General features: G+C 43.9%; 1 protein-coding gene across 1 annotated transcript; it reads left to right on the top strand.

The window, feature by feature from the left end:
* The first annotated feature begins 14,191 nt into the window (after positions 1 to 14,191).
* TOMM70 (translocase of outer mitochondrial membrane 70) lies at positions 14,192 to 71,452 on the top strand. The gene is made up of 12 exons (XM_082245508.1): positions 14,192 to 14,488; positions 40,682 to 40,855; positions 45,113 to 45,239; positions 49,743 to 49,852; positions 50,826 to 50,974; positions 51,155 to 51,362; positions 55,261 to 55,395; positions 55,576 to 55,683; positions 57,256 to 57,372; positions 68,157 to 68,254; positions 70,536 to 70,658; positions 70,997 to 71,452. Exons 1-12 carry the CDS (start codon positions 14,255 to 14,257, stop codon positions 71,148 to 71,150), a joined length of 1,737 nt encoding a protein of 578 aa, XP_082101634.1. The 5' UTR covers positions 14,192 to 14,254; the 3' UTR covers positions 71,151 to 71,452.
* The last annotated feature ends 637 nt before the right edge of the window (positions 71,453 to 72,089 follow it).

Genomic DNA, 72,089 nt, shown 5'->3' with positions numbered 1-72,089 from the left:
ACTTCCTTCACAAGCAGAAGTGCCAGTAACATATCAGAGTCCTCAAGTACCTTAATAGCCAAAAGAAAGGAACTGGTCGAACAACTTGCTGTCAAGAAAGCAGAAATTGAGATGGAATCTGCCATTGAGGCGCAGCGCCTACAAAAAGCTGAAATGGAAGCTAAAATGGAAAGTCTGGAAAGGCTGAAATAAGTCAAGATTATAGAAGCCAGACTGAGAGTACACGAAGAGGACCTGAATAGTAATCATAAGTCCAAATCTGTACTAAGTGAAGATGCAGACTCCTACTTCCTTTCATACGCCCAGGAGAATGAAAGGAAATCACCTGTATGTAGTGAAGAAAAAAGTCGGTGCCCTTCTATCCCTGCTCAGAAAGACAAAGAGAGAGACTTACCTAATTCAGAACTAGGTGAGAAAATAAAACTAGATGATCCTATTCCTAGATGTCACTGCAATGATCAGGAAAATGTTGCAACTATTGTCCGAGCAGGACGACAGAGAACAGTCCCAGCAAGACTGCCCGTTCCAGAACCTGCTGTATTTTCAGGAGACATACTGAAGTTCATAGAGTGGAAGGCGAGTTTTGAAATGATCATTGAGCACTATTGCTCCAGGCCAGTTGACAAGTTATTCTACCTTCAGAAATATGTTGGTGGAGAAGCAAAGAAAGCTCTTGAAGGTAACTTCTATAGAACAGACGAAGAAGCCTACAAGCAAGCTTGGGAAAAGTTAAATGCAAGATATGGTCATCCTTTCTTAGTACAAAGAGCCTTTAGGGAGAAATTGAATAACTGGCCTAAGATAGGTCCTAAAGAACATTTCAAACTCCAAGAGTATGGTGACTTCCTGCAAGCATGCAGCAATGCCATCCCACATGTACGAGGACTAGAAGTACTGAACGACTATCTGGAAAACCACAGGATGCTAGCTAAACTACCTGAAGGAGTGGCTTCTAGGTGGAATCGCTATGTGACTGAACAGTTAGATCTAAATAAGGACTTCCCAAGTTTTGAAAAGTTCTCTGAGTTTGTCAAAAAGGAAGCACGAATAGCATGTAACCCAGTAACAGCATCTTATGCCTTAAAATCCTTAGAAGAAAGGCCTGCGAGATATATAAGACGTTCAAGAGCAGCTAGCTTTGCAACCAACACAGCAGATAAAGGTCTAGATACCTACGAGAGCAAGTTCAAAGTCACTACTGGGATCAGTAGAGAGACAGAACTGACAAATCCTCAGACTACCTTTAAGTGTATGTTCTGTGGAGAGAACCACTCCATACACAAGTGCCAACAATTGAAAGAGAAGTCCTCAAATGAAAAGAAAAAATTTGTACTTGATAATCAACTGTGTTTTGGATGCCTAAGAAAAGGACATATTACTAAGGAGTGTAAGAAAAGGGCCACATGTAGTGTTTGCAAAGGACGCCATCCTACACCACTACATGAAGAACATCCAAAGAAGGATGAATCCTCAATACCTAAAGATGCTGAGGAAGAAAAGAAAGTATCAGTATTCTCTTGCAGAGTAAGGGAAGGAGAAAGCAACGGTACATCAATGGTCGTACCAGTGTGCATTTCAAATCCTAAAAGGAGGAATAAGAAGGTATATGCCTATGCACTATTGGATGCCCAAAGCGATGTTACCTTCATTGATCAAGAAATCTGCAAGAAATTACAAGTGGCTACAGAACCAGTGAAGCTCAAACTCACCACAATGACGGGGAGAGATACATTAGTGAACAGTCAAAGAGTCAAAGGATTGAGAGTTAGAGGACTTCATTCAAACCTCACATTAAATCTACCTCCAGCCTATACGAAAGACGATATACCTCTAGATCGAGATCGCATACCTACCTGTGAAACAGCCAATAAATGGGAACACCTATCTGTCATATCACATGAAATGTCCCCGCTGAAGGAGTTTGGTGTTGGACTGTTGATAGGCTACGATTGTCCTGAAGCTTTGGTACCACGAGAGGTAATCACAGGAGGAAAGGGTGAACCCTACGCTGTTCGAACTGATCTAGGATGGGGTGTTGTTGGAGGAAAACAGCAGATTGCAAACTCAAGACAGGTGACAGGATTGTGTCATCGAATATCCGTCCAAGAGTTACCAACCGTAAGTTCAGCAAAAGTAATCAAGATCCTTGAGTCTGACTTTGCAGACATAAGTTCTGAAGAAAAGAGTGTATCTCAAGAAGACATAAAGTTCGTACACACTCTAGAAGAAAGTATTCAGCAGAATCAACAAGGTTATCTTGAAATGCCCTTACCCTTTAGACAACGACCTTGTCTGCCAAATAACAGAAATCTTGCCCTAGCAAGATTGAAATGCCTGAAGAAAAAGATGGGAAGAGATCCCAAATTCAAGCAAGATTATTTTAAATTCATGGAAGGCATCCTTGAAGAAGGACATGCAGAAAAGGTGAATAACCAACCTAAAGAAGGAGAAGTGTGGTACATCCCACATCAAGGTGTTTACCACCCAAAGAAACCAGATAAGATTAGAGTAGTATTTGATTGCTCAGCAAAGTATGATGGTGTTGCATTGAACGATCATCTACTAAAAGGACCAGACCTTACAATCACTCTGCCTGGAGTACTATGTAGATTCAGAAAGTATCCCGTAGCGGTCATGTGTGACGTTGAAAAGATGTTCCACCAGTTTCATGTGAAGAATGAAGATAGAGACTTCCTGAGGTTTCTATGGTGGGAGGATGGAGATACAGATACAGAGCCAGCAGAATACATAATGAAAGTACACTTGTTTGGAGCAGCATCGTCTCCAGGTTGCGCCAATTATGGTATGAAGTACCTGGTCAACAAAAATGAAGAGGATTGCCCATCAGCAGCAAATTTTCTTAAGAAAAACTTCTATGTAGATGAGGGTCTTATAAGTCTAGAGTCCACAGAATCTGCAATCAAACTAGTAAAAGAAAGCCAATAGTTATGCGCAAGAGGAAATCTGCGCCTTCATAAATTCATCTCAAACAACAGAGAGGTACTGGAATCCATCAGTGACTCTGAACGTGCATCAACAATGAAGGATGTAGATCTCAATTATGATCATCTTCCAGTTCAAAATGTACTTGGATTGGGATGGAATGTAGAGAATGATGAGTTCTTCTTTGAAGTATCCTTTGAAGAGAAAGTTGCAACTAGACGTACCATTCTTTCCGCAGTGGCTTCTATATATGATCCATTGGGATTCTTGGCCCCAGTGATCCTCAAAGCAAAAGAAATACTACAAGAATTATGCAGACGGAAGTTGGGATGGGATGAACCCATACCTGAAGATTTGAGGCCAAGGTGGGCGGCTTGGATAAGAGACTTGCAGAATTTAAGAGAAGTTCGGATACCCAGATGTTTTGTACCTCATGATTTCGGAGAGTACAAGAAAATAGAACTTCATCACTTTTCAGACGCCAGTAGTTATGGTTATGGTCAGTGCTCCTACATCAGAGTGATAGGAGAAGGAAAAATACACTGTGCCCTGGTTATGGGAAAGACCAGAGTTGCACCTACCAGTATTCAGACAATACCAAGACTTGAACTGACAGCAGCTGTTGTTTCAGCATCAGTAAGCAAGTTTCTGAGAGAAGAATTAGAGTTAAAAATAGATGAAGAATACTTTTGGACAAACTCACGAGTTGTCCTAGGATACATAAATAACGAAGCTCGAAGATTCCATGTCTTTGTCGCCAACAGAGTTCAGAAAATTCGGGAAATAACAAATCCGGAACATTGGCATCACATTGATACAAAGCATAACCCAGCAGATCATGCTTCAAGAGGCCTGAATGTAACAGAATTGAGAAATTCAAAATTGGTTCACCGGTCCAGAGTTCCTTTGGGAAAAGGAGATCATACCCAGTGAAGGTTACACCGAATTGTCCATGGGTGATCCAGAAGTAAAAGTTGTACAAACATTGAGCACTGCTGCCAAGTGTCAAGATGAAATACTTGAAAGACTAGTCAGATGTTCAAAATGGAATACAGTCATAAACGTAGTAGCTCGAATTCAACGTTTGGCAAAGGGAATCAGAAAGAAGGAATCATTGAATGTAGAGGAAAGAATGAAAGCTGAAGAAACAGTCATAAGACTCATTCAACAGAGATTCTATAGTGAAGAGTTTAAGAGACTTAGTCAGGAACCTAAAAGGCTTCCCAACAACCACCCATTGTACAAGCTTAATCTTGTTCTACAGGATGGTATACTGAAGGTGGGAGGGAGACTGGAAAATGCATCGTTACCCAGCAGAGTGAAGCATCCAGCAATTCTACCCAAAAATTCTACCTTCACAAGATTGATCATTGATCACTACCACAACAAATCCTTGCATTAAGGAAGAAGCTTTACCCAGAACTGAGAGAAGGTGGCAGTGGCGGCCGGCCCATAGGGGGCGCAGGGGCGCCGCCCCCCCCAAAAAAAAGAAAAAGAAAAAAAAAGATTAAAAAAAAAAAAAAATTTTTGCCCACAAGGGGCGCCCACCTCATTGGTGCCTATGGGGGGTGGGGTTTTCCACCCGCAGAGGCGCCGAGAGGCGGCCTTCTGGGGCGTAACTGTAGCGCAGAGCACTGCGCTACACCCACCCCCCTTTTGGAGCCCGCTCCATTGGTGCCTATGGGGGGGTGGGGTTTTCCACCCGCAGAGGCGCCAAATGGCAGCCTTCTGGGGCGTAATTGTAGCGCAGAGCACGGCGCTACACCACCCCCCTTTTGTGATGTCTTGGATCAAGATTGGTCCAGACTCCAGCCTGGACCAATCATTATTAAGGACATCCATGCTGACCTCGTTGGGGGCAGTGCCGGTGCGTGCATCAGTCACTCACCGTCACCGCCCGGTCAGCTTCCCGCCGCCGCAGAAGAGGAGTCGCGAGGAGGGGAGAAGCCGCCGCCGGGAGCCGAGCAGAAGAGGACGGACGTCGGAGTCGCGAGGAGGGGGAGAAGCCGCCGCCGGGAGTCGAGCCATCGCCAGGTAAGTGTCTCAGCCAGGGAAGTGCTGACTCGTCACCTGTGCCATGCCTATTCCATCACCTGTGCCATGCCTGTACCATCTGTGCCATGCCTATTCCATCACCTGTGCCATGTATATACCATCATCTGTGCGATGCCTATTCTATCACCTGTGCCATGCCTGTACCATCTGTGCCATGCCTATTCCATCACCTGTGCCATGCATATACCATCATCTGTGCCATGCCTGTACCATCTGTGCCATGCCTATTCCATCACCTGTGCCATGCATATACCATCACCTGTGCCATGCCTATTCTATCACCTGTGCCATGCCTGTACCATCTGTGCCATGCCTATTCAATCACCTGTGCCATGACCTTACCATCACCTGTGCCATGCCTATTCCATCACCTGTGCCATGACCTTACCATCACCTGTGCCATGCCTATTCCATCACCTGTGCCATGCCTGTACCATCTGTGCCATGCATATTCCATCACCTGTGCCATGCCTATACCATCTGTGCCATGCCTATTCCATCACCTGTGCCATGCCTGTACCATCTGTGCCCTGCCTATACCATCACCTGTGCCAAGCCTGTACCATCTGTGCCATGCCTATTCCATCACCTGTGCCATGACCTTACCATCACCTGTGCCATGCCTATTCCATCACCTGTGCCATGCCTGTGCCATCTGTGCCATGCCTATTCTATCACCTGTGCCATGCCTATACCATCTGTGCCATGCCTATTCCATCACCTGTGCCATGACCTTACCATCACCTGTGCCATGCCTATTCCATCACCTGTGCCATGCCTGTGCCATCTGTGCCATGCCTATTCCATCACCTGTGCCATGCCTATACCATCTGTGCCATGCCTATTCCATCACCTGTGCCATGCCTGTACCATCTGTGCCATGCCTATTCCATCACCTGTGCCATGCCTGTACCATCTGTGCCATGCCTATTCCTTTACCTGTGCCATGCCTATACCATCTGTGCCATGCCTAGTCCATGACCTGTGCCATGCCTGTACCATCTGTGCCCTGCCTATACCATCACCTATGCCATGCCTGTACCATCACCTGTGCCATGCCTGTACCATCTGTGCCATGCCTATTCCATCACCTGTGCCATGCCTATACCATCTGTGTCATGCCTATTCCATCACCTGTGCCATGCCTGTACCATCACCTGTGCCATGCCTGTACCATCACCTGTGCCATGCCTGTACCATCACCTGTGCAATGCCTATTCCATCACTTGTGCAATGCCTATTCCATCACCTGTGCCATGCCTATACCATCACCTGTGTCATGCCTATTCCATCATCTGTGCCATGCCTATACCATCATCTGTGCCATGCCAATTCCATCACCTGTGCCATGCCTATACCATCTGTGCCATGCCTATACCATCACCTGTGCCATGCCTGTACCATCACCTGTGCCATGCCTGTACCATCACCTGTGCAATGCCTATTCCATCACTTGTGCCATGCCTATTCCATCACCTGTGCCATGCCTATACCATCACCTGTGCCATGCCTATTCCATCACCTGTGCCATGCCTATACCATCATCTGTGCCATGCCTATTCCATCACCTGTGCCATGCATATACCATCATCTGTGCCATGCCTATTCTATCACCTGTGCCATGCCTGTACCATCTGTGCCATGCCTATTCCATCACCTGTGCCATGACCTTACCATCACCTGTGCCATGCCTATTCCATCACCTGTGCCATGCCTGTACCATCTGTGCCATGCCTATTCCATCACCTGTGCCATGCCTATACCACCTGTGCCATGCCTATTCCATCACCTGTGCCATGCCTGTACCATCTGTGCACTGCCTATACCATCACCTGTGCCATGCCTGTATCATCTGTGCCATGCCTATTCCATCACCTGTGCCATGCCTATTCTATCACCTGTGCCATGCCTATTCTATCACCTGTGCCATGCCTATACCATCTGTGCCATGCCTATTCCATCACCTGTGCCATGACCTTACCATCACCTGTGCCATGCCTATTCCATCACCTGTGCCATGCCTGTACCATCTGTGCCGTGCCTATTCCATCACCTGTGCCATGCCTATATCATCTGTGCCATGCCTATTCCATCACCTGTGCCATGCCTGTACCATCTGTGCCCTGCCTATACCATCACCTGTGCCATGCCTGTACCATCTGTGCCATGCCTATTCCATCACCTGTGCCATGCCTATACCATCTGTGCCATGCCTATTCCATCACCTGTGCCATACCTGTACCATCACCTGTGCCATGCCTGTACCATCACCTGTGCCATGCCTGTACCATCACCTGTGCAATGCCTATTCCATCACTTGTGCCATGCCTATTCCATCACTTGTGCCATGCCTATTCCATCACCTGTGCCATGCCTATACCATCACCTGTGCCATGCCTATTCCATCACCTGTGCCATGCCTATTCCATCACCTGTGCCATGCCTATACCATCATCTGTGCCATGCCTATTCCATCACCTGTGCCATGCCTATACCATCTGTGTCATGCCTATACCATCACCTGTGCCATGCCTATACCATCACCTGTGCCATGCCTGTACCATCACCTGTGCCATGCCTGTACCATCACCTGTGCAATGCCTATTCCATCACTTGTGCCATGCCTATTCCATCACCTGTGCCATGCCTATACCATCACCTGTGCCATGCCTATTCCATCACCTGTGCCATGCCTATTCCATCACCTGTGCCATGCCTATACCATCATCTGTGCCATGCCTGTGCCATGCCTGTACCATCACCTGTGCCATGCCTATACCATCTGTGCCATGCCTGTACCATGACCTCAAAGTCACGCAATTTTTTACCGCGTCTTTTGCCGCGATGCAATACCTATTACATCTTTTTGCGCCCCCCCCCCCAAAAAATTTTGAGTACCAGCCGCCACTGGAAGGTGGTTACTGGATAGTGAAAGGAAGCAAAGTTATTGCAAAGTATATCAGTAAATGCGTAACTTGTAGAAAGGCACGTAGACCTACCGAAGAACAAAGAATGGCAGATCTACCGACAGATCGTGTAAACCCATCACCACCACCATTTCTTTATAGTGGAATGGATTGTTTCGGCCCATTCATTACCAAGCAAAACCGCAAGGAGTACAAGAGGTATGGACTAATATTTACATGTCTAAGCTCCAGAGCAATTCATCTTGAAATGTTAGAAGATATGTCAACTGATGCATTCATCAATGCCTTGAGATGTTTCATAGTCATTAGAGCAGTGGTTCTTAACCTTGTTGGAGGTACTGAACCCCACCAGTTTCATATGCGCATTCACCGAACCCTTCTTAATTGAAAAAATAAAATATGATTTTTTCAAATTCAAAACATAGGTATATATTTAGGTATATATTTATACATAGGTACACAAAATGAACAAAACCATTAAAAAATAAAACCATAAAATAAAATAAAAAAAAAAAAAAAAAAAAGGCTCCATAGCTCAGGGGTTAGAGCACTGGTCTTGTAAACCAGGGGTCCCGAGTTCAAATCTCGCTGGGGCCTCCCTGCAAGTGTTGGCGACTGTATCTCAAAAAACAAAACCATTAAGAACAAAGAACAAAACCATTAAAACATGGGGTGTCAGGAGGGCACACACTGGGGTTGGGGGGGGGTTGGGAGGGCATACTATGGGGTGTCAGGAGAGAACACACTGAGGGGGGAGGTGTTGGGAGGGCATACTATGGGGTATCAGGAGGGCACACACTGGGGGGGCTGGGAGGACATACCATGGGGTGTCAGGAGGGAACACACTGGGGGGAGGTGTTGGGAGGGCATACCATGGGATATCAGGAGGGCACACACTGGGGGGGTTGGGAGGACATAGCATGGGGTGTCAAGAGGGAACACACTTTGGGGAGGTGTTTGGAGGGCATACCATGGGGTGTTAGGAGGGCACACATTGGGGGGAGGTGTTGGGAGAGCATTCCATGGGGTATCAGGAGGGCACACACCAGGGGGTATTCACAATGCTTTATTGAGCTAAATGAAAAGGACATGCATTTCCATCTGTCAGCTAACAGCACCTCTATGCTAAGCTGCAGTAACTCAGCAGACGTAGCATAGAGGTCCTTGTAAACAAATCCACCATGTACAGCTAGCTGAGCCTACCTCCAGGAACATTCACTCGGCTCCCTCTGCTCAGCTGCTCACACTTCCCTCTTCCAGGCAGGCGCGATCTCCGTGGTCAGGTACATCCCCATCCCGCCCACTCACGCAGCAAGCAGCCTGCAGGAGATAGGCTGGAAACCTGCTGGGGGAGGTACAGGGGGCGGAGTGTCAAGTGTCTATGTGTAATGGCTGTGAGTTGTCCCGACCGCAGCTCTGATTTCCCGGGGTGCGCTCGGCCTCACAATCAGTAATATTTTCTCGGGGGGAGCAATTGCCCCTTTGTCCCCCCCGCCGAACCCCGGAGACTGACTCACCGAACCCCTGGGGTTCGATCGAACCCAGGTTAAGAACCACTGCATTAGAGGTACTGTCAGAGAGCTTAGATCTGACCAAGGATCCAATTTTGTCGGAGCAAGGAATGAATTGAAGAAAGCTCTAAAAGAGATCGACAAAGAAAAAGTAACTGAGTATTTGTCACAGAATCAATGTGATTTTCATATGAATGCTCCACATGCAAGCCACACAGGAGGAGTTTGGGAAAGACAAATCAGAACTGTAAGAAATGTGTTAAGTTCAATGTTGAAAAAGAACTCCGGAAGAATGGATGATGCTTCACTTAGGACCCTATTCTGTGAAGTAATGTCTATTGTTAACAGTCGTCCACTTACAGTTGACAACATCAATGATCCAACAAGTTTGGAACCTTTAACTCCAAACCATATACTTCACCTTAAGTCTGATTACATACATCCACCACCTGGCAAGTTCACCAAAGAGGATTTATACGCCAAAAAGAGATGGCGAAGAGTTCAATATCTATCAGAACAGTTTTGGAATAGATGGAGGAAAGAGTACTTAGCCAATCTTACGCTAAGAAGTAAATGGCAAACACCCAGAAGAAATGTCCAAGTTGGTGACATAGTATTAGTGAAAGAAGAAGATTTACCTAGAAGTCAATGGAAATTGGCTAAAGTTCTAGAAGTTCAAAAGGATAAAGACAGACTAGTAAGAAGAACAAATAGGACAAATGTCAAATAGGAGACTCAAAACTTGACAAAAAGGGAAAACGTCTCACTACTCCACTCAAGTTGGAACGTCCTATACAGCAGTTAGTTGTTCTACTTGAAAGTGATAAAAGACACTTGGAAGTTGAGAACCTGATAGAAAATTCCCCAAATTCATGATCAAATCCTACTATAGAGAACATAGAATTAGAGGTAATTTTGGTGGGAGTGTAGCGGGCCAGCTAGAACCTGTCCTAGGTTGCTAATATGCCCTACATGCATATACAGCTAGACCTGTTAATAACCTCAATACAGTGCATATGTTTATATGTGAGAGACAAAAGCAGAGTTATTTACTGTGATTTCATGTTTGGATGTCACATAACAGTTGTATGTTGTGTTCACAGAAGCAAAAAGAAATTTGCCTGTCAGATTCATTTATATGCCTGTAAGCTCAGACACAGCAGAATTTAAACCAGAAAGCACAGAGTTAAACTTTATTACCCATAAGGAGTTTGTGGCCAATCACAGCCAATCTCACACTCAGCAACAGTCTTGGCCAATCACAGCCAGCCTTACACCCATTTTTTCTCTGAAGCCTCATGCTTTCAGCCAACCTTCTCATTCCACTACAGAGCAAGAGAACTGAATAGACTCACAGATCCACAGAGCAGTTTTATGGAAGCAAGTGGCCAAAAATAGGTAATTAACAGTTATACATGTTCCTATTGTTAGTAATGTGATTAGAGCTGTATACTGAACTAGTTATGTGTTCACTTGTAGTTCCACCAAACAAACAAACAAACTATCAAACTTCAAAAGTTATATCGAATTCAAACTATCGAACAAACCCAAACAACTCTAACAACTCAAAACCTAACCCAAGCAAACAAACTCAAACAGCAATAGAGAGAGAAATATATCCACCATTTGTTATACTGTATTCAGCACATGTTGTACATGGACTGTCTGCTGCAAAAGTGTCACTGTTATCTATGAAGAAAAGTTGAAGTTAGTAAAGAAGATATCTTAAGCGTTTGGTGTGCTCTTTAAACCTACTGCTTTCCATAGAACGGTATTAGAGGGATTTATAGAGTAACAGACAGTCTGGTTAGACTGAAGTCAGAGAGATCCAATTCTTCTAATGCCACAGCGCATAAGGCACTTTGTAGTGCTGCACCTGCCACAAGTGGTGTCCCGAGGAGTCAGTAGTCATTGAGTCTGCCCCCAGAGTGTGCAAAGGACTTTTCTTCCATACAAATCCTGTACGGTTTAGCAGAGGGTCTGATATCTAGTTAAATTAAGCAAGGCCAAGTTAGAATTGTCCTCTTTTGTGCATAGTTCAAGTTGGAGTATCCCACTAATCCCTTTTCCTATCCAAGTTCAACCAATAAATACAAAAACAAATCTCCTGGACTGATTATTAGATAACAAGTGGATGAGTGTGCATCTGACAGTGTAAAAATACTCAATCATCTGGCTGCAGGATAATCAGAGGGAGACCCAGAGATCTTCATACTCAGCAGTTCCTACGGGGGCAGTGCTACATGGGTAACGCATTTAAGCGCACCAAGTGTTTGGGCAGTAATTAATTTAATTGGTCAGAAAAATAATTTATCCAAAAGCTAAATGCACCTAGCATTACGCACATTTACACACGTGTACATGCATGTACATGCGCCGTTTTTGTGTGCCAAAATGCAGCTGCTCCTGGATGCGATGGCAATGGGTTTTTTTTCTGCCACTAGATGTCCCTGCCTCTAAACTCCTCTAAATGTGCATGGACACATAGGCTAACATGCAGGGGCATTTAAAGGCAGAAAAAAAGAAACGCAAGACGCCCCCAGGAGCAACGTTAAAAATGTCTAATATACGGGGCGTGGCTGAGATGTGAACGGAGAGAGACAAGCAGACTGAGAGCTCCGTGTTGATCCAACAATTTACTCCCGTTAGCAGGCACACTTCGCTGAGACATCCGTTCACTCCCTCTTACCTCCTGTATCCTTCGGTGACCGCAATCATGTCTGCAAGAGGCTGGGGCAGGCCGCTCCGGGACCTGAAACCTCAGCGGTCCGGGAAGGCGCAGGTCAGGCGCTCACCCGGGGCCATCTTGGCTTCCGCACATGCTGCACAACAAGGTCAGAAGACAGAGCAGAGGCTGTCAGCATCCCCCACTGTGATGGCTTCTTCCCCTCCACCAGTGGAGGAGTTTGGCCCCCCATCCCAGGCAGAATTGGACCCTGATGCCATCACCAGGCCGATCCTGGCAGCGATAGAGGGGTGCAAGACCTCCCTGATGATTTTCATAGATCACCTGGCATCTGAATGCACACTGATCCGCCATGATCTTGACAAAATCAGGGGCAGGCTTACAGAGCCTGAAGACCGCATTGGCACAGTGGAGGATCAGCAGGGATCTCCTACATCTCAAATCGCTGAGCTGCAATCCCTGGTGAGTTCTTTAACCCATAAAGTAGATGATGCAGAGAATAGGCAGTGCCGCAACAATATTCGCGTGATGGGCCTACCCGATGGGGTGGAGGGCTCCCGCCCGAAAGTATTTGCAGCGGGCCTCTTTAAAACACTGCCTAATCTCCAGGATTTGCCACCCATTTATGTTGTGAAAAGGGCACATAGAATACCAACTGGCAAACGTCCATCCGGAGCACCACCGAGGACCACCGTGTTCGCCTGTTAAACTATCTGATCCTTGCAGAGGCCTGAAAGCATCCTGAATTGCCTTACGAAAACGCCAGAGTGATGCTATTTCCAGATTTTTCTACGGAGGTACAGAAATGTCGCCGCTCCTTTAATGAAGTCAGGCGCCGACTTTGTGAGAAAAACATCGAATACATCATTCTTTACCCCAGTCTGTTGAAAGTTCCACATCACGGCACTATCAGGTTCTTCGATACACCTATGGAAGCCAACGACTGGATTGACAGCATATGAGCCACTAACTGATATATATATATATATATATATATATATATATATATATTTATGTAGGGGGACTAATTATTTAATTAACATTAGTGGGGGTCGAACGCATGTGTACTATCTATCACTGCTTATTAAACAGGCACCAGGGATTTTCTCGTACTCCAATCTCGCTTTGTCTCACGAGATTACAGGCGCCCATTCACTTGTACACAGATCTTGGCCGTTCTCCGAGGAAACACTTCTCCTCTGCTCACCCTGTAAGAAATGAAGTTCACCGCTTCATAAACAGGGTGCCAGAGGTGAGAATTTTCCTCGGAGAACTGCCGAGAAGTGAACGGTGAAAAAAATTCACAGTTTCATAAACATACACCTTTGTGTGCCATTGAGAAGGTGACTAGTTTTACCTGATTGAGTTTACAGGTTATTTTTAGGAGGGGGTGATGCTTTTTCCAACTCTGTTTGTTTATTTTTTCTGACATGTCGGTGTTATGCGCCGGTTCACACTGCAGCGACGCTACTTCGCACCACGACCTGGCGCGCCGCTACCTCGGAGCGGCCGCCACGGACTTCATAACATTGAAGTCTATGGCGGTCGCCTCCGGTTAGCCCCAAAGAAGCTCCGGACCCTTTTTCTAGGTCGGAGCGACTTGTGTCGCTCCTATTAGAACGGGTCCGCAGCTTCCCTATGGGAAGCGACCTGCAGCGACCTGTGAGGCGACCAGGTTGCCTCACAGGTCGCCCTAGTGTGAACCGGCACTTAATCTTTTAGTAAATACAGCTGGGTAAAACAAAAACGGTGTCTGTCTTCATTTCAGGCAAGCAACAAACTGTGATTATTTTGGAAGGGGGATGATTCTTTTCTATACCCAATGTATATCTATGTGTAATTTGCATGACGTTTAAATGATTTAGTCCTTTGCTTCACATTGTACTCTGGGCTGATCATATATAACGCTGAAGTAAACTACAAACAGTGAGCGCTCCGGGTTCACACACCGCTCTGCAGTAGGGCTGAGGCAGTGAGGCAATTTGGGCAGCAGGGGGCGATCGCTCCTCACAGTGACCTTTCCAGGGAAGTGCGCCCCTCCCACCTGCCGGCTCCCAGGTCTCCCTGCGTTTCCGGCGCCCCGCCCCCCTCGTCTCTCCCCGTGTGTCCGCAGCCGCAGGGACGGATTCATCATGGCCGCCTCCAAGCCTGTGGAGCCGCAAGGAGGGCCCGGGATCCCACACTGGAAATTGGCCCTTGCTGTGGGGGCCCCACTGCTGCTGGGAGCCGGGGCGGTGTATCTATGGAGCCGGCACAGGTCCAGCAAGAAGGACAACCAGAGGAGGACACCGGAGGGGAGGGCCAGCCCGGTACCCAGCGGGGGAGGGGGCACCGCCAAACCAGAGGACAATCCTCCGCCGGAGATGGTGAGAGCCCGGAGAGGGGGAGGGGAGCTGAGGGAAAGTGAAAGTAAAGGCTGAGCCCTGTACATAGGATGACCCTGACTGCATGGAGTCTGCTGTGTCCTATGACTGCATGGAGTCTGCTGTGTCCTATGACTGCATGGAGTCTGCTGTGTCCTATGACTGCATGGAGTCTGTACACTGACGTGTCCTCCTATGACTGCATGGAGTCTGTACACTGTGTGTCCTATGACTGCATGGAGTCTGTACACTGACATGTGTCGTCCTATGACTGCATGGAGTCTGTACACTGACATGTGTCGTCCTATGACTGCATGGAGTCTGTACACTGACATGTGTCGTCCTATGACTGCATGGAGTCTGTACACTGTGTGTCCTCCTATGACTGCATGGAGTCTGTACACTGTGTGTCCTCCTATGACTGCATGGAGTCTGTACACTGTGTGTCCTCCTATGACTGCATGGAGTCTGTACACTGTGTGTCCTCCTATGACTGCATGGAGTCTGTACACTGACATGTGTCGTCCTATGACTGCATGGAGTCTGTGGCTGCAGTGGGGGAGTACTGATCACAGCTGGCTGTGGGGGGTTGGGTGTCCCCAGTGAATACTGGACATCTCTGTATATGAAGTGTGTATAGACAGTATTTTCTACCTCTACATGTAAATATTGGTCTTTAGATTTGGATGGAGGGGGGGAGGGATGAGAACCTTGGGCAGGTTGTTTTTGCTGTCGGTGTTCCTGTAGATTCAATCTCTGTCTGTCCTGTCCCCCGCTCGCTCTCTCTCTGTCCGTCCTGCCCCCCCGCTCGCTCGCTCTCTGTCCGTCCTGCCCCCCGCTCGCTCTCTCTCTGTCCGTCCTGCCCCCCGCTCGCTCTCTCTCTGTCCGTCCTGCCCCCCGCTCGCTCTCTCTCTCTGTCCTGTCCCCCGCTCGCTCTCTCTCTGTCCGTCCTGCCCCCCGCTCGCTCTCTCTCTGTCCGTCCTGCCCCCCGCTCGCTCTCTCTCTGTCCGTCCTGCCCCCCGCTCGCTCTCTCTCTGTCCGTCCTGCCCCCCGCTCGCTCTCTCTCTGTCCGTCCTGCCCCCCGCTCGCTCTCTCTCTGTCGGTCCTGCCCCCCGCTCGCTCTCTGTCGGTCTGTCCTGCCCCCCGCTCGCTCTCTGTCGGTCTGTCCTGCCCCCCGCTCGCTCTCTGTCGGTCTGTCCTGCCCCCCGCTCGCTCTCTGTCGGTCTGTCCTGCCCCCCGCTCGCTCTCTGTCGGTCTGTCCTGCCCCCCGCTCACTCTCTCTGTCTGTCCTGTCCTCACAAAGAGTGAAAGCAAAAGAAAATTACGAACTTTTGGATTGTCACCAGAACAGGAAAACAGGAGATCTTCCAATGGGGACAGTACTGCTGATTAGCCAGGGACTCCTCTCACTTCCTGTTTGGCTTTGAGACAGGAAGTGAAGGGAAATCTCCCCAATGGGAGGTCCCTCCCCTGCCAAGCTGTATAGATGTATACTTTATACAGCACCTTCAGCCAAAGGTGATCTATTTGGGTGAATGGGACTTTGCTGCAACCGCGTCCACGGCATGTGGGTGCAGCGCAGTGATTTGGGCTTTAAGGTCCCAGTCACATAAGGAACTGAATGTAAATGGCACCGGAACTCTGTGCAGTTCACACGCAGTTTAAGCCCTATTCATTTTAATTGGGCTGAAATCACACCGCATCAAAAGTAGTGCATGCACTTCTTTTTGAAACGCACGGCAACCACATTGCATGGTAGTTTTATACCATACAACCCGGTACATGCAAATGCACTGCAGTGATCAGAGCACACTGGTCGGTGTGGTTCTGGTAGGACATTTGACACCCTCCCAGAACTGGACCACCACGCTGTAGCCAAGTGGTAAAGCATTAAACCATTTTTATTTTATTTATTTCAGGTACTTGTATAGCGCTGTCAATTTACGCATCCCTTTACATTCACATCAGTCCCTGCCCTCAGGGAGCTTACAATCTAATGTGTTTAACATACACATAGTAGGGCCGATTTATACCAGATCTAATTAACCTACCAGCATGTGTTTGGAGTGTACCCAGAGGAAACCCACGCAGGCACATGCATACTCCAGGCAGGTGGGATTCGAACCTACGACCCTTTTGCTAGTCGAAGTGCTGCCCATACTTAGTTTCTTGACCACCCCATACAGAGAGCTGTGCACAGACAGTTCATTCTACGTGTTCAGCAACTGAAGTGCCGTCCTCTCAGCCTGGCCAATGAAAGCAACCAACGATTGGGATACCTGGATGTCAGTGACCAGCAGGGAGCTCCAGGACGCCATATTGCTGGGCTGAAGATGAGAATAGTTCCACTTTAATAAATGTTTTTAGATAAGTAAACTCACCAGTAGGGACATTCATCCTCTTTCCTTCGATTTCCCACCGGTCCTTTCTACCTGGGCTCTGCATTACATGGCGCAATTTTTAAAGATAACCTCATTGGTGCTCGGCTTCTTCATTCTTCGCTGGCCCACCAATGACATAACACATGCGCTGTATGGGATTTAGGCATTTGGTTTTGGTATTAGACTAAGCCAGAGATTTCCCTAAGGCACTGGTGACGTAGCCTTCCCAGGGGGAACCTGTGAGGCCGGGCTTCATCACCAAGGCAACCAGCAAATAGGAAGGAATAGTTTCTCAAAATATTTAATTTTATGATGAGGGCTGTATGAACTGTATCTTTTTGGGTTTGGGGTTAAAGTTCTGCATTCATACATTTTTCCAAAAGCTGGACTGTGCCTTTAAAGAACTACAGTACCCAGTTGTTTGCATTGCAGCTGCATCATGAATACGGCTGCTGCCACCCCCAGAAAGAAGTAGATTTTCATATATATACAGTATGTGTGTGGTTGTGTATATTTTTTTTAATAGCCATTTTGCAGTTTAATTTTAAATCAGTAATAAACTATGCAAAACATAAATAACATTTAAAATGCCCCCCCCCCCCTTCCTGCAGGTTTATGCCACAATGTGCTAGCGTGCACCTTAGACTAGCGCATTCTGACAGTTATACCTTTCAGACAGAGCCCTTCAGCTGTCACAGCTCCTGGTCTTCCTTCCAGTTTCACGCTCTCCGGCCATTTAAATGGCCACAATGATGTCACCATCACCGCATGGCACACTCAGTGTTGGTGAATGCAGAGAGTACTGCACATGCCCCATTGATTTCGTCAGCTGGTGCCAATGTTAATATCTACTAAATGGTGTAAGTTCATGGCGTTTCTAAGGCATCTACAGGTTTTTTTTTTTTTCTTTTTTGTAAGCTTACCACTTTTTGATTAGTAAATGAGATTAGCTAGATATCAATTTTATATATATATATATCAGCTGCGGGTGTTACACTTCTGGCTGTGTTGAATATCTTCTCCCTCCATTGCACGCTATGGTTCCTCCCACCCACAAGGGGCAGCAAAGTGGCTGAACTTGAAAACTGGAGCTTTCTTTCCTGCAACCACGGGTTATAAAAGCCACTAGCGATAATCGCATGTAAAATCTGTCAGGCTGGTTTTACCCATGTTGATCGATCAACTTGGGTACATTCAGCTTGCCCATACATCGTTAGAATCTTGCTGAATCGGCCGAAATTCAGTCTATGGCCGGCTTAAAGGATAAGTCCACACTAGCACTAAAATCCCTGCATCTATAGATCTCCACAATCTAACACTAACCTATCTAGCCCTGTAAAGAAGAAATTAGTATACATTCCCTTTTTTGAAGCCGATACGACCCGATCTCCAGCGGTGGAAGCTCTGTGGAGGACACAGCCGACAGCGGCTGTGAAATGAATGGGAAGTGACATCACCCATAGAGTTACTACGGGGCTTCCATTGTCGACTGTGTCCTGCACCCGCCTTCACAGCGAAGCTGTGGCTGACAGCTCAGCGTGGGATCGGATCAGCTTAAAAAAAGGTATGTATACGGATTTCTTATTTACAAGGCTAGATAGGTTAGTGTTAGATCGTGGAGATTTTAGTGTTAGGATGGACTTATCCTTTAAGGCACATGGAAAACCATTTCTTTCCCAATTCCCATCACGCTGCATAAAAATAGATATGCTGGATGAACACACAGTGCAACTCACTGCACTGCATGATATATAATGCACCACAACACCGCCTGTCCATGTACACCCAACTGCCATCCGATCCGCCAGACAGATGGGGAATGGATCCCCATCCAACTCTTTTTAGCGGACTGGGTAGGAGCGGATGTTGTCAACAGGCAGACTCAGCTCCATAAAGGAGACTAGAGGGTCCGTTTGGGTCTGCCTGAAAAACTGAAAGGGCCCTAAACCTTGTGAAAAATTGTAACAAGGCCTCCGATGCAGTGCTTATCAGGTGGAGAGCGGGACAGGGTTTAAATCTGTGTTTAAGCCAGGAACTGCCCTGCAATGTGCAGGCTCCACAACAAGTTCTATAAAGATGAATGGGAGAGTTCTCTTGGCTCAGACTTGCAGCACCCTGCCAGATAAGATTAGTGTAAATCTAGCCTAAAGGCTCGTACACACTTGACGAAAATCGGACTAAATATCCTCCGATTTTTCTCTCTCATGCTCAGCGGTCATAACCGTTTTTAGTTGACAGTGCATAATGTTCACAATTTCTCATCCGATTTTTTTTTTTTTTTTTTTTTTTTTTTTTTTTTTTTTTTTTGGGACATTTGTTCCTAGAATTCCGGGTCGTCAGCAATTTCAGATCATGCGCGGCCTTTCGTATCCGATTTTTCACGGAGGTACTGCATACACGTTAAACGAAAATGAATTGTCTGGGGGACAGACGATAAAAATTTTGGTGTTTGTCCCTCCGTTTTTTTTCATTGAAAATGTCGGCATCGGCTGCTGAAATTTGTGTACACACTAGCCAAAAATCGTACGATTTTACCTCGAACGGGAATTTTCGGCAGATTTTCTACAAGTGTGTACCCCACTTAAGTCCCCTTTTTCAGGGGCTTTCCGATCCGGTCCTCCTGTCAGTTTTTCAAGCGGACCTGATCAGATGCTCCATGCACCTCTATGGAGCAGTGGATGTCAGTGGTGACATCTAGGCTGACACCCGCTCCGATCCGATCCTGTCCGTGGAATCCAGAAGGAGGGAAACCCTATTTTCCATCCGTCTGGAGGATAGGATTGGATAAGATCGGATGAAAACTGACAGGCGGTCCTTTTTCATCTGATCTCCCATAGAGGAGAGCAGGGATCTGACAACTCCGTCTCTGCAAAGTAAGCGGAGACGGACCTGTCATCCGCCTGCTCAGGGGGAATCAGCGGATTGATCCCCGCTGAGAAAAACTGAGTCCGCCGGGCGGAAAGCCCATGTGAAAGCACCCTCAGTGCTGGTTCACATTAGGTCGCTCCGACTTCGGGGGCGACCTGTGAAGTAGCGTGCAGCGCGACTTGCACGGACTTCATAAAATGAAAGTCAATGCAAGTCACCTCCAGGTCGCCCCCCGAAGTAGTACAGGACCCTTTTTCTAAGTCGGAGCGACTTGTCGCTCCTATTAGAACGGCTCCTGTACTACTCAATGACCACGACGGTGCACGACTTGCCAGGCTGACCAAGTCGCCTGACAAGTCGTATTAGTGTGAACTGGCACTAAAGCTGATCATTATCTCTAAATTTTTACTTCATTCAGCCAGAGTGCTGAACGGAAAATAAACTGTGATTCGTCCATACACAGATCCATCGGGACATTGTATTCTGACAGCAGCAATGATCAGTGGCTGCTGAACACAAACTGTGAAAAGTTGAATTTGGTGCTGCTCACCAACAGTAGAAATACCACAGATAATGTCACAAACACCTTCCCTGCAAACTCACCAAACCATGCATGTGTCTGAGCACACGGAATCTGTGTGTCATGGTGCGCTGTGTTGGAAAATACATATTTTGCAGGCCCATTAAAATGCGCATTGTGGTGTTTGAAGCCCATTCTGTGTGGCAGCAATATATGTTTAGGTACTGGATATTAGCACTCTTTATGATTTGTGTGTAATGGGTGGGCTTTTATTTAGAGAATTTGCTGCGCTCTGTGTATGGTGGAACTATATAGTCACAGATGTGGTCAGCCTTTGTGCTGGGAAATATTGACAGGACTGAGCTGTTATCTGATTTGTCTTTTCACTGCGACCTTCATAGGTCACTTCATCCTGCATAGTGATGATTGTGCCGGTGAACTATGACCTGGAAGATGATGGGGTTGTGAGCAATGTTAGGCAAGCACACCTATTCTGCATGTAAGTTCAGCAACTAATAAAAAAAAAATTCTGTTGATTTCAGTAAACCTAAATGTGGGTGTTGTGGGGTTCAGTACTGCAGTGTGCGGTCAGCCTTATTCTTTACATTGCCTTAATAAATATGCCATAAATTAGTAACTAAATATCAGATGATTGGGGATTCGATTAGAGCAGCCATTTTCAACCAGGGTGCCTTGGGAAAATGCCTAAAAATTGATTATAAGATTGATTATAATATTGTATGCAAGCCAGCAGGTGGATGAAAATCAACGGGTTTTCATTGTGCACCATTACAACTTTCTAGACACTGGCATCCTAACAACCAATGACGTTGTCATTTAATAAGGAGGCTGTTTGTCCTTGTTTGACCCTCCTGTGCTCCTCTCCCTCAGCACTGGGGTGACATTAGCTGACTGATGGAGAGAAATTGAGGCAGGAGAGAAACATTGGAATACTAGTCAGTACCAGTGTGCAAAAATGCATTTGCTTTGGAAGAATAAATCACCTCTAATGTTGGGTGTCCTACATGTGGATGTTGCTGCATTATTGTGTTAAGCTATTAGAATCATTTTTTTACATTTTAGAATGGGGCGCCTTGAGACTGTCCATAATTATAAAGGGTGCCTTGACTAAAAAAAGGTTGAGAATGACTGGATTCGAGGGTACCGAATGGTAAGTTTGGTACCGAAAATACAAGATGCACTTGATGAAAAACCGAAAATGACAGTTTGTAAAAATGATTTATATTTAATTGTATTTTGACTTTTTAATTAATATCATGAACTTAATATAAATTCATTGTCAGTAATTATTCGCACCTTTTAGTGCAAGAAAAGCTCAAGAAAAAGGTATCCCTTAAGTTCTATGTATGTCCTGCTTGCTGCATTTTTGGTCAGTAAAAAAAAAATGCACCAGAAACGCACCTCCACATTGAAAACGTAGAGGACACACCCTTGTTACATTTTTTATGCTGTTTTTGAGTCATATGACCTATGAAGAACGCACCATAAGCGCGGTAAAATCAATGGAAAATAGTGTGCGTTTTCTGCACCATGATCAGAACCTTTTTTCTCTTATCAGCAAAGTGCGGATAGCACCATTTTTGGCCGATATGTTTTAATCAGCTTGAAATTTCGGTGCATCTCTATATTAGATTACATATGGGTGTTACTATTAAACATGCACAGTGAAAACTTCAGTGATTCAGCTGACCAGCATTTCTTTTCTCAGAATGCAGGGTGAGGCCCATGTCACACCAGTCAATCTGTGGCTGGAACACTGATAGAATTTGGGAAATGTTAAAGTTTACTCTGCTTATATTTTGCCTTCCTTGATTCATCCTATCCCCTTTATTAACATGTTAATGAGGTTTTCAAATATAAGGTTTCAGGTTTCATTACATACCTTATTTTATTTAAACCCAGTTATGTTCTAACTTGGTCCCTGTGCTTCTCTATGCATCGCAGGCAAAACATTGGAGGGGCCGGCAGGGTGCTGTTCACATTGCTCACTGAACACTTTAAAGTGGTTGTAAACCCCCCCCCCCCTCCCCCTCTCTCTGTAAGTTGTACCTATAGGTAAGCCTATAATAAGCCTTACCTATAGGTCATGTACATATCTCCTAAACTTGCACCGTTTAGGAGATATTTACTGTATAGTGCACCGATGACGTCATGCGCTCTGAAGCATCGGTCACCCGTGCCGTTTCTTCAGAGCCCTGTGCTGTGACCGGTGGCTCCAGCGCGCATGCGTGGGAGTGATGTCACAGGGTTTCCAGCCAGTAGCATAGCCGGAGTCCGCAGACCAGGAAGTAAGACAACTAAAAATGGATGCGGCCTTCAGCGGGGACGACGAGGGCTTCGTTTGAAGGTGTCACATAATGTGCTAGTATGCGATGCATACTAGCACAGTATCCTTTTACTTTTCAGGGGGGAAAACAAAACACTGGGTTTACTTCCTCTTTAAACCCTACTTCAGAACTCCTCTCAGGATCCCTTAGCTCTGATGCAAGCAGTGGGAGGTCTGTTGGGAGGAATTATGAAATGACTGGGTATTCTTAGGCAGCATGTGCATGCAGACTGCGCTAGGTGATGGCCACATGTCATGCTGAGTCTCTGAAAGAACTGAAATCCAGTCAATGAAAGGTGTTGGCCAGGAATAGTAAAGCTGAGGAGAAAAGAGATAAATGATGCTGGAGAAGCTGCTCCAGCAAGGAAATGACACAGGCTCTACCTGACTGGCTGGAGCTTCTAATGCACACAGTGAGAAGCTCACATTATGCAGTGAAATCCGAGTGAGTCCTTTCAGTACAAGTTCAGCTGTCATTTTCCTATGGATTTGTTACCTCTCTGCCCACATTCATTGTGTTCTTCTCCCTTGCTAGTGATTTATTTTCAGCAGCATTTTGTGCTTTGTGGCAAGAAGTTAATTTAATAAAGTCCCCAATGACTTAATTGGCCATCTGACATGGTCCTAACACCGTACCTGCCAATCGGTGCAGATTCCTGCTGCTCCCTGAGCAAAGCTGAAGGTACAGAGCACATGGTTACTGTCACAGGACAGGAGCTGTCTCTGCCTGAACTCCACCCTGTGACAGAGAGCTTGCTGCTACAGCCGTGTACCTACAGCCCGAGGCAGCAGGGAGCTGTTCTATTACAGTGTGTGTGTTTTTTCCTCTTAGAAGCTTTGGTGGTGGGACCAGATGATGATGATAGAATTTAGGTGTGACATAAAGGAATCGTGTCATAAGAGAAACACAGAGGCTGCCAGTGTTCATCTCTCTTTTAATGCCAGTTACCTGGCTGCCATTCCAGCCCGTTTGCTTCAGTAGTTTGTCATTAACCTGGAAAGAGTGTGATAAGGACTTCTGAGATGTCTGATCATTCTTTTTTTTTTTTTTTTGTTGTTTAGTGACTCAAAGTACTGAAGCCACCACACTTAATGGATAAGTTCACATCCGTAACATACGTACCATGCATGCCAGGGGCACCAATAGCAGCATTAAAAACACTATGTGGCATCAAATATTGGTGCTTGGTTTAAATGCCAAAGCTGTATGCCAATGGTGGCCCCTCCCTGGCTGAATTCTTCCTAGGATCTGAGATGCAGTCCCCCCACACCAGGTTGCTGCACACTGATGAAGTCACCTTAAAAAAACAAAGAAGAAAACTCTACAGTCCATGACTACTTTACATAAGGATAAGTTCACCTTCTGAACAGGTTACATGTTACACCCATATTGTTACAAATGGACCAACCCAATCTCCGATCTGACAGCTTGCGGGAACCCCCCCCCCCCCCTTCCGCTGTCACAATTTTAAAAAGAAAAATGTGGCTGAGCAGGGCTGAAAAACGACAAGGTACATCGGCCTTTACGGCTATCGTCTTGTAGTTTTCATTGAACTACACTGTGAAACACTGTGGTAGTTCATTCTCCTTGTCAGATTGTATCTGCTTGCCTGTCTTGGAAGTTTGAGCACACAGATACATAGGCAGATCTGCAGGGGACCTGCATGATACCAGCAATCTGCTGATCACTGATGCAATGCTTTACAGGCTCCAAAAAAATTCAAATTTTTTTTTTTTTTTTTTTTTTTACCTGCAAAGCCATTTGCATTTATATTTTTATTTTCTAAAAAGTGAACTTCTCCTTTATTTAAAAATACTGTACTACTAGGGGATACTTATCCTAAAGGCCCGTACACACGTACCGATCGTCGGCATACAAACGTCGGTGGACGAAGGATCTGCCGATTGTACGCGTGTTAGTATGGTGCCTCCGACAGATGTCTGCGCACAATCCGCGGACAAAAGTCTTTCTTGCAAACATGAAAATATTTGTATGCCGACACCAGAACGGACGATTGTTCGCCTGTCAGTACACAATTCGGCCGACAGACCGCAGATTTGCAAGACTGGGCATGCTCAGAAAATAGAAAACACAGGGAAAGTTAACCATTACATGACATCACTTCTGCAGTCGGCGGACAAAATTCTTGTGCTGTCCTTGTGCTGTCTTTGCACTTTTCAGCAGACACCGACATCCCAGGGAGAAAAGAGGAACATTTGTAAGCCGACCATCGGTACGTGTGTACGGGGCTTTACAGCTAGTCTGTCTTGGAGAAGAGGATGGGATGAAGCTGTGGAAAATATCAGCAGGCTTTGCTCTGTGCACAAAAAGCCTATGGGTATGAAAGGAGCATAAATAGGCATTCTTAAAGGGCAACTCCACTTACGTGGGGAAGAAAAATGGCAAATTAAGAAAAACAATTTAGCATATACAATTGCAACACAAATCATATTGTAATTGAATGTTATTAAAAATGACCTTTCCTTTTCAATTTGCAGCTGTTGTAATTGTCTGTAAAATGCAATGCAATATGGCTACCTGGAGCTGTTCTGTACACAGAATGTATACTGACCACACCCCAGAAACATAATTCCCTACTTGTGTGATTGGCTCACCAATTTTCCCAGAAGTCTGCACTAAGCTACAAGTCAGATTTCAGGCATCCCCTGCAACAAAAATGTTATTTATGGTGAGATACTCCCAATAGGAACACGTCTAAAGGGATGAAGACCCAGCAGATTTCCTCATTAGTGCTCTGCAGCTGCCACAGCTGGTTGATAATTATGAAACCACTCCCATTAGACCCATACAGGGATATCTTCAGAATAACAAAAGCTAGGAATCTGAAACAAAGTTGGTTATAATCCTTGCAATGTACAGAGATCACCCAGAGGGGAACTTTTTTTTTTCCCCAACAAAAGTGGAGTTAGGGCTCTTTCACACGGGCGGTCCGATCAGGTCCGCCTGTCAGTTTTTTAGGCGGATCTGATCGGATCCTCCATGCAGCTCTATGGGGCAGCGGGTGTCAGCGGAGGTCACCTCCGCTGACACCCGCTGCCATCCGCATCCGATCCTGTGCGTGAAATCTGGACGGATGGAAACCCTATTTTTCCATCCGTTCAGTAATCGGAGTGGAGCGGATCTGATGAGAGCGGACAAGCGGTCCGCTCTCCTCCGATCCCCCACAGAGGGCAGCGGGTGCTGAGACACCTCCGTCTCCGCTCTGCAAGCGGAGACGGAGCTGTCATCCGCCCTGCTCAGCGGGGATCGCGGATCGATCCCCGCTGAGCAACACGGATCCACCTTCGGAGGCGGACCGTGTGAAAGAAGCCTTACTCAGATTAGTTTAAAATTATGGAATAATGTTCTTAGACTGCATAGAGTATTTTCTCAAAGGGGAACTGACCCTTTAAGCAATCTTTAGGCCTAAAATGTGCTTTTTAACTTGTGCAAAAAAAAGTGGCGGTGAAAGGGTTAAAGGCTTGTTTTGCTCTTGGGGGGGGGGGGGGGGGATATATTGTATAGTGCAGGGGTCTTTAAACTATGGCCCTCCAGTTCAGGAACTACAATTCCCATCATACCTAGTCATGTCTGTGAATCTGTTTTACAATGCCTCATGGAAAGTGTAGTTCTGCAACAGCTGGAGGGCCGTAGTTTGAGGATTCCTGGTATAGTACATGGGGAAAAAAAGGTTATATTAGAGATGCACCGAAATTTGGGCAGCTGAAACATAGATGAAAATTGTGTTTTCTGCATTTTGCTGATAGAGAAAAAGGTGCTGAAACCGCACTCCATTCTACCATGATTTTACTTTGCTTATGGTGTGTTTTTCATAGGTCATGTGACTCAAAAATGTAACAGGTGTGCGTTATTAATATGATCTTTCAATGCATTTCAACGGGGAGGTGGGTTTTTGGTGCAGTCTTTTCACCTGACCAAAAATGCATCAAGCAAGATTTTTAAAGAGGAAGTAAACCCTCCTCGGACACTTTTACCTATAGGTAAGCCTATGATAAGGCTTACCTATAGGTGCTATAAATATCTCCTAAACATGTACCGTTTAGGAGATATTTACCTTACATGCATCCAGTGACGTCACTGGCGCATGCGCTCTGAAGGAAGGCCGCTGGTGCAGTTTCTTCAGAGTCCCGTGCCGTGACTGTCGGCTCTCGCGCGGGAGTGACGTCACCGCGGCTCCGGCCAATCAGATGGCCGGATGCCGCGAACCCGGAAGACGGGCGACTGGACATGTCACCCGTCATACAGATAAGCGGACGGCACGGCGGGGCCTCGTTCTAAGGTAAGTTTTGCATAATGAGCTAGTATGCGATGCATACTAGCTCATTATGTGTTTCTCTTACAGGTTAGCAAAAAAAAAAACTTTGTACGGGTTTACAACCTTTTTAACACAACTGAAGCGCAGCAGACCGGTGTGAAGACATACATATTTAAAGGGTTTATATGAATTTAAAGGGAAGCATCTTTTTTGAGCTTTTCTTGCGCTAAAGGTGCTGATAATTCATATTCATTTTACATTGATGATATAAGAAAGACAAATATAATAAAATATATATTTTTAAAAACCTGTCATTTTTGGTTTCGGCCAAGTGCATCCTGAATTTTCAGTTTCAGCGCCAAATTTTCTTTTCAGGGCACCTCTAATATTTCTATACAGAACATGTCCACCTTGCCTCTGTACATTGATATAAATAATTGTTTAGGCTAGAGGATTCCCGTTTTTAAAATGGTTTTGGACTTTCCTCTAAAGCTTTTTTACTTACTGGGATATTGGCATTAACTCACCAGAAGCATCCTTTGGGTTTTCTTGTATTGATTTAAAAATCCATTAACTGATCAAACGTAAACATACTCATTAAAAGTCAGTGTGGTTAATGGATATTGTCTAATATATCAGTAGCAGCAGCACATGGTACATTTCTGCAGATTCATTCATTTGTTGAGCAGGCATTGCAGGATGAAGGATTTCTGTCTGTGTGTTATTTTCTGGAGCTAGAACGTGGTGGCATTCAGAAACACTGAAATCTGATTGGTAATGGAAAGATTCTATGTTTTGGGGGTTTTTTTGCTATATTTTATAGGTCAAGCAATGTCTAAGTCCACCTTTTGCAGCAACAAAAATGAATGCATGTATTTTCTGAAAAAAAGCATTTACTGTATTATTGCAACTACAAACGGTGAATAAAGGGTGCAATGCAGAGGTTGCTGCAAACTCCTCCTCCAGATTCATGTCCATGATCACTGCCCTTTTGTTCCAATAATAACTAAAGGTCCCTATATCAAGGTTGCAGACAGGACTTGTACTTTGCTCATTCACAGATCCGATATGAATGAATGATGTGGCTGTGGGGGCGGAGCTACCCATAGCCCTGCAAAATTGAATACTTTGTTTATTTCCAAACCTTGCTTGTATCTGAGCACACCCAATCATATGCTGTAGAAGACATTCTTTTATATAGCGGGTTATCTTCAGGCCAGTGTGTACAGTGAAAACCATTAAAGCTGAATTCCAGGATAAGAAACATTGTCTAACAATAGACAGTTCAGATTGGCTAATCATCCTCTTCAGCAGAGATCAGATAATCAGTATGAAGCTGAAGGGAGCGTCAGGCAGCATTTTCTCCAGCAGGGGTAATAGTTACTGTAGGTTTACTAGATCCTAATGAACTGACAGGCTCCATACACTGAAGTATTGATTAGCCCACAAAATGGTTTACTTTACTGTATATGGGTGAAAGGTACATATGAAATGTCACCTGAGGACGACGACAATGTGATGAAAAATGGAAGTGCACAGAATCTGCTTACAGGTGGAAGCTGCCTGAGCAGAGGTCAGGGAGCACAAAATAAATGAGGCTCTGCTATTGATTCAGGAGATATAAACACTTTTTTTCATTGTCTCGGATGTCATTCTGTAGACTGATGTCTGCGGTTTAATCTTTGCTTCAGGGATGCTGCAGAAAGTTCTGTATTAGGCCGCTTTAATTCACCGCAGCCTTCTCCATCCCGAAGTCCTCAGCTTACTTCAGTGGCTGGCTTCAGCACTGAAGGAGAATTTTTCTTAAAGCGGAGTTCCACCCTCAAAATCAACTTTTCCCCATTCGCTTGCTCTAAATTGCCTGAATAAGAATTGGATAATTACATTTTTTTTTTTTTTTGATTCACTTACCTTGTTTTTAAAGAAAATATACTTACCTTCCTCCCTCTGCAGCCTGCGCCATCACTTCCTCCTTGCATTGACCCCTGGGAGATGAACGTAATCAATCCCAAGAGTCAATGCGCCTGCACCGGCCCGCTCGTCACTTCCGGTGCAGGCGCGTCATTCCCTGCTGAACAGCTTCTGAGCATCCCCAGAAGCTGTGCAGGGATGATGTGCCTGCACCGAAAGTGACGAGCAGGGCATTCTGGGACTCCGGCTTCAGCTGCCCATACCTGAGATGGCAGCGCTGGACAAGACGTTTTCAAGGTTAGTATTTCTTCTAAAAGTTAAGTAAAACAGGGGACAGTTCAGAGGCTATCGTTGCTTAAATACACTAGCCCTGACTACCCGGGGGGTATTTTTAGCTAAAAAAAAAATTTTCAGGGTGGAACTCCGCTTTAAGTTTGGGCACAAATAAAGAGGAGGTTCACTGGAAAAAAAAATTGTCAGTAGCTACAAATCCTGTAGCTGCTAATTTTTAATAAAAGGACACTTGTCCAGGAATCCAATGCCATCTTCACCCAGGCCGGTTCTTCACTAGTCTTCATGTTCCCGATGTCGGCATCCTAACGGCGGGCAGCTGGCTATGTGGCTTTCCGCTTCACAGCCAGCTGTGCGAGCCGCTCTTTGCTTTGTGAATGGCCCTGCAGTTTTCTGGGACCTTTTTAATATGTCCCAGAAAAATGCCAAATGTGGAAGGGGAGGAGAACTTAAAGCAGAACTTCCCCTTTTGGGCAGTGTCTCTTGTGCCGGTGGCTGCTTTCTGTTTGAAACTTCAGTCCTCTGCCCCAGCTTCTATAATGGAGCAGGGGGAAGAAAGGGTGGGCATAGTGGGCAGTTTCACTGAGTGCCCCTGACTGATCCAGCAGCTTATAGTAACCCCTGTGGCACTTGAAGATTGCTGCTGCATGGGTTACTACAGGTCTAGAACTGTCATAGGAACTCATTCAGAATGCGGACTATGCCTACCATTTCCTCTACTCCAATCCATTTATAGAAGCTGTGCTATAGTTTTCTGCAATGCAAAGGAGGTGGACCTTTCATTGACCACTTTGCGCCCGCTCTATAGCCGAAAGACTGCTACAGCATTGGCTTAAAATGCTGGGAGGGCGTACATAGATTTCGTCCAGTTCTCGCGCCATGCTCTTTGATCACCAAGTCCTTGGGACACAGCTGATCACAGAGCAGGGAAAAGGTCCAATCTCAGTGGGCCCTTTTGCCACGTGATTAGCTGTCAGCCAATGACTGCTGAACACGGAAGTAAACAAGCGGGTTTCTGACTTTTTTTTTTTTTTTTCACGCTGTCAGTATTAAGAAAAGAAGCAAGCCGTTAACCAGCTTCTGTTAGAGGGAATTCGGTCCCCTTAGGGATCACCAGTGTGCTGCTAATCAGTGCCACCTATCAGTACCTCACAGTGCCACCTATCACTGCCCATTAGTATTACTAAGAAGTGATCTGGCGCTAGTAGGGAACCAATTAAAACTTTAAAACAAAGTCCAAATCATGTAAAATAGTCCTTATGTATGGCTCCTTATAAGGTGGCCAGACAAGTCCACAGACTCAGGTCTGGCATTGAAGAGGGGAGCAGAAGCTTTCTCCAGTACATGCAAAAAGAGAAAAGGAACAGGCACCCGTGTAGACTAATACATTTTAGGGCTGGGCGATATGGCTGAAAACTATCACGATATCAGTGTTTCATATCGGTCGATATCGATAATTATTGATATTTTTTATTACCCATTTAAAAAAAGGACCCTAGGGTGAGAATGCAGGGCGGCGGGCATGGTACAGGAGAATGCAGGGTGACTGGCATGGTGCAGGAGAATGCAGGGTGACTGGCATGGTGCAGGAGAATGCAGGGCACTGGCATGGTGCAGGAGAATGCAGGGCACTGGCATGGTGCAGGAGAATGCAGGGCACTGGCATGGTGCAGGAGAATGCAGGGCACTGGCATGGTGCAGGAGAATGCAGGGCACTGGCATGGTGCAGGAGAATGCAGGGCACTGGCATGGTGCAGGAGAATGCAGGGCACTGGCATGGTGCAGGAGAATGCAGGGCACTGGCATGGTGCAGGAGAATGCAGGGCACTGGCATGGTACAAGAGGATCCGGGGTTGTGGGCATACTACAGGAGATGCAGTGCTGTGGGCATGGTACAGGGAGACCATGCCCGCAGCACTGCATCCCTTGTAGTGTGCCCGCAGCCCTGCATAATGGCAGGTAGTGAAGCTGTTTCACTTACCTGTTCCAGAGGCGCCTTCATTTTAAAAATGGCGCCGCCCGGCGCCGACGCATCATTGCGCACGCGCCGCCACCGCTCGTGTAATTTCGGCTATTCCCGGCCTCTCCCGAGCGGCGACGGCGCGTGCGCGGTGACATGTATGCGACGGGCGGCGCCATTTTTAAAGCTTAAACCCGTCGGAGCGGACTTTTCGTTTCATCGTTCGAAGCCTTTTATTGCTATCGAGCACGGGACTATCGCGATACATATCAGTATCGTTTTATCGCCCAGCCCTAATACATTTTATTAAAAACTCATAAGAATATAACTTGCATTGAGACTGTTAAAAGTAGGCATATCACAGGAAAAAAAATCCATCCAAGAGGCGTCAATTGGTGTAGGGGCTTCGTCACTGCGGACCTGTGCAGCGTAGGCTGATGAAGACCCTACACCCATTGACGTCTCTTGGATGGATTTTGTCCTGTGATATGCCTTCTTTTAACCATCTCAGTGTTCTATTCTTACAAGTTTTAAATAAATGTATTACAGTCTACATTGAGGCGCCTGTTCTTGTTCTCTTTTCATCAGTATTACTAATCAGTGCTGCCAATCGGTGCCCACCAGTGCTGCCAATCGGTGCCCATCAGCGTTGCCTCATCAGTGAAGGAGAAAAATGACCGGTTTGCAAAACTTTGTTTTTTTCTTTCAAAATGTTTGGTCTTTTTTTGTTTAACAAACAAAAAACCCCAGTGGTGATTATATACCACCAAAAGAAAGCTCTGAGATTTGTGTGAAAAAAATTAAAATTTTCATATGGGTACAGTGATGCATGGCTGCGCAATTGTCATTCAAAGTGTGAGAGCTCTGAAAATTGGCCTGGGCAGGAGGGGGGGGGGGGTATAGGTGCCCAGTAAACAAGTGGTTAATCTGCCTGTCCTTTATTCATAGATTGCTTTTCATTGCAAAGACCGGAGTGCTCAATGTGCAGAAGTGCTAAACATTAAATCACTGTGCTCCCTTATGGGGGGTGAACAGTTTCTTTTTTAGGGCTCATTTACACTAGCAGCCGTCTCCACAAGGTGATTGTGACATGGGCCCCATTCACCGAGGGGGGATAGAATTTATGCCATGGCATGTTTTACAACCCCTTTCGGCCACTGTGTTGGGTTATGGTAGACTTTAAGATACTGTGGCTCAAGCGCCTATTTTTACTACAGTACCCCTGTACGCATGTAAACAAGGCCTTAATGAAGCTGGTATGCAAGGGAAGATCACTTTCTTCTAACCAGTCTTTGGTGATGTAATTTCACCAATTTCATTTTATGTATTACTGATGGAATGATTAATATAATTTTTGATGTTCTAATTAGCGCACCTTCACTTTATACCACAATTTAGATTCCCAAGATTCAGGGATGTCAGGTGCTGCTTTTTTATCCCAGGTTTAGCGCATCTATTTTTTCTTATCATTTGGTGATGGGACTGGCTGCTCTGAACAGACTTGTTTGTAGAGGGGGCAGATTCCAGGGATGTCATCCTGATCCTGTCTTCACTACCAAGTGAGTCACTGACCCAGAACAAGCATGCAGGACTAAAGTTAAGACTTCACTGGTTGCATGCTTTTTCTGGGATTATGGCTCAGTAGATAATGAAGCCAGGAAACGTTTTACCAGTGGCAGCTCCCACATTTCTATCCTCTCAGGTTCGGTTTGTATTGTACCTGCATAGCAGAATGCTGCACAGAGTAGTAGTACAGCTCTATTCCTATACACTGCAGAGGATTATTGGGGCAGATGATTTCCACATTGAATTAATCATTGCTTAATGGATAAAAATCTGAGCAATGTTTTGGTGATGAGCTGTATTGCCAAGCCAATTGGGTAACTGCTGTGTGTCAGTCTTTCTGAAGTGATAAAGCCTAGGGCCTAGGTGTAACTTGCTTCCCATCATTCACGCTGTGCTTCTTTTTTTTTGGCCTGTGTGCCTATCTAAGGGAACGTTCTTCTTGCAGTCTTTTTTTATATCTGATGTTTATACTGCATTCACTGGTAATTGATGCAGTAGCTGCCTCTTAGATTTACTTTCCGTGCCAGAAGAATGCAGAATGGTTTGTGCCTATTACAAAGTCCACTGATGGGTGTTTGCATGCGTCGTCTCCCAGTGTACATGCTTTCCTCCTGCTCATTATCACTTTCCTTACTGACCTTATTTTACACTCTATAATATTTTTATAAGAGACTGTCACCTACAGAAAGACTTTTGTACTCAGCCGTTCCAGATCTCTGTGACCACATAAACATTAGAATAAAATCACGCTGCCATGTTGAATGTGAGGATACTGCGACTGATGCCATGCGTCTTTTATGCTGTGTTAAAGACTTCAGGAAAACCCGGGTGCACTGCACACCATTAGATAAACTAACCGCTCTGGTTGAAGCCACTGTACTAACAATCCAATGTTAGTACAGCAATCTTCCCCCGCTGATCTATTGTGTTCTGACAGGGGGACAGCCCTCCGCCAGAACAGTCAGGCCAGTCAGCCGGTTGGCAGCTGGTTTTCCAGCATGCACGTCTGACAAAAGCCGACCTAGCTGCCATTCATATGGACCAAGTTAATGTCTCTGATAACTCTTTAGTGGCACCATGTCCGTCTATTCTGCAAGGTGTGACCTTACTTCCTTTGAGATAGATTTGCTTCTATTTGAAACCTCTAATGAGTGACATGAAGCAGATGCAATGGCTTTTCTTTCTCAAAATGCTAGTTGCCTGGCTGTCAGTGACCCTTTCCTTCATTAGATTAAAATCAACCAGTGCTTTGTCCAAGCAGGGCAAAGGGACAAGTTCACTTTCATTTCTTTACTTGCAAAAAGATGTGCATTTATTTATTAATTTTTTATTTTTACAAAGGTGAACTTATCCTATAGTGTTAACCTGCTGTTTACATCCAAAGCTTAAACGTGATGGCTGTATAGTTTGGGTTGAAACAACTAATCAATCGATAATGAATCAATTAGAATAATAGTTGGCAACTATTTTCCTATTTTCCTAATCGATTAGTTGTCCTGCATACAGAATGCATTATTTGTTTGCATATCCGAAAATACAGTGCAACACACAGCTCAGTACACCACCCATCCATGTAAGTAGATGGCAGAGAATTTGTGAATGTGTGAGGAGCAATGCCTCATGGGAAATGTAGTCCTGGGCAAGAGAAGGAACCAAGTGATTCCAAAGGCAGAGGAGTTTTTTTTTTTTTTTTACCTTGTTATAGGGGCATACAGTACTACATACAGCTTCCCATAGGGGCACTTTGAAGGCAGGTGGGGCCAGAAGAGGAGAATCAGTGCTGCTCTGTGCAAAACCATTACACAGAGCAGGTAAGAATGACAAGCTTGGTCTAAACAAAAAAAAAAATCCAACGTTTACAATTACTTTAATGGCACTGTGGAGGGAAGATCAGCATCTGAACCCAGAGAAGGTGGGGCCTGATAGACTGGAGGGTAATGTAAGACATTAAAATTACATTTAAAGTAAGTTTACCAGTATTGTGCATTATATTTAAAATGATTATATCCATGAAAAAAGGTCACAGCTTTTCGTACTACAATATATAAATGTTATTTCCCTCCACCCTTCATATAGCTTCTAGTTAAAATACCCTGCATATACAACTTCTGGGAATATTTATTATATACATACACATGATACAAGATATACTTTCACAGTAGAAATAATAATTATATTATTATACTAGTGATTATCTGCGGTTTTTGTACCATAAAGGACTAATTTTTTTTTAACCCCATCATGACAGGTGATTTAATAAAAAAAAAAAAAAAAGCATGCTGCTGCTACTAAATGTCTTATGCTGCCCATACATGTATTAATATTTGGACAAGAATATTTGCATGAATATTTTTATATAAAAATGATTTGTATATTCGTTGAATGGACGAGTGTTGTTTGAAAACTCCACTTGCTTTTAACATTCAATTTTAAAATGAATATAACTTCCGAGCAAATACCACAAACACTATTTGAAGATTCGTTTGATCATAAGTGTTTTCTATTCTGCTCCTTCCAATTTTCCTCACTGTGGTTGACAGTGAACACCGAATAGACCTCACTAATGGTTGGAAAATCGGATAAATGTTCTTTAAAATTTTTCTAAAGAAAAATGAGTTTGTGTGTGGCCAGCATAAGTGACAGTAGGTGCAGGGAGCTTGTATCCAGCTACCTGCCTATTGCAAGGGAGTCTGTTATGAATATTATATAACATAACAGTCTAAAAATGTGCATAACAGTGTTTTAGGTATTATCAAATTTTAAAAAAATGTTGATCTCATGAGTCTCATATGTACCACATTTAAACCTCTAATACATATATCGGTCTCAAAGTGGATTAAATATCCAACTATATAGCTGGCTAGATATATATTTACCGCTGCAAATAGATATTCAAGAATATTGACTAAATTATACACCAACCTTTTTTTTTTTTTTTTAATCCAATTAGTAGATTAACCACTTTACCACCGGAGGATTTTGCTGTCTTCCCTCCAGGCAACTTTTTGCGATTCGGCGCTGTACGACTTTAACTGACAATTGCGCGGGCGTGCGACGCCGTACCCAAACAAAATTTACGTCCTTTTTTTCCCACAAACAGAGCTTTCTTTTGGTGGTATTTGATCACCTGTGCGATTTTTTACTTTTTGCGCTATAAACAAAAAAAGAGCGTTTATTTTGAAAAAATAACAATATTTTTAACATTTTTTTTATATGAAATCCCCCCCCCAAAAAAAATGTAAAAATCAAATTTTTTTTCAATTTTTGGCCAATTTGTTTTCTGCTACCTATGTTGGGTAAAAAAAATCGCAATAAGCGTATTTTGATTGGTTTGCGCAAAAGTTATTGCGTTTACTAAGGGAAAGATTTCTGTCATTTTTGGTGTTTTTTTTTTTTTTAACGCGTAATGGCGGTGATCTGCGATTTTTTTTTTTTTTTTTTTGCTTGACTGCGACATTGCGGCGGACAGATCGGACCCTTGACTGACATTTTTGACACTTTTGGGGTTACCAGTGACATTACTGCAGTAATCAGTGCTATATATATGCACTGTTACTGTAAAAATGACACTGGCAGTGAAGGGGTTAATTTTATTGGAGAGGGAGGGGTTAATGTATGCCTGGTGCTTACTGACGTGTGGGGGGGGAGGTGACTTTGTGAGACAGGGACAGATCGGATGTCTAGCTATGCTGAACACTCCGATCTGTCAGTCCCTGTCACTTAGGAGATCCGCCCGCTCTGTTTACACAGGCGTGCGAATCTCCTCACTCGATTCCCTGACGATCGGGGCAGAGCAGCGGCAATCGCCGCCGCTCCTCCCCTGGCCCGACTCCCGCTGTGAATGAAAACAGCGGGAGCGTGCCTCCGGCGGCACGCGAGCGCCGCCTACAGGGGGAGGAGTCCAGCGACGTAGGTCTACGTCGCTGGACGGGATCGTGCCACTTTGCCGCAGTACGCTCAATGTGAGCGGTGGGCAAGTGGTTAATTGAAACAATAATCGGCCAACTAATTAATTATGAAAATATTCATTGCAGTCCTAGCTGTATTTTTTGAAAACATTAGAATGTATGAATTCACAATTTTGTTGCTTGACGTCTTTTTCAACATTTTTGTTCACAGCATCAAAGCACGTTTTGACAAAGGTGTGGTGGTCCTCCACTCCTTTTCAATATTGCTGCTGTTTTACTGCTTTTTTTTTTTTCTCATTTGGAATTTTCCATGTTAAAGTGAATAGTTAATAGGAATAGACAGAGCTTGTTACAGTTAGAAAAAATAATGTATTGTAAGTGATGGCTAAAAATTGGCATGTATAAACATCTGTGGCTTCCAAGCTTCATAAGCTGCACTGGATATAAATGCTGAGTGGTATAACTGTATATTATCCATTACTGATGTCATGTTAGGTTAAAGGCTCTCTTTTAGAGCCAGCTACTTCAACATTTAACCTCTTCCCAACCCATTAACACAAGGCAAGGAGGGCGGGTCTAATGCCCTCGTGCTGCACGAATGTGCCCATTGTGTCTGAGGTTTCTGTGTTGAGAGCGGGCTCCCAGCATAGTAACCAAGCTGTTACAGAGCTGGCAGGATGGGCTCCTAATCATGTGACTGCTGTGACAGCCAATTACAGTAATGACATTATTGGGAAGTCATACCCTCCCCTTTGTCCTAAAGGGCTGTACATACGGATTGAATATCAGGTGACATTCAGCTGTGTGTGCCGCATCCGTCTTCTATCGAAGGGGCATGACCAGAAAAGGTCTGCCTATCCGCTCTTACTTGTGTGTTCTGGTGGGTTGGCGTTCCCCTGTCAGAACACAATAGCACAGCAGGGGGGATTGCTGTACTAACATTGCACTGTTAGTAGAGCAGCTCCTCCTGGGCTCTGGCTTGAACAAAAAACACCTGCCAGTGTGTACTAGGCTTAAACTGATAGGGTTTTTTTTTTTTTTTTAGCAAAGATATCATACCTGATCTGTGCACTGATTTTGCACAGAGCAGCCCCGATCCTCCTATTCTCGGGTCCCTCATTGGTGCTCATGGCCCCTGTCTCCTGCTAAGTGCCGCCAGAGCAAGCAGTTTGCAATGGGGGCACCCAAGCAGGCTTGTTTACGAGCTGCAGCTCTGTTTCCATTCACACATTCTCGTTGGCTTACTTGCTGTGGTTGACAGCAGCGGTAACTAATGGCTCCTGGTGCTGTCTCAGCCATTGAGGAGGGAAAGTCCCCAAAGAAACAAGGTTGTCGTGCACATTTCTGGGGGATGATCGGGCTCAGGTAAGTATTAGGGGGGCTGGAAGGGCTGCTGCACAGAGGTGCTTTTTTACCTTATTATTTAAAGCAGAGTTCCAGCCTAAAAATAAACTTTGCTGCATCAGAGTACGAAAACCTGAAAAAGAATTGGATATTTTTTTTTTTGTTTCGCTTACCTTGTTTTTAATGGAAATAAACTTGCCTTCCTTCCTCTTTGTGCGGATACGACCCCCGACCTCACTTCCTCCTTTGCATTGCGTCCTGGGAGATGAGCGTCATCAATCCCAGGATGCAATGGGAACGGCCAGCCGCTACTCTGAGTGCCAATCGCAATCTACAGCGCATGCGCGAGATTGAGATCGCCATTCTGGGTAGCCCAGAACCAGGAAGAGGAACAAAGCGGTGGACACCACGGCTTCAGATGCCCACAACGGAGATGGCTGTGTTCTGCAATCAATTTTAAAGGTAAGTATTGATCTTTATTCAGTAAATATAATGTGGGGTTAGTGTTAGGGTAATTGGGGGTAGCTTAGGATTAGGGGGGTATTTTTAGCTCAAAGTGTATGTGGCCTGAACTCTGCTTTAAGGTAAAAAACCTTGAGCCTTTACAACCCCTTTAGATCCAGTTAAAGAGCTGCAATGAGGGGATGGGTGGGAGTTCGAGTTACCTTGTCACTATAGAAAAAAATGTGTAATATAAGTCATCCCTGTAGAAGAGTGTTTATACATGCGGTACTTTTCCTGCCACCTGCGTTACTTGAACAGCTGCTCCATTGCTCAAAAATGGTACCCCAACATCATTACAGAAGACCATGATGACATGGATGTTTAGCAGGACCGACCAGTAAAAGCTGCAGGGAATACAGAGCTCCGCACCCCCAGAAGTGTTGGTTTCTTCTGCAGCCGAGAAGCATTCAGCAGTATAGGTGGAAGGAAAGGTTGTGTACACACCTCCTTTTTTAAACTTTACTGCAGAGACAGTGTTGCTTTAACCAGTGTTGGGAACAACCTCTTGTGTATTGAAGAAATATAATTTGTTATTGTGTCCCAAGACCATTGAACAGGAAAGACTTGAGTGGAAGATTAGAAAACAATTGGATCTGTGTATGAACCCTCCTCCAGTACTAGCTTATCAGGTCTGTGCCTTCAGGTCATCCTAGAAATCTGTGCTGTTCAGTGTAGTGTTTCCCGATCCTGTCCTCGTGTTACAACAGCTATTCATGTTTTTCTCACTGTGCATTGCTGAGATTCAGCCGGTGGATGAGTGAAGTTACCTGCAGTACATGCACTGATGGTGACTGTCTTGTATGGTTTTCAGTACTGACTCTGGGAATGAGTTTGTTCCAATAAAACGCTTAAAACTTGGTATTTGTCAGCAAGGGAGGAACAAGAGGATTCTTCTAAAGAACCCACTTGTGCACTTCTTCACAGGGGGTTCAATGGCCAAAGCAAATAAAACTTGGGACATGGAGAAACCCTGCCTAGTTAGGATAATAAATGATTTACTTTAATATGGGCAATAGGTTGAGTATGAATAGTCATTTTACACTGTAGTCACAAAAATGGATAATAAGTATTCTAAGAAAAAGCTTCACTCTTACAGAAAATAAACATTTTACCCGACTCTTGTTGAGATCGGAGTTCCCCCATTTGGCCACATTGGGTGACAATCTGTCACTGGGCCATCTGCAGATACTGACAGTTGAGGATCCCTTGGTACAGCAATTGTATGGGTTTGAAAACCTTATCAAGGCATTTTAATTTTTGATCGGCACTGGAGATGTCTCACCTCTCTCATTCGGCCAAGATATGACCAGTCATTCATTGCCACCTTTCATGTTTGGGAAAATGCTGACCAGGAAAAATATATAGCCCTCTATTGTCTGGCCAGCCACATGGGAATATGAGTTTGAGATTTTATGGTGCTGTAAAGGTTTATACTGGCCTGTTTTGTCATTTCCGGTTCCACTGTCTAGTGCAGTGATGGCGAACCTTGGCACCCCAGATGTTTTGGAACTACATTTCCCATGATGCTCATGCACTCTGCAGTGTAGTTGAGCATCATGGGAAATGTAGTTCCAAAACATCTGGGGTGCCAAAGTTCACCATCACTGGTCTAGTGCATTGGCTTAGCTGATTGTTAGTCCACAACAGTAAGCTGGTGAAGCACTTTCTGTTAAAAGGGTTCTAAAGCCTAAAGGGTTTTTTAATTTTTTAATCTTTAATGCATTCTATGCATTATGATAAACTTTCTGTGTAAGATTTCCCCCATTTCTCCAACATCCTATGGGGGTACACGCAAAAAAAGAGTGGTGGTGGTGGACCTCAGAAAAGGAGGATCGGGCTGCCCTGTGCAAAACTATTACACAGAGCAGGTAAGTATAACGTTTATTATTTTAGTAGGGTAAAAAAAAGGGAGCCTTTAATATCACTTGAATCTCTCAATGTCCAAGACATTTTAACGTTTTTAGCTGCAAACTCATTATTCACTTTTCCATTCAGGTTTAATCTCCACATCTCATATCCTGTTAAATACAATTTTGTAGTATAACCGCCTATCCAAACAATCCAACCAGATAATATACAGACAAGTAGACATTCTCCATAATGCTTGGTAAATGTAAGGATGATTGTGTGATAGAACTATAATGTGCAGTGACAAGGATATCATAGTGAACACCAGTGTGCAGCCATTGTCTTCTTTATAATTACTGCCCTGACAAGGAAACTGTCACTATAAATAAATAAAATAAGTGTCCTATAGGTTGATGAACTTTATTAGATCAAGCATTACTTAGATTTTCCTTTTTTTTTTTTTTTTTCTAGAGCCCTCTGGAAAAAGCACAAGCAGCAAAGAACAAGGGTAACAAATATTTTAAAGCTGGCAAATTTGATCAAGCCATCCAGTGTTACACTGAAGCCATCAGTCTTTGTCCACCGGAGAAAAAAGTGGATTTGTCTACCTTCTACCAGAACCGAGCAGCGGCGTATGAGCAGCTTGTGAGTAAACATGGGTATTCAGGCTGAGACATTGTTTCTTCAGATCTGACATTATACTATAAAGTACCTTTTACTATGATCACATTATATAATCGTTGAAGTACTCTATTTCAGTCTTGCTTGATTAACCTTACAATGCATTGAGAAAGCACACCAGCTCTGAATTCTCCTGAGATTTTTGATACAGGGATCTCTATGTGGTAACAGCTGTTATTACATGTCTAGGGTGTTGGGCTGTCTTATTCAGGTGCTGTATGTATGGCCATGCTCTTTACATCAGAATATAACATGTGACATTGTCCCACTTGTTTACTTTTTGTAGTAAAAAAAAAAAGGTAATGCTTTAACTAACCCAACTGAAATATTTTGGGGGTGCAAGCAAGCTTTCAGGCTTGGCCTAGTATAAGGGGCCTTGTGAATTAAAGTGGATCTGAACCCTTAAAGTAGAACTATAGGCAAAACTTTTTTTTCTCTTTTATTCTGGCGCTGTGTCCCTCATGAATGATCTTGACCATTGGGTTATGCTGGAGTAAAACTCTAGGCAGGAAAAAGCTTTACCGTGCCTGTGGGGATATACTCCTACTTCCTGCTATAGGCACTCAGTTTTTTTTTCTGCCTAGTCAGGAGTAAGGTCCTCTTGTGAGAACTACAATCAACTGCTGGACTGGAAGCGACGGACTGGATATTCTAGATCCTTATGGTCTTCTCAGTCTGGCCAGCGAGCGCCACCCCACCTTAACTCCGCGCTAGGTCGGCCGCAACATAGCCCCACTGGATGGGGGCTGGTCGGATAAAATGTCTCGCGAGGACGCACAGACCTGGTCATGACCTGAGTCGCAGCGTGCCTCTGGCCCGCAGCACCCCACTTTCTGATGGTGCGGTGGTCTGCCTGGAGTGGTGCCCACCCGGTTTCAATGGTACAAGCGAAAAAGAAAAAAGCGGGACTATGTCAGCCACCATGAAGAAGGGATGCTTACAAGTATTCACAATTTTGGTAAAAATGAATCCTTATTTTAAACTTAAAAATAAACATATACATGAATAAAAGTGAACAGAATAGCTGCTATTAGGGACGCTAATAAAAGATACCACATGATTGTCCGTGATCTTAGCGTATGTGCAGTCTGACGGTCCCCGGTAAGCCAACACGTTTCACAATTTATAGCTTCCTCAGGGCACCAAAAGACCTGAAGGACCAATGCACTAGAAAAATGTACATAGAACAGTCATATATTACAATCAATACAGGTACTAAATGATCACATTTCACAACATAGGTCTGTCTGCATTGCCTATAGGGCCTTAGGCAGGCTGGAAACTGTATTCCTGGGCAGGCGTTGGGCCCCGTTATATAGTGGTAGGTCTGCTGGTATACTGGATCTCCTTTAATACTTGCACAACAACCAGTGAGCTTATGGGTAAGCAACCCTCATCTGACTTGCTAGTATATATACATATATCTCTCTCCTTCTATTCTGGTGGATGTCTCACAATTTCAGTATACTTAAGACATGATCTTCAATCCATGTATTAGGGTACTAGTTGAAGGATGCATCTGCATAATATAACAAAATATAGATGTAAGGATAAACCGCATATAAGAGGAGCCACTAATAGGGAACACTCAATAGGTAGGTCAATATGATGAATACCTACCGCCCTCCAATATGTGTGCACCCAGCTTCAATCTATACAGATGAGTGAGCTCCAGATCAGATGTCTGATGCTCCACCATTCAAAACCACCCAAGCCAGTCCAGGGCCAATCTATCTGAAAAGCGTTTTATATAATTAAAGTTCCCATCTACCTCAGTACTTCATTCCAGCCCATAGCCTTTTTGGGAAGTAGTGTCCCCCTTGGTGGTCTTTCAGGGTGGACGTGGGCCCCTCCCTTGGATGGTCAGACCCCGGGTTCAATGCCACCCCCCCCCCCAGCTGCTCTAAACAGTCACTGTGGTCTTTTGGAACCCGCAGGTCCTCATAAGTGGCAAAGGTATTCCCCTTCCCCGACTACTTTTGACAAAATTGGGGTGGTCCTAAACTCAATATGGCGGTGCCTAAGCGTTTCAATAGATGGTATCCCCTTTGGGAGTCTCTGTTGACTATGTGGATGTCCCACCTGTGGTGGACTCTTAGGTTCCTAGGTTGGAATAAATCCACTCTTAATTCTTGGTGTGGGAGGAGTCTCCATCCTTTAAAGTTCCCTTTTGATTGGAGAACCGAGACTTGGTCCGCTACGTTTTGCTGTGACTGGTTCGCTCTTTGGCCCGGTGTTCACAATAGCTTGGTGTCCCAGACTCTGACGGAGTGGGCAAAGATTTGCGCCAGGATCTGGACGGGCAACAGCTTCCCCCTGCCTTTGCAGAGCTGGTGGACCAGTTGGTCCAGGGGTTGCAGTTCGTCTGTGATGCCTCCCTGGATGTGGCTCCCTGAGTCTCTAGGCTGTCCGTGACAGCAGTGATCCTTGGTGCATGATATGGCTGAAATGCTGGTCTGCAAACCAGACTTTCCAGAAGGCTTTATCTGATCCTCCCTTTGTGGGGAATCTCCTGTTCGGATCCTCCCTGAATGATATCATTTAGGGTCTTTCAGGGGTAAGAGCACTCTTCTTCCACAGGCTGCCAGAGGCAAAGGGTCTCGTCGCAGTTGTGGGCCTTTTCTCTCTAGGCTCAGAAGCGGCTTTTTTCGTTCCTCAGGATCTCAAGATCAAAGGATCTAAGTCTGTCAGGACCTCCTCCGAAGGTTCCAAGAGGACCATGTCTGGTATGCCGAGAGCGGGTCTTTCCAGACCTTCAGACAAGCCCTCTTCTGTCTGAAGGGGCACTCTCACCTGTACATGGGGTGGGTCTTGGCTTTTTTCCAGGCCTGTGGACCTCCCTGATTCAAGTCAGATGGGGTCCACGAGCTGCCTCGGTCCGGCTACAAGATTGAGTTTCAGTCTTATCCTTCAAAGGGGTTCTTCCTTCCAACCTACGTTTTTCCCCAGACCGCCTGCGAGGTTTCTTCGGGCGGTGCAAGACTTGCTACTACATGGGGTGATTGTTCTGGTTTCAGAATTGGACCATTTTTTTAATGGGTTTTATTCAAACCTGGTTACAGTTCCTAGGAAGGAAGGCACGGTACATCCAATCTTGGACCTCAAAGGTCTTATCCGTTTTGTTCGGGCACAGATGTTCCGAATGGAGTCCATTCATACGGTAGTGGAATCCCTACATCAAGGGGGTCTTCTGCCTCTATTAATATCAAGGACACTTACATTCCTATTCCGATATGTCGGTCATCCGTGCTTCCTCTGCTTTGCCATGGGCGAGGAGCATTATCAGTGGCATTAACCTTTGATCTCACCTCAGCTCCTTGGATCTTCACAAGTGTTGGGCCCGGTGTTGGCATTGTTGCGCCAGCGATGGATTGCATTACTGGAGTACCTGGTTGACCATCTTCTGCAAGCAGAGTCTCCAAATGTTCTGATGGACAACCAGGAGATTACTGTGCGAACTCTGCAGGAGTTCAGTTGGAAATTAAAATTTCTAGGAATTGGCGTTGGTTCCATCCACCAAGTTGGACTATCTGTGTCTGCTCTGGACTTAGCCTCAGCAATGATGTTTCTCCCATGGGACACGCTCCAAAAGCTGCAGGATGCCATTCGGCTCCTGTTGTCCAGCAGTCGGTCGTCTCACAGGACTTGCATGTGGGTGCTGGGTCTGATGGTGTCTACCTTTTTGAGATGGCTTTGTTTGCACAGTTCCATACGAGACCTCTGCAAAAAGATTCTTGTCATGTGGGACAAGAATCCACAGGGTTCTCTTGGCAGGGTAGCAGCAACAGTCCAATCAGAATAGAGGCACTCCGAGCATATGCATGGTGTCCTGTAGCTCCCAAGCAGGCACAGAAGCAAACTGATCACACTAGTATGGGTGCGTTTCTTTGCCTGACGTGGTTAGTTTGAAATAAGAAAGCAGGGGGACTGGCAGGATCACCAGGGATTTTACACCCAAGTGCACAATGGAAAGAAAACCAGCTACTTTTTAATACAATTACACATTAAAACACACACACACTTACATCTGAAATATTACATTTTGGGGCAATATACACTTTATTATAGGTATTATATTTTTAGTAATCTGCCCAGTTTTCAGCATGGCCGTGTTTTATAAATGTCCTCCCTATGACGTTAAATAAATGTGATTGTTTTTATCAAGCAGTGCTGGTTGTTTAGGTGGTGCTGTTTATGAACTTTTTTTTTTTTTTTTTCTAGCAAACATGGAAAGAAGTGGTCCAAGACTGTACGAAAGCAGTGGAACTAAATCCCAAGTATGTGAAGGCACTCTTCCGACGGGCCAAAGCACATGAAAGACTTGACAACAAGAAAGAATGCCTTGAAGGTACACACTAATTTGTGGTTTGCTAGTGTCTGGCTTCCCTGCTGACAGCCGAATGTAAAAACAAGAATTGTCAGCAATAAAAATGGCATTGCCCCCCCCCCCCCCCCCCAAAATTCAAACCAGGCCCTTAGACCCTTCACCCCCCCCCCCATATGTATATGTGAATGAATTCCCATTCACCAAAAAAGTGAATAAAGATGGTACAAGAGTTTTTGACAAGTCGCATGACGCTGCCGCCACTGCTGGACCCGTTAAATAGAAAAGAAAAGAAAAAGCTCTGCTTGCAATGCCGGGTGGCACTCCCTCCCTTTGACATCGACCAGTGCATGCTGGGCTGCCGACATCACAGGGGGCGGTCCCACCGGGTTACGTCACTTGGTGGCACTGCCCCTTAGCTATTTAAGAAATGTCACATGGCGGAGCAGGCAAACCATGTAAGCGTTTATCGCGAGCGGATGTTTGTTTTTTCGGGTGTGGTGGGCATCTAGATTGACAATGGATCTACATCGGGGGACATTGTTTTCTTATATTTTAATGGAGGACTTGTCAAATCTTGTTCTGTCGTTATTCACTTTTACACTTTTTTGGGAAATGGGTAGGCCATACTCCTTCACGTGGGGAGGATCTAGGGGCCCCCCGGTCAAAGAGGGCTTCCAGATTCCAGTAAGCCCACAGCCCCCCCCCCCCCCCCCCCCCAACCACAGCCCAAGGTTGTGGGGAAGAGGCCCTTGTCGCCATCAACATAAAAGCACCCCCCACGTTGAAGGGGTTGGGGGTGCGCAGGCTCGTCTCCTCCCTTTCCTGACCTGCCAAGGCTGCATGCTGGATAAGGGTCTAGTATGGATTTGGAGGGACGGCGCCATTTTTTTATTTTTTGGCATGGGGTTCCCCTCGAAATTCGTACTTGACCCGAAGGGCTTGGTAAGTAATTGGAGGGGGGGGGGGTGTCCCACGTTTGTTTGTTTTTTTTTTTTTTTTTTCAAATTTTTTTTTTTTTTGATTACCCATCAGTTGTTGGGGATGCAGTGGCCGGTGTCCAGCCCTCTCCTTAGCAACCAGCTGTACACAGTGTGTAAGAGAAACACAAAATGCGGGTTTAAAAACGCAAAATATGCTGGAAAAAACGCATCAAGCGCAGCCGCATAGATGGCAACCTAGACTAAAGCCTAACAGCTTTCCTGGCCAGCTTTGCAACTGGCAAGGCTCTGGGTTTAGACGACCTACTGATTGAATTCTATACCCACTTCTCAAGCATTCTAGTGCCCAGGCTTCTGGCCCTCTACCAAGCAGCTTTTGATGCTGCCGCCCTACCTGACTCTATGCGAGAAGCCCTTATTGTTCTAATCCCTAAACCTGGGAAGAACACCCTCCAGCCTGAGTCATATAGGCCCATATCCCTGTTACAAACGGATGTTAACATTTTGGCAAAAATCCTTGCAATTCGGCTTAACAAAGTGATTCTGTCGCTGATCCATCCGGACTAAATGAGCTTTATGCCAACCAGAAATATGGCCTACAACACCAGAAGCCTTTTTATGAACATTCAAGCTTCCCATGATCAAATCAGGTCCAGGGTTGTGGTTACACTTGATGCGGCCAAGGCCTTTGATTTAGTGGCGTGGCAATACTTATGGCAATGTCTGCGAAAATTTGATTTTGGCCCCCAAACTTCATCAAATAGCTCACCATACTATACAATGCCCCACGGGCCAGGGTGGTGGCCATTGGCTGGACCTCTGGTGTCTTTCCACTGTCTTAGGGGACGCGCCAAGGATGTCCCATTTCCCCCCTGCTATATGCTCTGGCGGTCGAACCCTTGGCTTTGTCACTTCGCTCCAACCCTGGTATCCGCGGCCTGAGCTCTGGCCCATTAATAGAAATAGGACTATATGCAGATTACATGATTTTATATCTTGCTGACTCTGGCCCCTCGCTTGTAACAGCACTGCAAGTTATTGAACATTTCGACAGATTTTGAGGCCTTAAAATTAACTAGAATAAATCCCAAATACTCCCAATTGACATTTTCCCACAACCAATAGAGCAGGCCTCTCTGCCACCCCTTAGGGTCCATACTTTTAAATATTTTGGCATTCGGGTATCTAGAATGCTCTCAGATTTCATCTCCTTGAATGTGGAACTCCTGATCCCTTTCTTAAAAGCTAAAACCCAAGTCTGGGCTAAACTGCTCTTAGGAGTCATGGGTCGGATAAGTCTTGTTAAAATGATTCTTCTTCCGAATTTATTATATGTTCTTTGGCACTCCTTTGGCATTCCGCTCAGGTATTTTAAAACTATCAAATCTATATTGCAATCTTTTATATGGGGCACCAGTAGAGGTAAGCTCTCTTGGAAAAAAACTCAAGACCTCCACATCTCTGGGTGGCTTGGCTGTCCCTGATCTTGGCCTTTACTATTTGGGTGCACAGCTGTTCCACGTCTACCACATTGATGAGCATGATAAATGGAGGGTATCTGTTATTGGTCTGTCGGGATCCCGCATCCTTTACCCCACATTCGTTCTGCGATTTGCTGAGGGGCTTGGCTGGCTCCCCTGATTTTCCGAGTCGGCTTGGCCTCCTGTATCAGTACAAGCGGATTGGGGACCTGGCGCTGACCAGGTTGGATTGTGCTGCCCCATATAACACCACCCCATTGTGGTTTAAAAAACGGTTGCCTGAGCTTTTACAGGTCCCGGACCCGAGTATTTGGATTTCCAGGGGCATATATCTATTGTCACATGTATTACACCAGGGCGATTTCAAAACTTTCGACCAACTGAAATTGGAGTTTACACTCCCGAATCACATGTTCTTTAGATATCGTCAATTGAGTCATGCCTTACGTGCGCAATTCCCAGGGGGTTGTGTCTGATCCTGGACGTCCTACTGGTGATCTGTGGCCAGGTACTTCATAAACTAATATCCCTGTTTTACGATATGCTAATTCCGCCCTCTGCAGCTAAACTAGCATGTGATTCTCAAATCCAAGTGGGAAACTGTTGTAGGGGAAATAGTGGACGAAGACTGATTGATATCCTTGTGGCTTCGAAACTTGTTTCCCCCAAAATGTCCCAACAGACTCACCTAAACTTATATACTCCATCGATCATACCTCACACCGGAATGTATGGCAAAGTTCTGTCTGTCCCGGAGTCCAGCGTGTCCCAAATGCCTGATCTCCATTGGTACCTTCGATCACCTTCTGTGGCACTGCCCTCAGATGCATGGATTTTGGGCTCAGGTTGTCCAGTTACTACGTGATCGGATAGGTGCTCCGGTGCTCATGGACCCTGGGCAATGTGTACTGGGATTATTTCCCGATGCTGAGATGGATAAACATACTCTTAAATTTGTTCACATTGTTCAGTGCCAGGAAGGTGTTGGCCAGAAGCTGGATTCAGGCCACGCTGCCAACCTTGGCTACATGGTTTAATGAGGTAAATAATACACTACCCTGCAAAAAGATTATATACACAAATCGGGGTTGCCCTGGTAAATATAATGAAGTTTGGGACTGGTGGTTGAGCTCTTCATCAACCTGTGTTTTATGAGGCATTGATGTTCTCGCCATACTTTTATTATTATTATTATTATTATTATTATTATTATTATTACAATCTCCTGCACTTTCTTTTGGACATAGCATATAAGGAAGAGCGCCCTTTCTTACATTTTTTTTTTTATTATTGTATACATTATTTTTTTTTGTTATTATTTAGTTCTGATACTGTATGTATCGCAGATTGTGTTGCTATGTAACCCTTTTTTTGTGCTATTTACTTGTACAAGAGCTGCTGGACTTTTATCCTTGATGTGTTCCTTGTCGTTTAAACTACAATATTTTTCAAAGAAAAAAAAAAATCCTAAAAGCTTTAAAAAATACGGTTTTGCAGTTTAAGGGCTTGTTTACACTTGACTTAATTTCTAACACTTACAAACGCATTAGACTGAGCTTTAGTATGGGTGTTAGACAGGCATTTTACAAGCATTAATGAGGAGTTAAAAATGCTCCCCAAATGCCCCAAGGGCAGTTCCGAAGCATTTGACAATAGTTAACTCACGTTAAAACTGCTCCACAAATGCCTATTCAGTTACAGTTAATAAGCTAATCTTAACGCCCTGCAACTGCCTGCCAGAGCATTTGCAAAGCATTACCATAGACTTGAATGCGAGGCGTTGAAAGGCTTCAAACCCCTCCTGACTCAACATGAGGCATTCATTTTGAAGCGATGCAACGCTATCACTTCATGTTTTGATAGTGTGAACAACACCATGTGCTGTCTATTTTTTTTTGTGCATAGGCATTTGCGGGTCGTTTTTAACACGCCTCGAATGCCTGCTTTTAATGCCAGTGTAAACTCAGCCTGAGAGATATTGACTGCTAGTGCTTCATAACTGAGAGTTTGTTTTTGTTTTATGTCCTTGTCTTTTGTTAAAGTTCTGAGATCAGAATATTATTAATCTGCTTGTAAAACTCAGTCTTTTTATTTTCCTTATCTAGATGTTACGGCAGTTTGTATCTTGGAGGGCTTCCAGAACCAGGCCAGCATGCTGCTTGCAGATAAAGTACTAAAGCTGCTTGGAAAAGAGAAAGCCAAAGATAAATACAAGGTATTGATGCAGGACTGTGTAAGCTGCTGGTCTCAAGAAGGTTGAGCTATATTTAAAATCTCCTTTTTTATTATATGTGATCTGTTTTAAATTGTATACTTGCAGATGATTCAGTTTACATTTTTTTGCGAGCCAGTGTTACTGCCACTGTCTATGGTCTCAATCATCGCCTCTCATGTAATTTGTCGAAATCGTCCTAAAGTGTAGAAAAATGGTATATGTTTTTATAGAGTGGGTAAGGGTTTTAATTCAGGTCTCTGTCCCCACTGTGGAGTTTCACACCCCTATTTGTTCTTGTTACTAATGTCGCTGAGACAAAGCGATGGTAAATCCAAAGTAAAAAAAAAAAAAATCCTCCATTTGGGAAAGATGTTTCAATATCTTCCTGAGAGGAGAATCCTGTTCACTTTGGAGAGATTTTTTTTCCTCATTTCCTCTTTCCTCTTCAGTATAGGATGTGAAAGGGAATACTCTAAGTGGGACATAGGCAAAAACCTGATAGGGATTTTAACCCTTTCCTACTATATCTAAAACCGAAGCATATGTCTTTACACTTTAACAGAACTAAAGGCAGTAATACTTCTCTTCTGGTGCCTGTGAGGCCCTTCATCAGCGCTGGCATCTTCTGCCTGGCTTCTTCCGGGTAACAGTCTCTGGCTGTGTTGATGGGCCAGCTTGGGATGATGTCACTTGAATGAATGCAGTCATCCTGGTACACAGGCAACGTGCCAGAATGTAAACTGAGCTGCGCGTGCAATGGGAATAGGGGGAAATCGTTCCCACTGAGCTATTGTATTGTAAAAATGGGAAGACTTTCCTGTTCTAAGAATACACTGTTCCAGCGGGGAAAATCGAACAGGCATTTGTACAGAAGTTAATTGTTCATAGAAAAAAACAATGGATGTAGTTAAATTTTAAATGTTTTGTCTTAGTATGCAAGATGCTAAACAGAAAACCATCTTTTCTATTCTAGAACAGGGAGCCACTAATGCCTTCACCTCAGTTCATCAAATCCTACTTCAGCTCTTTCACAGATGACATTATCTCCCAACCACTGCACAAAGGAGAGAAGTCAGATGAAGACAAGGATAAGGAGGGGGAGCAGGCTGTGGTAAAGGAGAAGTGAGTAAGCTTTTCTCATTTTATTATTTTTTTTTCTTGCTCTTTGGAGGAGTTTGGGAAATATTTTTTTTTTTTACCAGTGGTATGACCATTTGCAATGCACTGCATTTGTTTCCATGCACATCTTTTGCTGAAGTGCATAAAAACCATTGTAAAGTTACACCGCTTTCTTTTTTGCAGATCTGGTTATTTAAAGGCAAAACAATACATGGAAGAAGAAAATTATGACAAGATCATAAGTGAGTGCACAAAGGAAGTGGAAGCTAAAGGAAAGTACATGGCAGAAGCTTTAATACTGAGGGCCACCTTCTACCTGCTCATTGGAAACTCTGCAGCTGCTAAACCCGACCTGGATCAAGTTATTAGCATGGAAGAAGCCAATGTGAAGGTAGGCTGGACTGTTGTGCAATGTTCCCATAAATGCATTTCATTTTATAAATGATGAATGAAATAAGTCTAATTTCTGATCAAGGTTCATTTTAAAGGTTCATTTTCCTTCTAAATGGTTTTACAGTTCCAGTCCTTTTTGGTAAAGCCCAACTGCATCTATTACTGTTTTGGTGCAGGGAAATGTTACAACACCTCTGGAGTTTTTGCGGTTTCTATCCATATTTATAAAAAAAATGACTCCCCCCCCCCCCCCCCCCCCTTCTGTCCCAGTGCATTTGTGTCACATGCTGGGCAGAAGGAACCGCACATTTGTCTAAGGTTCGCTGTTTCCTAAATGATTTGCAGGACAACTTCATAGGTCAGATGGTGAACGCACCAACAAGAAACAATGCGTTACTAGATCTACTAATTGCGAATAATAGACCTGAGTGCGTATGTGGAAATAAGGTCCAACTTAGGAATCAGTGACCATAGGTCAATTCGTTTCAGTGAAAAACACAAATAGGAAACATACGAGTAATACACAGACCCTGATCTTCAAATGAGCCAATTTCCCTAAACTGTGCTCTATGCTAGTCGATATTAAATGGCATAGAATCCTAGGAACAAATAACACTGGGGAAAAATGGGAGTTCTTTAAGAACATAAAGGTATAAGCCAGTACATTCTGATAGGGAATAAGTTTAAAAGAGCTAAAATAAACCCTGGGTGGCTAAACGCTAATGTAAAAATGCATATAAAAACAAAAGAAAAGGCCTTCAAGAAATACAAAGCAGAGGGGTCATTGGCAGCATTCCAGCTCTACAAAGAATGCAGTAAGAAATGTAAGAGCGCAATCAAGGCGGCTAAAATAGAACATGAAAAGCACATAGCGGAAGAGTGTAAGAAAAACCCCAAGAAATTCTTTAAGTATATAAATCGTAAGAAAGTGAGGCTAGAACATATTGGCCCATAAAGGATGATGAAGGGAATCTGACTATAAAGGACAGAGAGAAGGCAGAGACTCTAAATAAATTCTTCTCCTCAGTCTTCACAAAAGAATTGGGGGGAATACAGTAACCTATACTGCAATGTTAAAGTTAATAAAACTTCACAGTAAGCACCCTCATGGTTACCAGAAGACAGACTCCGAATTAGACTCAAAAAACTTAACATAATTAAGTCACAAGGACCAGATGGCTTACACCTGAGGGTACTTAAGGAACTCAGCCAGGGGATAGCCAGACCATTGTTCCTAATTTTTAAGGACAGTCTGGCGGGAATGGTACCAGCTGATTGGAGAAAAGCCAGCGTGGCACCAATAGTTAAAAAAAAAAGCAGAGATGTATCCCTGGGAAATACAGGCCAGTTAGCCTAACATCAATAGTCTGCAAGCTATTGGCGGGGATAAGGTACTATATGCAAGATTTTAGTAAAACAGTATCATTAGTAGTAATCAGCATGGATTCATGAAGAATCCTTCTTGCCAGACCAATCTATTAACCTTCTATGAAGAAGTGAGCCGCCATCTAGATAAAGGAAGGCCAGTAGATGTGGTGGTTCTGGACTTTGCAAAGGCATTTTATACAGTTCCCCGCAAACGCTTACTGTACAAACTAAGATACGTAGGTATGGACCATAGGGTGCGTGGATTGAAAACTGGCTTCGGGGCGAGTCCAGAGGGTGGTGATAAATGGGGAGTACTCGGATTGGTCAGGTGTGGAAAGTAGGGTCCCCCAAGGATCTGTCCTGGGACCAATCCTGTTTAATTTATTCATAAATTATCTGGAGGATGGAATGACCAGCACAATCTCAGTATTTGCGTATGATACTAAGCTATGCAGGCAATATCTTCTTTATAGGACGTGGAAATCTTACAAGAAGACCTGAACAAAATAATGGGGTGGGCAGCTACCTGGCAAATTAGGTTTAATGTTGAAAAATGTAAGATAATGCATTTGGATGCCAGAAATACGAACACAAGTTACTCGCTAAGGGTGAGAACCTCGGAGAATTTAAGAGGGAAAAGGACCTGGGGGTCCTAGTAGACAAGCTCAGCAATGGCATGCAATGCCAAACTGCTGCAAGCATAGCCAACAGAATAATGGCATGTATAAAAAAAAAAGGGGGGATTCACTCCAGAAAGAAAACGATAGTTCTCCCACTCTACAAGACTCTGGTCTGACTGCGTCTCCTGTGCTTTCCAGTTCTGGGCAGCGGTCCTCGGGAAGGATTTGCTGGAACTGTAGAGAGTCCAGAGAAGGGAAACTGAGAATTAGGGGAATGGAGGACCTCAGCTATAAGGAAAGACTACAAGCATTGAACTTATTCTCTCTGGAGAAGAGACGCTTGAGAAGGGGATAAGACATCAAAGTACAAATACCTTACTGATTGACCCTAGCATAGGGAACAAACTTTTCAGTGAAAGGGAATTTAAAAAGGCGTGGCCATTCACTAAAATTAGAAGAGAAGCGGATTAATCGTAAACTGGGTAGAGGATTCTTTACCATCAAAGCGGTAAGGATGTGGAATTCTCTTCCACAAAAAGTGGTATCAGCAGGGAGCACCTTAAAGACCACAACATACAGGGGTATACAATGTACTGTTAACTGCAAACATACACACATTATAGGTTGAACTGGACAGACGGATGTCTTTTTTCAACCTCACTAACTATAACATACTGTTACAGGGACAGGAAATGGGGTGCAATCTTTGAAATAGAATCACATATAGTAGACAAAATCTGACAAAGGTTCCACCCCTGCTCTGGTCTTAATAAAATGAGGGGAAAAAAAGTTTGACAGTTATAGTGGATGTAAACGCTCACATATACCCAGTGAAGTGAACAGCCTCAGATGATACACAGAGATGAAACCAATTTCCCTACGTACGTTTCACATGTATATCTGCTGTCTTCAGCTTTCTAGATGCTTCAGAAAGTACACATCATGTTAGAAATTTTTCTTCCTGTTTCAGCAGTGGGAGGGGAGTCGGGGCACAGTACATTGTGTCAAAGCTGACTGGAGGAAAGGCACCCCCCCCCCCCTCCACATAGGCAGAGGAATGAAGAAACTTGCCAAGCAGTGCTGTGAATAGACCAGCTCTCTGCTTATCTGTCTCTAAGTCCCTTGCCAAACACAAATTTCCAGCTGCTTTCATTTTCTGTGTCCAAGAACTTGTCAGAAGTTATCAGTCTGATAACAGAGGAACGGAGCAGCAGAAAGATGTGGGACTTAGGGCTTTGGAGAGAGATAAGTAAACACTACAGATATATGTACTCAGGTCAGATTTCATGAATGGATTTTACATTCACTTTAAGCTTCACTTGAAGTGTACCCGTGCTCTAAGTTAGAGCTTGTAAAGGACTGAGACCCCTCTTATACCCATGCTCAGCTGATCACCAGGGTCCATTTGTCATATGAAAGTAAGGGAATTGAGATGTATGTCCCCTTATGCTGGGGGAAAACAACGGGTATGTCTGTGCTTCCATTAGCTGAATAGAAAGGCTAAGGAACAAAGAAAAATTTAGTATGTGCTGCTAGGAAGGGAGAAACTGAAGGAAACCTGTTGGTGTGCAGCAAAAGTTTGCTTGAAATTTGTGTTTTAGCAGAGAAGTCCTTACAATGAGCAGGAATGCACAAGAAAAGGAGCTTCTCACATGCATAGTAAAAATAGGTGCAGGCTGTTTGGATACCTGCTGAAAAATCGAAATCAAATTGAGTTGATCCAAGATTCCTTTTTAAATATCCATAATCTGTTTAAAATTTAATGTCAAAGTTGCTAAATGTAGAAGCATGTTTGTGTGTGTGTATAGCTCTTTTCAGAGTAAACTTGGTGAATTTGGACTGACACTGCTTGTTGGCACCTTGTGCATCTTCAAAAGTCTTTTTACTTAATTTTTTTTCTTTTTCTAGTTAAGAGCAAATGCCCTGATCAAACGAGGGAGCATGTACATGCAGCAACAACAACCTCTCCTGTCAACTCAAGACTTTAACATGGCTGCTGACATCGACCCCCAAAATGCTGATGTTTATCATCATAGAGGGCAGGTGAGATACAAGGCTTGTTTTGTATGTAATAGCTGATTAGGGTGAAGAGTGGAAAAACAAGTTTAACACACAAAAGGTATCCTCCCCTTTATTATTTAATCTGTATCCTAACCTTTTGCTTTGGGTTCTGCTTCAGTGTCACTGCTTTTGAAATACTCAACTGCCTTTCTTTATTTGCAGCTAAAAATCCTTCTTGACCAAGTGGAGGAAGCCGTAGCAGATTTTGATGAATGTATTAGATTGCGGCCGGATTCTGCTCTGGCTCAAGCACAGAAATGCTTTGCACTAGTAAGTCCTGAAAATATTCTAAAATTCTTTAGAGCCGCTCCATACTAGCTGATTACAGATTTATTTATTTTTTAATGCTCTTTTACCACTTTAGCCCCGGAAGATTTGGCTGCTCAAAGACCAGGCCCTATTTTGCGATTCGGCACTGCGTAACCTTAACGGACAATTGGGCGGGTATGCGACGCTGTACTCGAAATTGACGTCCTTTTTTTCCCCACAGAGCTTTCTTTTGGTGGTATTTGATCACCTGGGCCATTTTTTTCTTTTTTGCGCAATAAACAAAAAAAAATAGCGACAATTTTGAAAAAATAACAATATTTTTCAAATTTTTTTTGTATGAAATTCTCAAAAAAAGTAAACAATTTTTTAACATTTCAGGCCTCTTTGTTTTCTGCTACATATTTTTGGTAAAAAAAAATCACAATAAGCGTATTTTGATTGGTTTGCGCAAAAGTTATTGCGTTTACTAACTACAGAAAAGATTTGTCATTTTTATTTTATTTTTTTTTAACTAGTAATGGCGGCTATCTGCATTTTTTTTTTTTTTTGCGGAACTGCGACATTGCGGCGGACAGATCGGACCCCTGACTGACATTTTTGACACTTTTGGGGGTACCAGTGACATTACTACAGTAATCAGTGCTAAAAATATGCACTGTTACTGTCAAAATGACACTGGTAGGGAAGGGGTTAACTTGGTGATCAAGGGGTTAAGTGGGACCCTAGGGGCATGATTCTGTCAGGGGGCGTGGCTTGTTAGATCATCACAGACATGCGATCCTATATAGCAGCATCGCATAGCCTCTGTGATGATCTAAGGGAGAATGGCAGACTGCTGTGTTTACATCAACCTTCTGTCTTTCTCCCTCTGATGCGGGAGATCGCGAATGACTCGCACTAGCTCCCCAGGGAACGAGCGGGAGTGCGCCCGCGGCGCCGCGTGCTCGCCCCCCCTCAGGCGGCTGAGCGAGTGACGTACGCATACGTCACTTTGCCCAGCAGCCGCAGAGTGCCGCAGTATATGTGCAGTGGGCGGGGCACAAGAGGTTTTAAATATTTTTGGTGAAGTAGAAGACCTTTTAAATACATTGCGTTTGCACTGTTGCTTTAGTGCATCTATACTGCATGGTGTTTCATCATATGGTATTAATCCCACATTGTTCCCTGGTTCTTACATCCTAAAGTAAATCTGTTTCACAAAAAGTATGTAAGGTAAGCAATGTGGATGAAATGCAGGGTACCCTCCAATACTTTTTAGTAGGTTCCTGAGCACCCCCAAATTTTGGAAATGTGCAATAATGTCGAAATTAGCCCATCCCACACTGCCCTGTTGGTCCTTTAATTGATTCATTCACTGGTAGTGCCCCAGGTTTTGAGTGCTGCTTAAATCTGTTGAAAGTTTTAATTTTCCTGGATAGCTGCAGTTTGTTCACAGTATCACTTTCCATCTTTTCACTCATCACAGGTTTATTTTATGGTGTGTTGTATTATATTATTGTCTGTCTTTTTAGCATGTCATGGTATTTCAATCTTGTATCTCAGTTTCTTTTCCCACTCTCTTCTGTGCCATAGTACCGAAAAGCGTATACAGGCAGCAATCCACTACAGATCAAATCCGCCATGAAAGGTTTTGAAGATGTTATTAAGAAGTTTCCAAAATGCGCAGAAGGTTATGCCCTCTATGCCCAGGTACATCAAATTTCCACTTAATTTTTAGTTTTCTTTTTTTTTTTTTTACATAAAGTGCACCTGCCATTTTATTCTGTAAACCGCAGTCAGTATTCCTAATAGAGTAGAATACAACAAGAACTGTATGTCTTGTATTCTGTTGCTAAGAATGTGGCACACCCTGCTCCATTCTACCAATATCTACTAACATAGGTTGAGTTTACTCCGTTTTAGTTGCTGCTTCTGCTGTGTGAAGACAAAAGAATAAGTTTTAACTGTATATCCCAGGGAAATGCCATTAAATGCAGATGAATAAGCATCGAAAATGTCCTCTAAATGGCAGGTACTCTGCAAATGTTGAGCCCTGCCATGCTGTCCCATGGTGCTGATCGGGGGCGGGATGCTGTGACTTGTGCATCCCAGAGTAGGTGCTCTAATCTCCCACAGGTGCTCCCATGAATGGCAAAGAAAAGTTGCTTTACCTTCCTGGATGGACAGTCTGCTAGAAACCCTTCCCCAGTAACCCCCTTCTATCAGCTAAGGAAACCAAATAACATTTCATCATATACTTGTGGGTAGAAACATGCAGTATATGTAATGCCTACAGTTTAGACTTCATAAAAAGAAAAAAAAAACCTTACTATTCTACAGAGCAATCCCTTACCCCCTTTGGCTCCCGCTGCTGCCTGTGTCTTCTGTGAGACCAGGAAGAGCAGTGCTACATGTGAGACAGTTCTGGATCATGAGAGGAGTCAGGTAAGTGTTTAGAGGTGGGGAGGTTTTTTTACCTTAATGCAGAGAATAAATTAAAGTAAATTTTTTGACTTTAGAACCCCTTTAAGCCCACAATAACACTTGAACCTGACTACACTCAACATGCAGAATTCCATTCTTTCTAATTCAAGTTAACACTGGTACACTCCAAAAAGTATATAAAGTTTTGTTTGTCTTTTGTCTATTTTTGAAGATGTATAGGTTTTTGTTCCCATAGACTTTAGTGGGTGTGTTTTGAAAAACTCCTCCAACTACACAGTGCCTGTAAAGTACCCACGAACCTCTTTGTAGTCACTAGGAATATGCTCTGCTCAGGTATGAATGCAGGCTTAATCAATTAATAGGTAAGCCTATCCAAACGTTATAGGTGGAGGTTGGTGGGCTGTCCCACCATTCCTGCATCATTATCTGAAAAATGCAATGAACATCGAATAGGAAGTTGGGCACTCAAAATTAGACACACACACAATATGTTAGACCTTATTCAAATGAGGATACAGATCCGTGCAAAAGGGCCGTCTTCACCGATATGGGATGCAAAGGTGTTGAAATCAATGACAGGTGGCCAGCTGAACGGAAGTTCAAATGCATCCCGAAGTGTACACCCACATGGGTACGAAGCACAGTTAAGGACGCAGACATTTGGCTGCTCTATGTAGAACATAGGGTGAAATATCAAAAATATTATTCGGGTGCATCTCAAAAAAATTTGAATATCTTCAAAAAGTTAATTTATTTCAGTAATTCAATAGAAAAAGTGAAACTCTTATTAAATTCATTACACACAGTGATATATTTCAAGCATTTCTTTCTTTTGATTTTTGATGAATATGGCTTACAGCTAGTGAAAACACTAAATTCAGTATGTCAGAAAATTTAGAATAATGGGAAAAGTGCAATATTGTAGACTCATGGTGTCACACTCTAATAAGCTAATATACTCTAAAACACCTGTAAAGGTTTCCTGAGCCTTTAAATGGTCTCTCGGTCTGGTTCAGTAGGTTATTCAATTATGGGGAAGACTCCTGACTTGACAGTTGTTCAGAAGACAGTCATTGACACTCTCCACAAGAAGGCTAAGTCACAAAAGGTCATTGCTAAGAAGCTGTCTGTTTAAAATGATGTATCCAAGCATATTAATGTTAAGTTGAGTGGAAGGAAAACGTGTGGTGGAAAAAGGTGCACGAAGGAAATTGGGATAACTGCAGCCTTGAGAGGATTGTAAAAAAATGGTAATTTGGGAGAGATTTACAATGAGTGGACTACGGCTGGTGTCGGTGCTTCAAAAGCCACCACACAGGCATATCCAGGACATGGGCTACCACTGTCATATTCCTTGTATTAAGCCAGTCCTGAACCAGAGACAAAGTTAGAAGCGTCTTACCTGGGCTAAGGAGAAAAAGGACTGGACTGTTGCTCAGTGGTCCAAAGTCCTCTTTCCGGATAAAAGTAAATTTTGAATTTCATTTGGAAATCAAGGTCCCAGAGTCTGGAGGCAGAGTGGAGAGGCACAGAATCCAAGTTGCATGGGGTCCAGTGTGAAGTTTTCTACAGTCAGTGATGATTTGGGGAACCATGTCATCTGCTGGTGTTGGTCCATTCTGTTTTATCAAGTCCAAAGTCGGCGCAGGCCTTTACCAGGAAATTCTAGAGTACGTCATGCTTCCCTCTGCTGACCAGCTTTATGGAGATGCTGATTTCATTTTCCAGCAGGACTTGACACTTGCCCGCACTGCCAAAAGTACCCAAACCTGGTTTAACCACTTCAGCCCCGGAAGGTATTACATCCCTTCATGACCAGGCTATTTTTTGTGATACGGCACTGCGTTACTTTAACTCACAATTGCGCAGTAGTGTGACGCTATACCCAAATAAAATTGGTGTCCTTTTTTTCACACAGCGCTTTCTTTTGGTGGCATTTTATCACCTCTGCAATCTTTTTCTTTTTTGCGCTATAAACAAAAAAAGCCGACAATTTTGAAAACAAAACACTGTCGTTGGTATGGTGAGTAGTGTTCCAACATAGCTCTGGCGGTCTCTGGGTGAACGTGGACCCCATCTTGGAATGGTCGGACCCCTGGGTTCCCTTCCATTTCCCTCAGCCCCTCTAACAGTCACGGTGGTCTTTTGGCCCCAACCTACCTCCCCAGGGCTAGATAGGAGCTGACTTTGCCACTTGCTCCAGTAAGTGGAGGTGAATGCGGTTGTTGCTGACCATGCTGTCTGGATCGCACACGGGGGTCTTTGAGCAAGTTCCCAGCCTCTTGAGGGTTAGTGACAGGGGCAGGAATGTCCTTCCGGCTCCCTGTGGTGGTTATAGGCTTGGGGGGGGGGGGAGCGGAGGTTTCTTCACCCGCAGGGCTGCCTGACCAGGCCGACCAAAGATAAGTGCCTGACCAAGCTGACTGGCGGATGCTGACTGATTGCCTCATGCGTCCGGATCAGGCAAAAAATTGAGGCTGCAGCTGACGGAGGCTGTCCGAGCTGCCGGTCAAGCAGACGGCGGACTGGCGACCGGATCGGGCCCCAAATTTAGGCCGCGGCTTTGCGGCCTACTCCCGGCTGGCTGTTGACTGAACTGTGGACCAGTCTGTTTGAGCTGCTGACCTGGGTAATAGAGCAGCACAAAGGAGAAAGGACCTAAGCCATTTAGGTCATCTAGGGGTTCCAAGAACACGTGGTCTGTTAAGCTGAGAACAGGCCCCTCCAGATCTGCGGACAAATCTCCATCTGCATGAAGGGATGCCCTCACCCGTATCTGGGGTGGGGGGACGTCTTTGTTTTCTCTCCGGAACCAGGCACCTCCTTGATTTAGGACAAATGGGGCACACGAGCTGCTCCGATTGGGTTACAAGATCGAATTCAGGTCCCGACCGTCGGACAGATTCTTCCTGTCCAATCTACGCCTTTCTTCAGATCGGTTAAGGGATCTATGAGCGGTGGTACAAGATCTGCTGTCACAAAGGGTGTTTGTGCTGGTTCCCTCTCAGGAACGCTTTCTAGGGTTTTATTCAAACCTGTTTACTGTTCCAAGGAAAGAAGGGAAAGTGCGTCCAATTCTGGACCTCAAGGCTCTGAATCCCTTTGTGCGGATACAGAAGTTTCCAATGGAGTCCATTCGCACGGTAGTGGTGTTCCTACACCAAGGGGACTTTTTGGGCCCCATCGATATCGACGACACATATATTTGGAACAAAAGGAATCAGAGGGCCCTGCTCATTAGAGCTTACAGTATAAAAGGGAGGGTCAGTTGATACAAAAGGCAATAGCTGTGGGGGATGAGCTGATGGAGCAAGTGAAACAGTGTTATTCGTTAGTAGCGGGGTAGGCTTCTTTGAAGAGAAGAGTTTTCAGTGATCGTCTAAAGATGGATAGATTAGGGGACAGTCGGACATATTGGGGTAGAGAGTTCCAAAGAATGGGAGAAGCTCTGGAGAAATCCTGGAGGCGAGCATGGGAAGAGGTGACAAGGGAGCAGGAGGTTTTGGGAGGACCAAAGAGAGCGGCTTTGTTGATATTTTGAGATCAGGTTAGTGATGTAGCTGGGGGCAGAGTTGTGGATGGCTTTGTAAACTATTGTTAGCACTTTGAATTTTATTCGTTGGGTGAGTGGAAGCTAGTGAAGGGATTGGCAGAGAGGGGTGGAGGACACTGAACAGTTGGTAAGGTGGATAAGTCTTGCAGCAGCATTCATTATGGATTGAAGGGGGGATAATCTATGTAAGGGGTGGTGTAATTGGTTAAAAAGGGCCGTATTCTAGCGATGTTGCGGAGGTTAAAGCGGCATGATTTGGACAAGGATTGGATGTGAGCCTGAAAGGACAGTGCAGAGTCCAGGGTTACCCCTAGCACCCTGGCATGTGCCTGGCATACCCTTTGGTCTCACGTCCGCCCCCAGGGTCTTCACCAACGTGTTGGCTCCTGTATTGGCAGTACTTGGAAAGCTGTGTGTCCAGGGGACCTGGATCCTGAAAGAGTGCAGACTTCCAATCAATATTCTGGAACTCGGAGCAATAAAGCTTTGCTTGAGTCACTGGACAAATCGTCTGCAGGGTTGTCCAGTTTGGGTTCAATCAGACAATGACACAGCCCTTGTTTACTTTAATCATCAAGACGATGCTTCTTGGAGACTTCCTCTCAGGGAAGATCCGTTGTCTCAAGGGCTAATCTTCCATCCCGCTTTACGGTCGCTGCCATTAACGGCGTGGCTGTTGAAAGTCAGGTGTTGAAGGATAAACCAAAAATAAATAAATAACTGGCGCACAACGAGGAATAGATATCACCAGGGGCTATACCAATGTCGCTGGACATACAACTAACCAGTTAAATGACAATTAATGACAATCAATAGAAGGGGCAGATTAAAAAATCCATATATGGCAATGTCCATAAAAAAGTCCATAAAAGTCCATAAAAAGCTCAAGGTGCACTCCTGAGGCAGCTCTAGTGACAAGTAGAAGATATGCTTGGGGCCAACTAGAAGAAAACACAGGCGCCACTCTAAGTGCAGTAACTTGAGACTTTTATTAGGATAAACCCCTATATAGGGGGGTACTCACAAAGGGGATGATTAAAACAGCTCATAAAACACACTCCGGTATGGATCAGGATGGCTCGAGCGGTGACAAGTAGACAGGCTGTAGCGGTAGCTGCCGCACTTCCTCGTCCCGGGGACACTCAGATGATCGTCCGTCGTCACTTCCGCAAGCGTGATTACGTCATGGCGCCGGCGACGCGTTCTCGGAGCATGCGCTCCTTCTTCAGGCCGTTATCGCGCCATTTTGGATGTGGGCTTAAATAGAGAGGGAGCCAGGATCTGCCCGGTCCTAGTGCCCGCCTGGAATTCGAATATTACGGCGGGTTTTTCTATTCTGATGCATGTGACAGCATCTGAATATGGCTGGAAGATTTTTTATATATACAAAATGATAATGGAAATTTTAAGCAGTGGTTAAAGCCATCAAAGTACAACATTAAAATACAACATTAAGGCAACCTAAAAACAAAAATCTAAAATTACAATATGCTTATAATGAACAATGTCGTGGACTATATGAAATTGTTTAAAACAAATGGAAGTTATTAAATTCAAAGAATAACCATAAATAATCAATGCCAATAAAGATAAAAATAAAGATAAAAGGTAAAAATAATGATAATATAAAAATAAAAAAATAATAAATAATAATAATTAAATAATAATAAATATAATAATAAAATGAATAAAAAATGATTAAATAAAAATAAAATAAGGGGAGTGACGTGGAACATAAGCATAGTGTTCCACGTCACTTTCTGCTGTCTCATGATCAATCATCCCTTGGCTTGAGAGTATGGATCATAGAGTCCATACCAGCCACCTTTGCACCAGCCGAGCGTTTCAAGCGTTTGTGCCAAAGGGAGGCGTATTGGATCTACACCCTGGATACGCTAGTGCCGGGTGGCTTAAATGAGGAGATTGAAACAAATTCGCTCATATAGTCTGCCCTGAATAGATTTTTGATTTTAATTTTAATTTTCCTTGCTGACATCCCAATTATGGACTACTACAAGAGAGAGTACATATGTGTGTTTTTATTTATGTAGCTGTTTTTAGAATATCCCCTTATTTTATTTTTATTTAATCATTTTTTATTCATTTTATTATTATTTTTTTAATTATTTATTATTTTTTAATTTTTATATTATCATTATTTTTACCTTTTATCTTTATTTTTATCTTTATTAGCATTGATTATTTATGGTTATTCTTTGAATTTAATAACTTCCATTTGTTTTAAACAATTTCATATAGTCCACGACATTGTTCATTATAAGCATATTGTAATTTTAGATTTTTGTTTTTAGGTTGCCTTAATGTTGTATTTTAATGTTGTACTTTGATGGCTTTAACCACTGCTTAAAATTTCCATTATCATTTTGTATATATAAAAAATCTTCCAGCCATATTCAGATGCTGTCACATGCATCAGAATAGAAAAACCCGCCGTAATATTCGAATTCCAGGCGGGCACTAGGACCGGGCAGATCCTGGCTCCCTCTCTATTTAAGCCCAATCCAAAATGGCGCGATAACGGCCTGAAGAAGGAGCGCATGCTCCGAGAACGTGTCGCCGGCGCCATGACGTAATCACGCTTGCGGAAGTGACGACGGACGATCATCTGAGTGTCCCCGGGACGAGGAAGTGCGGCAGCTACCGCTACAGCCTGTCTACTTGTCACCGCTCGAGCCATCCTGATCCATACCGGAGTGTGTTTTATGAGCGGTTTTAATCATCCCCTTTGTGAGTACCCCCCTATATAGGGGTTTATCCTAATAAAAGTCTCAAGTTACTGCACTTAGAGTGGCGCCTGTGTTTTCTTCTAGGTGTTGAAGGATAGAGGTCTTTCTGACTCAGTGATTACTACACTGTTGAAGGCTAGAAAATCTACCTCCAGGAAGATTTATCATCGTACGTGGAAATCGGTACATCTCATGGTATGAATCGATTAAGGTGCATCCGCGCTCCTTTTCAGTGGCTAGGATATTGGCTTTCCTCCAAAGAGGGGCTGAGCAGCGGTTGGCCTTGGGTACTATTAAAGGTCAGGTGTCGGCTTTGGCAGTGTTTTTTTTAACGCCCTTTAGCTACGCATTCTTTGATTCACACTTTTATGCAGGGAGTTACCTCTGTGGGATCTTAACTTGGTACTGTCTGTTCTTCAAAAACCTCCCTTTGAAAAATTTGGGAGATTCCTCTGTTACACTGTCACAGAAGGTAGCCTTTTTGGTGGCTATTACCTCTGCCGCAGAGTGTCTGAATTGGCTGCACCGTCTTGCCATTCTCCTTCTCTGGTGGTCCACAGAGATTAAGTGGTACTTCAACCTAATCAGTGGTTTTTTTCCTAAGGTGGTTTCTGATTTCCATTGAATGAAGACATTGTGCTGCCTTCACTCTGCTCGAAGCCCAAGCATCCCAAGGAAATTGCCTTGCGTTCTTTGCCTGTGGTTTGGGCAATTAGGGTTTGCCTGGCGGTTACTGAGTCAGGAAATCAGACTCTTTTTGTCCTTACGGAAGGACCTCTGAAGGGATTGGCTGCTTCTGCTGCAACCATATCCAGATGGATCAGGCAGACGGTGGTACAGGCTTATTCACTGAAGGGTCAGGTTCCACCTTTCCCTGTGAAGGCGCATTCTACTATGTGCTTCTTGGGCTTTTCGCCTTCAGGCGTCAGTTATGCAAGTTTGCAAGGCAGCAACTTGGTCGTCTGTGCACACGTTCACAAAATTTTACAAAGTAGATGTGTTGGCATACTTGGATGCTTTTAGCTGCAAGGTTTTGCAGACTGCTGTTTAAAAGAGCAATTTTTCTCTGAGAGTGTATGTTTCTAGGTGAGCTCCAGTTGTTCCTGGTTGAGCTCCATGTTACCTAGTTGGCGAAGCTTAGCCTTTGGGAAATGATGTTCTTTCTCTGCATTGTTTTCCCACCCGCTCATGCAAATACTGCTTTGGGACATCCCAATGGTTAAGAAGAATATGCATCTGTCAATGAACAATAGAGAAAACTGGACTTACCGTAAAATCCTTTTCTCTGAAGTTCTTTGACAGACGCAGCACCCGCCCCTCTATTTGAGTGGGTTGTGGTTTTTTACTTCTGACAGTGCTTGCAACAAAACTGAATCCTATAGCAAAGTGAGTGGGTGTGTGCCTTCCGGGACTGCTCCATAGGCGTGGTAAAGTTTTTTTTTTTTTTTTTTTTTGTTTTTTTTTCCTGCCTAGTGTCCATTCCTGTAGGGGGCAGCATAACCCAATGGTTTAGAAGAATATGGAGCTGTGTCTGTCAATGAACTTCAGAGAAAAGGATTTTACGGTAAGTCAAAAATCAAGTTTTTTTTTTTTTACTTTTTGCTATAAAACATACCCAATAAAAAAAATGTAAAAAAAATCAAATATTCATCAATTTAGGTCAATTTGTATTCTGCTACATGTTTTTGATAAAAAAAAAAAAAAAATCCCAATAAGCGTATATTGATTGGTTTGCTCAAAAGTTATAGCATCTACAAATTATGGGATATATTTATGAATTTTTATTTATTTTTTACTAGTAATGGCGGCAATCAGCGATTTTCAGCATGACTGTGACATTGTGGTGGACAAATCGGCCATCTAACTGACCCTTTTAACACTTTTTGGGGATTTGTGACATTATTACAGTGATCAGTGCTAAAAAAAAGCACTGTCTCTGTACTAATGACACTGGCAGGGAAGGGGTTAACATGAGGGGCGATCAAAGGGTTAAGTGTGCTCCTAGGGATTGCTTTCCAACTGTGTGGGGGATGCTTTGACTGGAGGAAGACAGATCAGTGTTCCTGCTTGGCAGAAACACAAGATCTCCTTCTTCCCCTCTCACAGAACAGTGGTCTGCCTTGTTTACATTGGCAGACCGCCGTTCTGCCTCTCCTGAGAACAATCGGCAGGTCCCCGCGGACATCGCCTGAGCCCCAGATCCACTGCACGAAATCACATACAGGTACGTGATTTTGCATAGGAGGGCTGCCCTGCCACAGCATATCTGCGTGGGGTAGTCCTTAAAAGAATAATGATCATGGTATCACTGTGTTTGATTGGCCATCAAACTCTCCTGCCCAAACGCCATATAGAATCTATGGGGTATTGTCAAGAAGATAAGTGACACCAGACCCAACAATACAGGTGAGCTGAAGGCCGCTATCAAAGCATCCTGGGCCTCGATTAACACTTCAGCAGTGCCACAGGCTGATCCTTCTCCATGCCACGTTGCAATGATGCAGTCATTCATGCAAAAAGAGCCCCAACCCAGTATTGAGTGCATACGATACTGTACATGAACATACTTTTCAGTAAGCCAAGATTTCTGTATTGACCTTTTTTTTTTATTATTGGTCTTCTGTAATATTCACATTTTCTGAGATACTACTAGCTGTAAGCCATTATCCTCAAAATGAAAAGAAAAATGTTTAAAATATATCACTTTGTGCATGTAATAAATCTATATAATGTGAGTTTCACTTTCTTTGAATTTGAATTAATAAAATTAACTTTTTGATGATTTTCTAATTTTTTTAAGATGCACGTGTGTGTGTGTGTGTGTGTGTATATATAATATAGCCATATGTTTTTGGACATCTGATCTTTACACTTATTTGAGCTTATTAGACATCCCTCTCCAAAATCAGACATTTTATACAGAATCCCCTTTCCACCTTTGCCATTTTTAGAGCCTCCATTCATCTTTCCACAAGATTTCGGACAGTGTCCGGAAATTTTAGCTCATTCAGCCAAAAGAGAATTATTTGTGAGGTTAGATAAGACCTGGCTCACAGTTGCTGTTCCAGTTCATCCCATAGCTGTTCAGTAATGTTGGTTTCTGGGTCCTGTGCACAGCACGTGGGTTCTCTACACCAAGCTAGTCACATTGTGTTTATGGAGCTGACATGGTCTTCCCCAAGTTGTAGCTACAAGGGTGGCAGTGCACAGTTGTCTAAAATATATCTTTGGTGTAGAAGAATGATCTTTACTGGAAACCCCTAAAATCAATTTGGTGGGGTGTCTACATTTTATGACAAAGGTAGGTGTGAATGTCAGGAGTCTGCAAACGTTTAGCCAGCTATATTGTATAGCTTTTTCTGTGTATCGCTGTAATATCAGAGGAATGTCCAGTTTTTTCATGTAGCTGAGAATAAACCGCTTTTTGGTGCATTTTCTTTAGTCAGACATATGCTTGGAAGGAGGAGGCTGTCAGGCTTTATCTACTGAGTGACATCTTCGTCTAAGTTTGAATCAGAGAAGAGACCTGGTTTCCTTGGTTACTGACACTCTTTATATGTGCTTAGATACTTTTGAATATTTTTACCTCATGCCAAGTATTTGTGCTTTTGAGTCATATTTTAAATGTGACAGTTTAATCATCCTAAAATTCTGCAATCATCGCTTAAAAAAAAAAAAAAAGATAAATATACATTTGCAATAAATACCAATGGCCAATCTCCTAACCCCTGGCAGTTTCCTGTTTGCAGGCACTAACAGATCAGCAGCAGTTTGGAAAAGCTGATGAGATGTATGACCAGTGCATAGAGTTAGAGCCAGACAATGCCACAACATATGTTCACAAAGGGTAAGTGCCTTCTGATTATTGGTTTTAATTGTACTGTAATAAAAATAGGATCAACTTTCTGATGAAGATTAATTATTACATGTTTTTCATGCCTGACATGCACTAAGGAGCATACCCATCTGAAAGGGTGCCAAATGCTTTAATGCTATATGCAGGGACGCTAGCCATGATCTTGGTATGCTTTCTTTACAATCAGTCATCGGCTGTCTAGTAAAAATTACCCATCAGTTTTACAGTACTGAGAAGGGCATCCACCCACGATGGTTCCCATGCTCTTCTATTCCTCCAGGGAGCCCCAGACTGCAGTAAATGGCCATGGTGGCTTCACACAGGGGAGTTGGAGGAACTTCCATTCCCCTATCTCTCGGAGTATGGAAGTTGGAGGTGACAATGACTTTGTCACTTTTGGTTTTACAGTTGTTACTCTCTGACTGTGACATCCAGGAAAACAGCAAATCGAGCACAATTCGTGCTTGTTTATCCCCTGATGTCTCCATAACGAGTACCTGTTACCTGGCAAAATCTTTAATATTGGGGCTTTTTAGCCCCCTGGTGAGAACAATACAGTTAAAGTATTTATTTTTTTTTAAAGTTTAAAAAATATTTTTTTAATAAAATAAATTGTTAAAAAGTGAAAGCACTACTACACATACAAATGCACACGTAGGTCCTGCACCAATACTAAATGCCATTCCGTAAAGACCATCTCCTTAACCAAGATAATTAGGGACTGTATTTGGAAATAATGATTGGGAAAAAAGATGTGTTTGTCCTTAAATGTAAATTAATTGCTCAGAAGTGGTATTACATTTTTGAATAGGTCTTGGCTGCTTAAATTAGCAGGTAATTCTTTTAACCACCTAAGCCCCTGAAGATTTTACCCCCTTCCTGACCAGGCCTATTTTGCGATTCGGCACTGCGTGACTTTAACGGACAATCGTGCGACGCTGTACCTAAACGAATTTGACATCCTTTTTTCCCACAAACAGAGCTTTCTTTTGGTGGTATTTGATCACCTGTGTGATTTTTTGATCATGCGCTATAAACAAAAAAAGAGCGTAAATTTTGCAAAAATAACAATATTTTTCACATTTTTTTTTTTATATGAAATTCCCCCCAAAAAAATGTAAAAATCAAAATTTTTTAACATTTTAGGCCAATTTTTTTTATGCTACCTATGTTTTGGTAAAAAGCGTATTTTGATTGGTTTGCGCAAAAGTTATTGCGTTTACTAAGGTTAAGATGTTTGTCTTTTTTTTTTTTTTAACGAGTAATGGCGGCGATCTGCTTTTTTTTTTTTTTTTTGCGGGACTTTGACATTGCGGCGGACAGATTGGACCCTTGAATTACATTTTTGACACACTTGGGATTACCAGTGACATTACTGCAGTAATCAGTGCTATACATATGCACTGTTACTGTAAAAATGACACTGGCAGTGAAGGAGTTAACTTTATTGGAGAGGGAGGGGTTAAGTGTGTCCCTAGGGGCGTGATTCCAGCTGTGATTGGTTGTGGCTGTGTGTAACAGCAGAGATCTACGGTCCTACATAGTAGAACCGTGTGATCTCCATTCTTACACAGGGAAGAATGACAGGCGGCTTTGTTTACATTAGTCGCCTGCCTTTCTTCCGGTGTAACGGACGATCGCGAGTGCCCTGTGGACATCGGGTCCGCTGGGCACAAGCGCGGGGGGGGTCCGTGACCGCGCCTCCGGCGGCGCGCGCTCGCTCCCTAGAGCCTCAGAGGCTAGCGATGTAGCCCTACGTCGCTTTGCCTGTGAGGGGCTGACCGTCGCAGTAAATAGTCGTGCGGCGGTCAGCAAGTGGTTAAGTGCAGGGACTCTGACAATGGGACTACTGCATCTGAGCTCCAAGCTCCACCCATCGGTATCATTTATCTAATGGAGGTCTCACTCTACCTGCTGCTTGTTCCAAAATAATATTCCTATACGGATGTTTAGGCAGAACAACAGAAACCCCTTACTGTCTACAGTGAGTGAGACGCCATCATTTAGAGGGCAGAGATGGGACCTCCAGCTGGGAAAAGTCATTGGAAAAATATGAAAAGGCCTGAAGAAACCAGAGTTTGTTTTGTGCAGGTTGTCCTTTTAAATGTAAAATTATTCATTGTCTGCACAGAATTGTCATTAGACAAAAGCGTTATTAGCTAAAATATTGGTTCAGACTAAAGGAACCCCTACATTTAGTATTCAAAACTAAGTTCAGATGGCATTTCATTATTTTTTTATCATAGGTAACCTATTCTTTTCTCTTTTACAGTTTACTTCAGCTTCAGTGGAAGCAAGATTTAGATAAAGGGCTAGACCTTATTGGCAAAGCCATTGAAATAGACAACAAGTGTGACTTTGCCTACGAGACCATGGGGACAATAGAAGTTCAGAGGTAAGTTAAAGCAATATATTTATTACAAATTCAGCACTCATTGCAATGATCCTTTGAATTTTCCTTTATTGCAGTAGTACTGAAACCTTCTGTTATGGTCCACCAATAAAAGCATCATTCCTCCCCACCCTACCTGTGCTTAGCCAAATGTCCCATTCCTCCGCCACAGTGCCAAAGAACTAGAGGGATGTCTGCAGAAATTAGAATTCAAACATGAGCTCACTCAAAATGGCTGCCATGTGGCTCCTTTTTTTTTTTTCTCTCTCAAGGGTTTCTTGGTAATCACGGACTGCAGTATCCTGATACATAAATTAACAAACTACTTATTTTTGTTTCAGGGGAAATCTGGACAAAGCCATTGACATGTTCAACAAAGCCATTAACCTGGCTAAATCTGAAATGGAAATGGCCCACCTCTACTCACTATGTGATGCCGCATACGCTCAGACAGAGGTCGCCAGAAAGTACGGCTTGAAGCCACCAACACTGTAAAATGGACTCCCAGCTGATGAGCAAATGAAAGCTGAGAAGTTATTGTCATTGAAGACAAGTCTTTCCTGTGAGGAGAGGCATACATCCAAAAATGTGGAATGGCGGACCCTTGTTTCTCTGCTTGTGGTGTTGTCATTCATCCCTTCTGTTAGATGTTCTTGGTATTGTGGGATTGGGTGTCTGGGATACTGCTCCACCTTTCCCTCGGACTCCGCGAGGGAACAATAAAGGCACCTTTTTGCATGAGAACAGGAGGACACAGTTGGCTGTGCAAATAAAACTACAGCATTGTGTTTCTTTGAGTTTTGTCTGGGAATGGATGGTCAATGTGTGAGCAATTTTCTTAAATTTAATTTTTTATATATATGTCTGGTACTTTTTACAGTTTCATTTTTCCCTTTGATTTCTTCAGTTCAATCCTGTCTGTCATAATTATTTTGTACATATTTGATCACAAAAGGCTGATTTCTTCCTTTTTAGTAGTGAAAAGTAACTATTATTTTTTAAGTTACCAGCTTTGAAAATAAATAGATACTTAGCATGCACATGCTTCACATTCCATTCTGAACAGAAGAAATCGTAGTAGTTTTCATTTTCATTGTTAAAAAAGACTCATCTACACCCCTGGCCTATACAGTACGGGTGAAGAATTATTTCATAGCGTGCACATTTTTAGATATTTTGGGTTTTTCAGCATTATTATGGAGCTTATGAAAGAAGTTGCAGTGCTGTGAAAAGGGCAGTTACCCAAAGCAAGCAAAAAACATGTCATAACGAATGTTTGCTGTGCTGTCTCTCTGAAAATGCTAGTTGCTTGGCTATAATACTGCATGCTTAACCATGCAGCTGACATTTTAAGAAGGACTTAAAGGGTAAGTTCACCTTTACCAGAAAAAAAAAACATGCTATGCTGTCACATATGGGTATGCACAGTGTGCT

This window comes from Pelophylax lessonae (genome assembly GCF_965119305.1).
Source record: "Pelophylax lessonae genome assembly, chromosome: 2".
Taxonomy (NCBI): domain Eukaryota; kingdom Metazoa; phylum Chordata; class Amphibia; order Anura; family Ranidae; genus Pelophylax; species Pelophylax lessonae.
This window is presented reverse-complemented; position numbering and strand designations above follow the sequence as displayed.

Excerpts from the sequence above, each read along its gene's own strand:
- TOMM70 (XM_082245508.1), top strand. The coding sequence starts at position 14,255 with ATGGCCGCCTCCAAGCCTGTGGAGCCGCAAGGAGGGCCCGGGATCCCA. Across the intron at positions 40,856-45,112 it reads CAGCGGCGTATGAGCAGCTT|CAAACATGGAAAGAAGTGGT; the intron begins GTGAGTAAACAT and ends TTTTTTTTCTAG. Across the intron at positions 49,853-50,825 it reads AAGCCAAAGATAAATACAAG|AACAGGGAGCCACTAATGCC; the intron begins GTATTGATGCAG and ends TTTCTATTCTAG.